Source organism: Solanum dulcamara, chromosome 2 (genome assembly GCF_947179165.1).
Source record: "Solanum dulcamara chromosome 2, daSolDulc1.2, whole genome shotgun sequence".
In the NCBI taxonomy this organism is placed as follows: domain Eukaryota; kingdom Viridiplantae; phylum Streptophyta; class Magnoliopsida; order Solanales; family Solanaceae; genus Solanum; species Solanum dulcamara.
In genome coordinates, this window is record NC_077238.1 from 43,920,218 (window position 1) to 43,992,306 (window position 72,089).

At 36.6% G+C, this 72,089-nt stretch overlaps 2 long non-coding RNA genes across 2 annotated transcripts in view; both read right to left on the reverse strand.

Annotated features, from left to right (window-relative positions):
- The window catches only part of LOC129876078 (uncharacterized), a 1,575-nt gene extending 1,511 nt beyond the window's left edge, over positions 1-64 (reverse strand). The window contains exon 1 of the long non-coding RNA XR_008763298.1: positions 1-64. This exon is cut by the window's left edge and continues 10 nt beyond it. This is a non-coding gene — a long non-coding RNA (uncharacterized LOC129876078).
- A 3,170-nt stretch (positions 65-3,234) lies between these two features.
- On the reverse strand, positions 3,235-31,818 carry LOC129880534 (uncharacterized). Its single transcript, XR_008765422.1, has 3 exons — positions 31,379-31,818; positions 4,038-4,111; positions 3,235-3,464 (listed from the first exon to the last, which is right to left on the reverse strand). It is a non-coding gene; the product is annotated as an uncharacterized LOC129880534 (long non-coding RNA).
- Positions 31,819-72,089: the final 40,271 nt, after the last annotated feature.

Below are 72,089 nucleotides of genomic sequence, written 5' to 3' on the forward strand. Positions count from 1 at the left end.
AGACGCGCACTCCAAATCACTTTGCTGGAGCTTTTCCGTTTCAAATGGCCTCAGAACGCTGCCATACTGTCAAAAATAAAATCACAACGTCATTACGGTCGTATAGACACTAATTTTTACAATTTTTAGAGACAGACCAATCTCGGCATCTAAAACAGGAAATATGGGGGCCGTATCTGTAATTCTAAAATTGACCCTAAAAACTAATCCAAAACAGCACCCCATGCTCAAGGATCAAATTGGAATTTAGCTCGGGGTTGGAAAATAACATAAATCGATCTTGCAACAAATTCCTACATTTTCAAGCTAAGAGAAAAAGTAAGGCGACATCTTTACACAGTAATTTCTCAAAAATAAAACCCCCACAACCTAAACCAAACATACTATGATGTTACTTACAGAAAAAAATCAAAAGTTAGCCTCAAGAATTACTTAAAATGGAGAGAAAATGGTCAAGTTATAATCCTCCAATGTTTCATAAATTCCCAACTCGAAATATTACAATAGCAACAGCAAAATTAGAAATTTACCACACACGAAACTCCTAAACAAGTATCCGATCTCACCAATTGATTCCCTATGAAATTCACTTGAGTTGGACCTTTGAATCACCAAATTTGGTTGAGCAATGGAGGACAAATCGAAGTTTGAAGTTACCATATAAAGTTGAGTTCGTCCTTGGTCTTTTAATAAAAGACCAAGGTCTTTCCTTCGCAAATGCGGCCTAAGTGGACCGTAAACATGGAGGTCAGTCTGTTTGGCCTTTGCAAATGCGGCCAGTGGCCCATGAACTCAGAGGTGAAAGAGTCATACCTCTATGAACGTGGCCCAGGCTCCGCGAATAAGGAGGTTAATTTCTTGAACCTCTGCGAACACGGCCAAGGGCCCACGATCGAGAAAAAGAAACTTGGCTGCAATAGAAATCTGGTGAAAAGATGACTTTCACCATGTTCAAATATTCCTACGGGGTACTCGAAATTCGTTCGGAGTCCGTGCGTGCAAATGAGATATGCTACCCCACCGAATTCGAAGTTATGGACTCAATGGTGCAGTCAAAACTTCCATATGAGGTCCTTACGACTAAAAGTGGGTCACACACCCAAGGTCCATTATGAGCCAAATTCAACAATGGTTCTCGGGAATAGGCTGAAAGTCTCAACAAGCAAACGAAGGATCATTCTTGACCAAACTCAATATTTCACAGCTAACCGCGCTGTTAGAATTTTTATCTTACTGCGTTTTCCAATAATGTTGACTAAAGTCAACCATGGACAAAATTTCTAAGGCACTGCCAAATGGCCTCAAACTCGTATTGGTTACCTCGATACTCATATCGACCATGCTACTAGCTTAATGTGGCCAGTCCAGAGCTAAAGCAACCATCAGAAATTCATTTTGAGGTCATTTTACTGAAGTTATGATAAAAGTCAACTTTTCAAGTTATAAAAGCTCAAAAACAAGGAAACGGGTCTAAAATCCAAACGAACGATCGGCCGACCGAGCTACAGGTGCTAGCAAGTCATAAATGACCCGAGATCGCTATAGAAATGCTCTAAACGATGAAACTGAAGCAGTATTAGGAAAATGACCTGGAGGGTCATTACATAACCTAATTAAAATAATTCCCATAAGAATACCCACGGGTAGTATCAAAAATAGAAAACAAATAAAATCACAAAAAGAAATTGATCCGAACAAAATTATCTGAGTTTAGAAAAAAATGTTAAAATAGGCTAAGCAACCCATGAATAATATTTAATAACTATTCAAATTAATAAAATAAATACTCAAAATGTTATAGAAAATGTCAAAAATGAGTAGTTCACTGAAACCAAAATCAAATGGCTTAGTAACTAAGAAAGTCCAAAAACAATATGTCATCAACTTAAATATGATATAAAGAAAAATATTGCTAAAGTACAATTCAAACAATACAAAAACTATAAAAGAAACAACCATAGTTGATTGATGTCCTCAAAAAAGTGATAATGTATATTAAAAAAACTGAAGTAATTTTGTACAGCAACAAAACTAAAGAAAATTTTCTCATAACCATGACAATTATTAATAATGAAAACAATAACGTTGAAGACCATAACGGTGAATAAAAAATAAAGATTTAATAGTAATATTTTACCATATATAGCAATGGTCACCAAAGTTCACTGGAGATGGAGTACTCTCTCCAGATCTGGCCGGAAAATGAGTAGGAGTGCAAACCCTGAAACTTTTAGCTCCTAGTTTTATCGGAGACGAAGGTGACGGGTTGTTTCAACGAGCTTGAGATGGTGGTTGTTTGGTGTTGTTTCAGTTTTGTTGTAGTGGTGTGGTAGTGGTGTTGGTGGTCTGGTTTCGTCAAATATGGTGGTGCATTAGTGATGGTGTTGTTCACTGGAAAGTTAAAACAAAAGATGGAAAAGAAAAATGGGGATGATGGATACGTTAGGTTGCTGCGCAGCTGATTATGCGAGGTTGGAGCTTGCTAGCTCGATGGAGATGGTGTTTGGTTGTTTTTTCAGCGAGCTTGAGCTCATTTTTTGGAGGAGAAAAGGGTTTGAGAAGATGAGGGAGCAAGACTTAGGGGTGGCGCCTTGGATCAAGAAAATAGAGAAGAAAAGGTTTAGGATTTTCCCCTTAGCCCATTTTTGTCCATTAATATATCTAAATATTTTATCCACCACCCATGGGCTAAAAATCATGGGTCGAAAATCATGGCCTAATTAAATATTTGGGTAATAAAATATTTTTTTGTGCTTCAACATTATTTTTAGACTATGCTCATAATACTAAAATACATATGAATATATATAACAATAGCATGAAAAAATGCAAATTAACGAACTGTTAAAAATAGCTATAATTAAAACTAAATAAAATAAACTCACAAAAATCCTAATCTAAGGATAATTATTAATATTTTTTAAAAACAAACTGAAAAGATGTGTAAAAAATTATATTTTGTGTTCTTTAACAATCCAAAAGTCTGAAAACGTTAATTTTGAGTACAGAGAGCCAACATTGGATGTCAACAGCTTGCCCCTTTTTAACTGAAGATGATGTAGAAGTCTTCAGGTGAAAATATTGACATGCAGCCAATTTTGCTCGACAAATGATTATTTTTTGTAAAAAAAATTAAATAATAAATTGATTAAACTCTAAAAGAGAATTTTTTGTAAAAAAAATTAAATAATAAATTTATTAAACTCTGATTGAGAGTTTCCTACATACCCCGAGCTAGATGAGGATCGGGCCATGTATAGTTTGAAAATTGAGGCAAATAGCCTATTGTCTTGTTGTTTAGAGTTGACGACTCTGGTCCTGTTGAAAGGTTTCATATGTTACCGATGTCTCTTCCAAAATTGCCCCAATATCGAGTTGTGATAGTTGGGAATGCAAGACTGTGCACTTGCTAGAGTGAAAGGATGATTACGTCCTTGTGATGACTGAACTCTGGATAGAGCTTCCTACATATCTCGAGTGTCATGAGAATCAAGTTAATGTAGTTCAAATTTCAAAGTTGCGGTAAATTTTAATTGACTCTCAAAATTTTCTCTAGTGTTGTCACTATTTTCTTTAGTTAGAATAGTAAAAAGAATTTAGTACAAATGGAGGGCCAAAATTGTAATGTAAATGCCCTTCGACTGATGGGGAAAGCATGTGATGTAAATAACCTCCGACTAGCGGGGAAAGCATGTAATGTAAAAGGCCTCTGATTGGTAGGATAACAAAATGTAAAAGCCTGTAAAATGTACTTAAAAGATAAAATACCCATATTAAAAGGTTAGTGCTTGTAAAATTTATTGAAAACACTCACTAGAGTATAGATACATGCATTAAAAGGTGGGTTCATGTAAAAAAATGTATTGAAATACTTGCATTAGAAGGTGAGCGCCTGTAAAATTTAATGAAATACCCGCATTAGAAGGTGGGCTCACGTAAAATGTACAGAAATACTCATATTAGATGGTGGATGCCTGTAAAATATAATAAAATACATGCATTAGAAGGTGGGTGCCTGTAAAAATGTAGTGAAATACCTGCATTAGACGGTGGGTGCCTGTAAAATATAAATGAAATACCCGCATTAGAAGGTGGGTGCCTGTAAAATGTACTGAAATACCCATATTAGAAGGTGGGCGCTTGTAAAATATATTAAAATACCCGCGTTAGAAGTTGGGCACCTATAAAATTTACTAAAATACCCCTCATTTGAAGCTGGACACCTTGGCTTAAAAGTTAATGCCCGTATTTGAAAACAGAAAACATGAATTATTTTTTTCATTTTCATTTTTTGTGTGTTTGTTTTTGTAAGAAATATTGAAAAGTGAAAAAGACAGAATCACATCTTAACTTTAGTTGGTACCAATAATTAGTATTGTTTATAAGAATTCCACCATCTTTTTTTAGCTAACCGAGATCAACATCAAAGTAATTTCTATAGTTTTAATTAGTATCTCAAACATACCTAATTGTCGACATGATTTGTTCATCTTGTTTCAAGTGCCCTCACCGTAAATAAAGTTCTAAATTTACAAATATTAGAATATTTTAATTTTAGGACATTTTGGAAAGTACGCTCACGCTCAGAATGATATTCATGCATGTAATTGTAATACCATAGGCTTGACCTTTATGTAAATCTCCACTAATGTGAGAACATTTGAAATGAAATCATGTAGGACTTGTTATCGGCTAGTAATGTAGGCTTAGGAAAGGGTAGGATACTCATTTTGGATAAAAGTGACTTAATTCCTTCTTGAGTTTTGCACTGAATTTGTGCTTTCAACATTTGTCATGCCTTTAGAGCTTAATCCTCATAGTTGTTCCTTTCTTGTGTACTTTTGGACTTCTTTTGAAGCTTAACTTGTCTGAGTTTTTTTTCCATCATCCTTTGAAGTTTCTCCCATTTGTTTGGAGTATTCTTCTTCATTTTTTGCAATTTTGTTTGCTTGAACTTGTTGAATTTCAACTTTCTTTTTTTAAAAAGGTCATTCTTACATAATAAACTTTGAAGGACTTTTCAATTTTTTGTCTTTGACAACTTTGAACTTTAAATCTTTTTTTGTAACTCATGTCTTTAGTGCGCTCAAAAAGGTCAGGCCAAGAGAGTGCGTATAAGTACTCAGAAAGGGTATAGGCTGAAAATGTGGTTATCAAAAAAAAGACTTTAGGCTCAAAGTGGGACATGCTAAGGATTAATGCCATTTGGAAGACTTTGAAAGGAACAAACGGGTCAAACAAGGCCTACAGTTATTTTTCAAATCAAACATTACTAAAATTCTGCCTCGATAACATTCAGACCAAGTTCTAGATCAACAATACACACAATTGAATTTAATTCAAAACTCACCTCAAAATGCACATGAAATGGTGAAGCTGGCTTTGTTCTTATTTTGAAAGCATGCAAGAGAATATTTTTATGTGTAACAAGGTATGAATGAGAGGTACCAAAAGAATCTATGGTTTGAGAAGAAGTCAATCTTCTCCATTGCATCGGTTGTTCTTTCATATGCATACTTTAATTAGGTTGGCTCTAACTAAGTCAAAAATGTGATTTTAATAAATATAAAATATTTATTTTGAAATTTTTTGAATAAGGAATACCGAAATCTAAAAGGGTTGCCTACATAACTTATTGAGATGAGAATCAGGTATGCATAGTTCGTACAGATATGTCACAAATATGTGTTTCGAAAATAAAATATACTTTTTCAAAGAAAAAAATAAGAGAATTGAGAAATTTATGAGTCACAATGAAGGGCGAACAACCCAAATTAAAAAAAGGTTAAATAAAAACTTTCTTAAAAAAATAATAATATGTAAGACCCCAAAAGTCAGAGAGTTGGAACAAAAGAGAAATATTCAAAATATAGACTGGACTCAGTATTACGACTCACCCTATGACTCGTAGAGGTTTCTACGACTTGTAGAAATGAGTCGTAGAGGGAGTCTTCGGTGTTGAATAGGACCAAAGCTCACAAAAGGTCCTACAAGTCAACATTATAACTCGTAGTTCATTCCACGAGTCATAACACTGACCCGTAACCCAACTTCAGAGGCCCATGTTTCAGAGACCCTTAAAGTTTGCAGGGTTTGGAACCTACAGGATGAGTCCAAACGACAATTCATTATCACTAAGATGAATCATAGAAATGACTCATTTGCATACTTTAAAGGCTTGATTTTTCAGAATTTTTCCTCAGACCTACTGGTCGAGTCATCTTGATGATTTAGTCAACTTTTCTATAGATCATAGAGTTATCCCGTAGGTCTGAATTTGAAGTTTTAATGAAAGTTAGTTTTGTCATTTCCAAGTCAAGTTCAATGAACCTAGACACAATTATGGATAAGTTCAATCCTATATCTACCCAATCCTTTGAAATTTCCCTCGTTCTAAATCACTCTCCCAAATTCTGTAAGGCAAGAACTAAAATTCTGAGGTTTCTTCTTCAATTTTGAGTAATCTCAATCAAGGTATGTGGGGGTTGATCAATAGGTTCCTTTTACCCATGGAGTCCTAAAGTTTTCTCAATTTTGCTTCAATCTTCAATTAATTTATGAACCCTAGTTTTGATGAATTGCATTGGGCTATTTCAATTTCATTTTGATTTTTTATCAATGATTATTCTAAGCATGTTTCTACATGAATTGCATGAGTTTTAGTTGAATTATGAATGCCCATGCATAGAACTATTTTCAAGCTATGGTTATGAACTTAAAGATGATTTTCATTAGTTGACTATCAGTTTGATGATTTTCAAGGAAAGTTCTATGATTTAAAGTTGAGATTTATGATTTAATGATGAAAGTTATGATGATGATAAATTATAATCTAAGAAAGTTATTATGGTGTGATAAGTATAATTCTCACACCATGTGTTCAAGATAGTGATAAGTACAATTCTCATCAAAGTTATGGATTCTTATGAATATCTAAAGTTAATGAGTTACTCCTAATATGTTTTATAAAGATGGATTGATAGGTAGTTACTATGTTTCCCTATTATATTATGATTATGTTTTTATGAGTTTTCATTGGGATATTGACTAAGCACCGAGAGGGCTTTTAGGTGGGGTTCGGCCCGATAACGCAGTTACCCAATGGAATCCTATAGAAACCTAAAGTCCCAAACTATGCTACCCTCATAGGCAAGCCAACATTTCTTAGAATAATGACTATAATGCTATCAATAATTATACTAATCAAACCGCATATGTCTTTCTCCTACCAAAAGGAAAGAAAAAAGAAATAAGGATTTCCCCTTTCCTTTGATAATGGGTTGCCTTCATGGCCTAGCTAGTAGATACACATATAGCACAGTTGAGTTGAGTTGAGTACCATGACAGAGTATACCCTAGCAAGTTAGTCTCCCCTTTCTCGATGAGGTTTCATCAGATTCCATGTTATAGCTTGCATGTTCTTAACATGTCAGTTAAAGATGTTATCCCACACAAGTTGAAAGTTAAACTATGATTTCTATGATGAAGTTTTATGATATGCATTGACCTTGAGTTTTCTTATGTTTTCAATTGCTTTTAAGCCTTAATCATGTTCATTATGATTGGTACTCATGACTATCCTCTTCGTGTCTAGAGTTGCTTTAGATATTTGAAGTTGGTGAGTCCTCATTCTATCGAGTACATGACTTTCATTCTCATTGCTTACTTTAATTTTATTTTCCTAATTCGATGAGGTAGGAGCTTTTCCTAAGCCCCCGTCAAAGACTAGACTAAAGGCATGTTAGGACGCTATGTGATGTAGTCCGATTGGACATCTGTTGAGTTTTATATCCCTTAGACCCATTCTATTGAGATTTTACTTCCGCGTCTACTATTATGTTTCATTACCTTATGTATGTGATGTATGCTAAGATGGCTTGGTTGGGGTTCCTCACATCTCAATCATCATGTCGTGGCTTGGCTCTAGTTCAGGTCATGACAAATTTGGTATTTGAGCACACGACTTAGAAGAGCCCTAGTGAGTCTAACATGCCATGTTAAGTAGATAATTGTTCATTGGTGTGAAGCATGCCACATTTATGAATTGGAGGCTACGATAGAAAAGTCTTACTTATTTCATGATCTATGTCATACGGTAGAGTAGTATCTAAATCTTTCCCTCTAATGCATGTTCTTTGCGATGTTTAGAAAATTCCTCCACGAAGATACCCCGCTAGAAGGAATGTGGTTGGAGAGGAGCACCAAGCTCCGAATGATCCTTTGAATAACCAAGTCTCTGATGCCGAGTTTCTAGAAGCCTTCCATGTACTTGCACAAGCCGTTACAGCCCAAGTTAACCATGAAGTTGTTGCACCCATGAACCCAAATGGGGTACAATGGCAATAAAAGTTCTTGATCTCATGAGGATGAATCATCAAGAGTTTTGGGGTTCCAAGGTGGGAGAGGATCCATAAGAGTTTGTTGATAGCATTTACAAGATTATGAATATTATGGGTTTAGCCTAGTTGAGAAGGCAGAGTTGGCTACATATCAATTGAAGGGTGTTTCCCAATTTTGGATTGATCAATAGAAGAGTGAGAGATCTAGAGAGGCAAATCTCATGACTTGGGATGAGTTCAAAGGAGTATTTCTTAATCGCTTCTTTCCATTGGCGTTGAGGGAGGACAAGGTTCAAGAATTCATAAACCTTAAGCAAGGTGGTATGAGTATCATGGAGTATGCCCTCAAGTTTACTCAATTGTCAAAGTATGCTCCATTTATGGTTGCCGACTCAAGAGATCGTATGAGAAAGTTTGTGTTGGGTGTATCGGATGTTGTCACAAAGGAGTGTAAGATGGCTATGTTGATTTGGGAGATGGATATCTCTAGAATTATGACCTATACGGAGCAAATAGAGAGTGAGAAGCTAAAGGAGAAAAGGGAGTCCAAGAGGCCAAAGACCGACGGTGGTGATTTCTCTCATGGTAAGTCCGAAAGTGGTAAACGTCCTTATTTTTGCCAAAGGTAATACAGCCAAGGATTTTCAAATACCACTACTCCAAGGTTTGACAAAGATAGGATGCCCAACCCTAAGACTCAAGAAGGTGCTGCTATTGGACAAGTTACTCCCACATGCAAGAAGTGTGGCAAGAACCAAAAGGGTGTGTATTTCGCGGGTTTAAATGTGTGCTATCGATGTGATAAGTCGGGTCATCACGCTAAGGAATGCAAGGTCAATGATGGTCATCATCAAGGTCAATTTGATCAAGGTGATCAAGTGCAACCAAAGGGTGGTCAACATAACAACCAATTTTATGCTCTTCATGGTAGACAAGAGGTAGAGGAGACTCCCGATGTTGTTATTGGGATGTTACAGGTATTTAACTATGATGTTTATGCCTTAATTGATACATGTGAAAATTTGTATTTAGTTTCCCCTTTTGTGTCCATGAGGTTTGATGTTAGCCCCAAAATTTTGGTGGAGCCTTTTTCTATTTATACTCCCATAGATGAGTCGGTTGTGTCTAAAAGAGTCTATGTAAGTTGTATGGTTTAGGTTTTCCACAAAGTTACTCTATGTGATGTAGTTGAGATTGAGATGACCGATTTTGATGTTATCCTTGGTATGGATTGTCTATATGCATGTTATGCTTCTAGTTATTTTAGAATCCAAGTGATTAAGTTTTAATTTTCTAATGAGCAAGTCCTAGAATGGAAGGGTAGTAATTTTGTATTCAAAGGTCAATTCATTTTGTGTCTTAAATCTCGAAAAATAATTTCCAAGGGTTGTATCTACCATCTTGTGAGGGTTAGGGATGAAAGTTCCAAAGACCTTACTCTATAGTTAGTCACTATAGTTAATGAATTTCTAGATGTGTTTCCCGATGATCTACCTGGTGTTCCTCTCTAAAGGAAAATTGACTTTGGCGTAGACCTTCTTCTAGGCACTCAATCGATTTATATCCCTCCTTACCGAATGTCTCTAGAGGAGTTAAAAGAGTTAAAGGATCAATTGAAAGACTTTCTAGACAAAGGTTTCATTAGACCATGCATATCGCCATGTGGTGCTCCCATTTTGTTTGTTTGAAAGAAGGATGGTTTGATATGTATGTTCATTGATTATCGACAATATAACAAAGTAACAATCAAGAATAAATATCCAATTCTTAGGATAGATAATTTGTTTGACCAATTGCAAGGGGCAAGCTATTTCTATAAGATTGATCTTCATTCCGATTATCACTAATTAAGGGTGAGGGAGAGTTATATTCCCAAAATGACATTTTGAACAAGGTATGGACATTATGAGTTCTTAGTTATGTCATTTGGTTTGAGAAATACCCCTGCGACATTCATTGGTTTGATGAATAGGGCATTCAAGCAATATTTGGACATGTTTGTAATTGTGTTCATTGATGACATTTTTGTTTACTCTCAAAGTGAGGAAGAGCATGCTAATCGCTTGAGGATTGGGTTGCAAACTCTAAAGGAAAAGAAATTCTTTTCCAAGTTTGATAAATATGAGTTTTGGCTAAAGGAGGTGGATTTTCTTGGTCACATTGTGTCTGGTGAAGGGATTATGGTTAATCCGAACAATACCGAGGTGGTGAAGAATTAGCCTAGACCATTGTCCCCTTAGGATATTAGAAGTTTCTTGCCTTACAGGATATTATAGAAGATTTGTGGAAGGGTTTTCCTTGATTTCATCACCTTTGACTAAGTTAATCCAAAAGAAGATGAAGTTTTAATTGTTAGAAGCTTATGAAAGGAGTTTCCAAGAGTTGAAAGATCATCTTTCTACCACTCCTATTTTGACCTTACCGGATGGGCCTGATGGTTTTGTTGTATTTTGTAATGCTTCGAGAGTTGGTCTTGGTTGTTTTGATGCAGCATGGTAGGGTGATAGCCTATGCTTCTAGGAAACTTAAAGTCTTGAAAGAAACTATCCAACTCATGATTTGGAGCTAGCGATGGTTGTGTTTGCTTTGAAGATTTGGAGACACTATCTTTATAGTGTCCATGTCAATATGTTCACCGATAATAAGAGTTTACAATACGTGTTTAAGAAAAAAGATTTAAACCATCGGCAAAAGAGATGGCTTGAATTATTGAAGGACTATGATATGAGTGTGTTATACCATTCGGGCAGAGCTAATATGGTTGTCGATGCACTAAGTCCCTTTTCTATGAGTAGCTTTGCATATGTTGAAGAAGGTAAGAAAGAATTGGTTAAGGATGTTCATAGATGGGCACATTTAGGTGTGAAGTTGGTCGATTCCGATGATGGAGGCATTCTTGTTCATAATGATTCAGAATTGTCTCTTGTGGCTGATTTAAGACTAAACAAGACCATGATTCGGCGTTGGTTGAGTTAAAGAAGTTGGTTGCCAAAAAATCCATTGAGGCTTTCTCCTAAGGGGGAGAGGGTGTGCTTCATTACCAAGGTAGTTTGGGTGTTCTGAATGTTGATGGGTTAAGAGAATTGATATTTAATGAAGCTCATAGTTCCTAATATTTGATTCATCTGGGTTCCACCAAGATGTATTTTGATTCAAGGGAAGTGCATTGGTGGAATGGCATGAAGAAAGACATAGCGGAGTTTGTATCTAAGTGTCCAAATTGCCAACAAGTTAAAATTGAGCATCAATGACCAGAAGTTCTAGCCCAAGACATCAAAATTCCTACTTGGAAGTGGGAAGATGTGAATATGGACTTTGTAACGGGTTTACCTCGTACTAACAAGGAATATGAGTCCATTTGGGTTGTAGTAGATTGGATGACTAAGTTAGTTCATTTTCTACCGGTTAAGACTTCTTATGGTGCCGAAGACTATGCCAAGTTGTATGTTTGTTGGTTAGTAACACTTCATGGTATTCCCTTTTCCATTATATCGAATTGAGGTACTCAATTCACTTTACACTTTTGGAAGTCATTTCAAAAGGGTCTCGGTACAAAGGTAAAGTTAAGTATCACTTTCCATCCTCAAACCGATGGTCAAGACGAAACAATGATCCAAATATTAGAGGACATATTGAGGGCGTGTGTGATTGATTTTAAAGGGAGTTGGGATGAAAATTTTTCATTGATTTAGTTTGCCTATAATAATATGTTATACCCCATACTTTCACACCTTGGTACACAGTCTTAAGTCTCTTAAAAAGTGCCATGTGATCTAGATTATCCACCACGAATGAAATAACTCCAAGGAAAGGAGAATGAGATATCTCATAATAAGGAAGATTGGAAATAGGGTTATAAGAATTCGGAAGGAGTTGGAGGCCAAGTAATGGGTCGTAGGACTCGATCTACTTGCGTAAGATACCAACTTGGATGTCCTACGTAATTAAGCTACTTGAGTACACGTCAAGCTTAAGTAGTAAGGAATACATAGGCTCTTAAAGTAAGATGAGATTACGAACCCACGGAAATGAAGCAAGTAGGTGACAAGTAGGTGACGCACCTACTTGTACCAAGTAGGTGATGCACCTACTTAGGGTGGACCCCACATTGCCACGTGGCAGCCATGGATTGGAATCATGGATGAGGTGGTGCCCTAGGGGGTTTCCATGTGACACCCTTAGGGGCTGCCATGTGTCACACCCTAAGCTTGCTTGCTTTTTACTAATGGCAGGGCGAGCTTTGTTGAAGCAAGTGCCTTACCAAAGACAGGTCCATCGCGAATAGCAAAAGGGTATTACCGATGCCTTACAAACTGATAAGAAAGACACGGGGAACCAAGCATGGGCATGCTAAAGCATGTTCGCGCTGTCAAAGCATTTGTGCCAATACTCACTTTTTGTAAGGGTTCTATGGTCGGTCCGTGACCCCTAGATGCCGAAGGCATCCTTGGGGTGATCTCGTAGTTCCTACGGGATAGAGATGATGGGGTCGGTCCATGGATTTTCCTTCCTTTTCTTTTGCCGCATTTTGCTCAAAGTCTATATACACTTAGTCTTATGACTAAGACTTCATTTTCCATCCTTTTTACACTTAGAAAAAAGATGAGAAACATTGAGAAGGAGAGAAGGAGCTACGGCAGCCATGGCTTTGAGGTAAGCCTCCGAATTTTTCTTCATGAATTAATTATCTAAGGTGTTCCTCGATCATGTGGAGGTGTATATATGTAACTTATGATGACTAAGGAGTCGTTTCTTCAGGTGTACACTTGGAAGAATTAGAGAGAAACTTGAGAGAAAGAAGAGAGGAGAGCTACGGCCTAGGGGCTGCCAAGGTAAGCCTCCGATCTTCGCTCCATAAATTAATTATCTAAGGTATCCTAAGATGAATTTAGGGTGTTAATAATGTAAATTTTCTGTTTGGAGCAGCATCAAAAGGGTAACAAACAGTCCGCTAAGTTTCTGCGCGATTAAGGAACTTGCTAGGTGAGTTTTGGCGAGTTCTAGCAAGGTAATGTTTCTCCTTTCAAATTGAAGTTAATGATGTTTTTATGGGGTATATTACATGTTTTAATGAGGTTTGAATTAGTAAAAATGCATAAGTATACTGGACGTTGTAAGCGAACGAAATTGAAGTCGTTCTAGTCGAGTTAAAGTTGTTAAGGTTGCATAGTGTTGTTGTGATTGTGGCATTGTCATTGGAGATGGTTTTATGTCATGTTTCAGGGATGTAACGTGGGTAAAAATAGGTGTGGTTTCTTTTGGTTTCATCCACTTAACCCTCCATTCCGCGTGGTTAAATATTTTATGAATTAACGATTGAAAACCTTATTTTTATATCATGATTTTGGGCGAGTTGTTTGGGACTTGTTTTGTGTAGTGTTGAAGTGGTATAATTGTGTATTGGCTGATGGTTGTGTTTTTTGTTTGTCTGTACTAATTGAAGTTGTAATTGGGAGTTCGGATAGGGCGAGTTATAGAGGAGATGCTGCCCAAATTCCGTTAACTTCTAACTAAGTAATAGACTAGTCGAGAAAGGCAAATAAGGAGTTGGTTCCTATGGGTAGTTGGTGGTAGAATTACAAATTGGAAAGTCGAATTTCACTAACCTTAGTATTACTTTCGTGCTAAATAGGTTAAAGGAGTAACGAAGCAAGCTTGGATGCGAGTAATCCATAACAGGTATGTAGAGCCTACCATTTCTTCTCTTTTGGCATGTCTTAGATGTAAGAGTTATGTATGTAAAGCCTATCTCTCCTTTCTTTTTTCATGTCTTCACGTTAAGTAATGAATAATATGAGCTTGAGGGTAAATTTATTCATAAATTCCAAGCATAAATCACAGTCCTTATTTACTCCTTGATGAAAGCACTCTTACAGTAATTGAACTTGGGCTTCTCAAGCCTTCCATACATTAGGAAGTGATGAGTGTGTAAATCTATCCTTCCTTTCTCTTGGCGTGTCTTAGTCTTAAGTATGATGTGCATATGAAATGTGGGGACAAATCTACTCATGAAGCTCTGAATATGATTCACGACTCCTACCTACTTCTTGAAGTCAGAGCTCCTACGCTAATTGAGTTAGTGTCTCTCACTGTCTCCTAGAAAAGCAGAGGGTATGGAAGGCTTAACTCTTCTTTTCTCTTTGCATGTATTAGCCATAAGTGGATGGGATATGTAATGTGGAGATAATTCTATTCATAGAACCCTGAGTATGGTTCATAAATCTTATTCACTTCTTGATATTAGAACACCTGCGATAGTTGAGTTATTGTCTTATAAGCCTTTTACGTGATGAAAAATATTACACGTGAAGCCTATCCCTCCCTTTTCTTGAAATGTCTTAATGTAAGTGAAATGATATGTGATATGAGTTAGAGATAGTTCTATTTATAGATTCTGGATGTAACTCATGACTTGTACTCACTTTTGAATGATAAGGGCCTTGAAGTAGTTGAACTACTACCCTTGAGCCTTCTATAGGCTGAATAGTGATGGGATGTGTAAGCTCCTATACCTAGGAGCTCTTGAACATACTTTATGGTGATACTTGAGGGATGTTTGATATGTTACAGATTTTTACGTGCACATATATGCATTATGTTATATATGGATCGGGCAAAATGTACCTCGGATTTTTTGCTATATAGGGATCAGGCCGTATATTCCATGGAATGATATATTATATACGGATCAGGCCATCGTACCTCGGCATTATTATATGAGACATGGATCAGGCCGTCGTTCCTCGGCATTATTATATGATATGTGGATCAATTCATCGTTCCTCGGCATGTACTTGCTATATACATGGATTGGGTTGTACGTTCCACAGCGCTAATGGTACATATATGCTTATGATGACAAAATGATGTAGTTGTTACACCGAGTCCCCGAATGGGCCGAATATAGTATGTGATGATAATATGTGTTCCTTTATTTTATAAGATGCAGGTACGGTATATGGCTAAATGTTATACTTTCCCCTTGCATCCCTATTTCAGTTGTTGTCTCAGTTATGATACTTTATGCTTTATATACTCAGTACATGTATCGTACTGACCCCCTTTCTTTAGGAGGCTGCATTTCATGTCCATAGGTATAGATGTTTATTTTGGAGATCCGCCATCTTAGGATTTCCGCTCAGCTATGTCGGAAGTGCTTCACAATTCCGGAGCCTAGTGTTTTTGGGTACTGGTCCTCCTATGTATATATTTTTTTGTTCAGGGGTACGGCATGGGCCCTGTCCTGCCACATGTTGCTGTTACTATTCGTAGAGGTCTATAGACATATATATGTGGGTTATGTGTGAGTTTTGTTCGATTATGGTTATACGATAAGTTGTAAACATTATTATGTTATGGTAGCCTTGTCGGCTTGCTTGCCCTTTCATGACATGATGCAAATGAAAGAGGCTACACGTGTATAAAAATTTTATCACCCACTGGGGTTCGTATGTATAGTTCCTATATCTGATAGTTATGTATATGGGGGTCCAGGTCATACCCTAGTCATTGCCTATGGGGTTGGGTTGTGATATAATAGTTATCACTCTAGCATCTAAGTTGCTCTTTTTAAAGCATTGTATGGGAGAAGATGTAGGTCCCTGGTGGGATGGTTTGAAATAGGTGAGATTGTTACACCCCGTGCTCTCAAGCTCAGAATGTCTTCTTAAGTTCCTTAGACACTATCATGTGAGCCGGATAAGCTACGAAACTATCAAACAACTCTAAGGAAAGAAGATTGTGATACCTCGTGAGAAGGAAGGTTAGAAATGGAGTCATAAGAATCCGAAAGGAATTGGAGGCCAAGTAATGAGTCGTAGTACTAGATTTACCTATGTAAGACACTAAGCTAAGAGTCTTATACACTTAAGTTGCTTAAGGATATATCAAGCTTACGTAGTGCGGATTACATCGGCTCTTAAGACAAGACGAGATTATGAACCCACGGAGGAGAGGAGAAGGTGACACGTGGCAGTAAAAGGAGGTGCCACATGGCAGCCTAGGGAAGTGCCACATGGAAGCAGTTGACCCACCTGCTTGAGGTCTAGTAGGTGACCCACCTACTTAGGGGTGGGCCCCACCAAGGACATATGGCAGCCTTGGAGGCTAAGGGTGGATCCGTGGACCAATAAGGGCTTGACATTTTCACCCTTAGGGTCTGACATGTGTCACTTCCTAAGGAACCATATATATATATATGTGTGTGTGTTAATGACTCTTAAGTCATTTGGAGTCCAAAAATATCAGCTAAACATAGAGACAAAATGTGAGAGGAAGAGAGTACTACGGCAGCCATGGTTCAAGAAGAATTAAGGTAAGTTCTTCACTTTTCTTCCGTGAATTAATTATCTATGGTGTTTACTAAGCACGTGGAGGTGTATATATGTATTTTACGATGTCTACGGAATTAATTCTTCAGCTTGGAACTTGAGAGGAAGTTGAAAGAACAAAGAGGGAAAATGTTAAAAACTAGTTAACAAACCCTTTTTTGCAGGGGACAGTTGTTAGTAATATTGGTATAACTTCTTGTGCATAGATTCTTTTTAGGTGATTAAATATCTTTTCGGAGGTATTTCATAGGTCTATAACTTTCATTTAGACTTTCAAATCCATTTTTGCTTTTAGATTCTCAAAAAAGGGTGATGAAGTGTAGAGGAGGTACTGCCCAGATTTTGGTTTTGGAAATCTTACACGGATTGCTGTTGTTGTTTTGGGCATATCGTTTTGTAAAATATTGATGTAGGGGTGATTCGAAATTGTATGCAACCCTAAGACTCATGTCTATAACTTTCATGAAGGACTTAAACCCTGTTTTCCTCCATTACCCCTTCGAAACGAAGTGATAAGGTAAAATAGTAAGCTGTCTAGAATTCACGTTTTGATAGTTTTGAGTGAGTTGTTGCTGCAGGGGTGTAATGTATTATTGCAGGGACTAAATGCATTCTAAAAGGGATGTGGATGCTTCTGGTTTTATCCACATGACCCCTTGTTTTGTATAGTTAAAGGCGTTACAAAATAAAGGCTAGACGCCCTATTGTGATATCGTATTTTTGAATAAGTCGTTTGGAGTTTATGTTGTATATTATTGGTGTAAATTACTGCAGGTTGTTGTTTTTGGTTGGTTGTAGGTCTTAGGTACCTAATTGGAAATTTGGATAAGGCACATTATAGGGGAGGTGCTGCCCAATTTTCGTTAACGCCTTAACAAACTAAAGAACTAGTCGAGGAAACGACTAAGAAAATAGATTTCATTGATGCTAAGGTGTAACCTAAGATGATGGAAAGTTAAGAAGGGTTGATATTCATATTACTTTTATGTTGGATAGGTTCAAAGGACGACGAAGCGAACAGGATAAGGAATAACTCAGACAAGGTATGTGAAGCTTTCTTTTGGCGTGTTTTTGGGAATAAGTATATAGAGCTATCTTTCTTTTCTTTTGGCATGTCTTAGATGTAAGTTATGAATGATATGTATGTGATATTTGGGATTCAATCCATTCATAAAGCCCTGAATATAAGTCGAAACTCTCATTTACTTTTTGATGTTAGAACTCCTGAAATAGTTGGGTTATTGCCTTTAAGTCTTCTATGTATGAAAACTAGTACATGTAAAGCCTATCTCTTCTTTCCTTTGGAATGGCTTAATTTTAAGTAAAATGATATATGATATGGGTTTAGAGGTAATTCCAGTTATGAGCTCTGAGTATAACTCATGACTTGTAGTCACTTCTGAACATTCAGAGTCTAAAAGTAATCAAATTACTATTCTCGAGCCTGCTATATAATGAATAGTAAGTGGAGGTACCAGCTCTTCTTTTTAAAGGCTCTGAAATGATAAATGCGTCTGATTGCATAAGTTGAGTCTTTGACTAGATAAATTATATTTCTGATTGCATAGACTATATTTTGGATTGTATAAATTGTGTGGCATTATCTTGATGCATGTCTGTGATCCCTGAAGCCCTAACTGATGTAAGCCCTAATGACATCTAAAGGGGTACCTCGGATAAATACTCCCTTAGTCTTCAGGTGATGGTTCACTTGACTGTTTCATCGAGTCTCAGATAATGACTTAGTTCCATATGGTTTCCCATTACTCTACTCATGCATATTGTAACCCATTCTTCACCGCGTCCCATGATGGGCTGGGAATAGTTATCGTGCACAGTTTTACTATTTGTTTCACCATGTCCTGGGTCGGATTTGTACAATTCCACGCATGAGGAAATGATTTCGTATGTGAGGTGTGATATATGTTGTATATTATGACAATACAATTATTCACCGGGTCCCGGGCCAGCTATAATATGATGGTATATGTGGCGAAATAAGGAAGGAACACCGAGTCCCTCCTTAGAGGGCCGGATACAGTATGTATATTATAATGGTACGCTATAGACGTACACTACTCCATTCACTGAGTCCCTCACTAAAGGGGTCGGATACTTTATGTAGGCATGCATATGAGATTAGAGTGATATATTTGCGACCTCGAGCCCCGTAGTGAACTGGATGTAATACAATGACCTACATGATAAGATTATACCATATACAATGATATCATACCGTGTGCGATGATATGATGAAATGAAATACATGACGATACGATGACATATGAATATGAGAAAGTGATTATGACACCGAGTTCACTAGAGGGTCTGGCACAGCATATGATGATGTGTATGATTTACGTGTCCTAAGGTGTAGGTACAGTAATTCGTTAAGTTGTTATACTTGTCCCCTGCATCCCTATTTTAGTTATGGTCTCAGTTACGATGTGTTATGCTTTATATACTTAGTACATATATCGTACTGACCCCCGTTCCCCGGAGGGCTGTGTTTCATGCCCGCAGGTACAGATGTTCATTCTGGAGATCTGTCAGCTTAGAAGTTCCTCTCAGCTATCGGAAGTGCTTTACTGTTCTGGAGCCTAATTTTTGATACTGGTCACTTAATGTATATATATTTGTACATTCAGGGGTACGGCGGGGGCCCTTTCCCGCTATATGTTACTGTTACTATTCCTAGAGGTCTATAGACATATGGATGTGGGTAGTTTATAAGTTTGTTTCGACGGTGCCTATACGGCATGTTGTAAATATTTTTATATTATGGCAGCCTCATCGGCGCGTTTCCTTTCATGATACGATACGAATGAAAAAGGCTACAGGTATATGAAAAAGTTTTAAACTATTGAAGTTTTTGTGTATAGTATCATATCACACACGGTTCAACTTAAGTGTAGCTAATAAATACGCATAAGAGGGTCCAGGTCGGACCCCAGTCGCGGCCTACGGGGTTGGGTCGTGACAGAAGTGGTATTAGAGCAGTTCGTCCTTGGAATATCTACAGACCGTGCCTAGTAGAGTCTTGTTTATCGGTGTGTTGTGCACCACATCTATGGACAGGAGGCTATAGGACATTTAGGATGTTACTTTCTTTCATATCTAAGATCGTGCGATAGAGTCGAGCCATAGAAAATGAAATTCCTCATACTAACCTGCGATTTTAGCAGGAGGACAACGCCGATAGAAGAAAGTAACTGACAATATTGGATGTTACGAAGCACGCAAGTAAGAAAAGGCACGAAGGACCTATGTTAGGTAAGGTGTTGCAATACAATTGATATATAAAGTTGGAAAATGAAAGGAAAATTTTACAGGAAAGTGCAACAGGTGCAGTTCAAGGGGACATACGAGGTAAGTCCATGTTCATACTTCTAATGTGGGCGCCCTGTATGGATGTGATATGAGATAATATGAATATATATGTGTGCCCTGGGTGGCTGCGATATGATACGATACGAATATATATCTGTGTGCCCTATGAGGCATTATTGGTATTTTCTGTGTGCAGCTGTTGAGATAGTAAGAAATACAGAGGAAACTCTGCCCAAATTTTCCTAGAAATAAGAGGAGAATGAGATATAGGGCTGTAGTATGTCTTGAAAGGTTGTTCTCACAACAATGATGAGATTTGACTAAACGAGTATGGCTTACCTCGAGAAATAAGTTAATTGCTGAGTTAATGGCAATAGAAACTAGGAGGTATGGAATAGTAGAACGAAGTTAGAAAGGACCTATAAGCCAAAGAAGATGACTCAGAGAGGACTGATAGATCGGGATAAAACGATATAGTAAGGCATCGCCTGAATTGATACATAGGGATAAACTATGACAAGTTATAGTTGAGGGAAGTAATAGTATGATTAAGACAAGAGTACGAGGGATAAAGAATTATGACGGATATGAAATGTTAATAAGACAGCTTGTGAAACATTAAGGATAATACCTATAAGAAGGGTAAGTAGCCTATAGTAAGAATCGTAAAGAAAGTCAAGCGGTGTTATACTATGGGACTGAATGTGAACAGGGTACCAGGTGAATATAATAAAAACCGTTATGAGAATAAGTAAAGGGTAATATGGAATTCCTTACGCCCAACCAAAAATGGAAATGAGCTAAAGGAATAATACAGAAGTTCTAATAGAGGCACTCAAGATAGATGTGATTAATTAAGTATGAGTATCGAACAAAAATAGAAATGGACAGTTACGAACTGGAGGTATAGTATGATGAAAAAGTATTAAGACAAGGCCACTACTACCCCAAAGTTGATATGGTTTTAAGCAGGATTAGAAATGAGCCTTAAGCACACGACAAAGGTGCAAGCTCAGGAGGCGTAAAAAAGTATGGTGTACACGTGACTCCACTCTAATGATTAGTGGTATCCACTAGAATAAGGTTAGTATAATGACGAAGCTTGAAACATGAGTCATTAAAGTATAAGTACACTCGAGTGGGGAATTTGCACTAATTATGAGCCCTCACTAATTACTGATTGGGATGAATGGAATGTGGCTTTGAATGCACTGCTACATTACGGATATTACTCGAGTATCAATCGTTAAATGAGATTTTATACGAGATATTGCGAATACTAAAGCACCCTACGATTATGCTAGGGTTTCCTAGAAAGGCAACCTAACGTGGGGATGATTTAACAGAAGATGTAGATATGGTGCAGCACATTAAATATGTTGGAGTAAGAATTATTCGCGTGTGAATAGCTAAAAATAAATGGAGGATAACATGGGTACACCCTAAAAGGGGGGAAGTGGACAAGAGAAGTACAAACGTAAGAGAAAATCAACTGACGCTATCGTATGTAAATGGGAACATTTAAACTTCAAATGAGACCCTATAAGGGATGGACGCGATCATACCCGCACTAATGCACTAGATTCCGTCAAAACTCCGATGTTAAGCGTGCTTAGGTAAGAGTAGCACTGGGATGGGTGACCTCCTTGGAAGTGAAAAAGGAAACAAAATAAATATGACAAAAAGAGATTATAAAGGCGTGTTAGTACAATGACACATATAGAACAAAGTAAGTCAAGAGCAGTAAAGATTATGATCGAAATACAATGCACCTCGTGAAAATGGCACAAGAATAGTTGTGCAGCTTACGAACATTGGCATACTAAGAGCGAGGTCAAATGATTGCTCAATAAAAGAAAGTCAATAATAGCAATGTGATTGCCATATTTAGAATCTATTAAAGAAAAGTGTAAGGTGGTTCGAGGCAGAACTATTAAGATATAATCGGTATTAAGGACAAAAGTCATAGCGGAGCCCTGACCTCCCCTGACCTCGACCGAAGGAGGTAAGCCGCTAGTATAGCGACACTAAAGCATTTTCTGAATGGCTCTACGTACCTACACATGTTTGTGTAAGCATTACAGTATAATGTGTGGTAATAAAACTAGAAAAAAGATATGAGTAAAAGAGCAAGATAGCATACCTAAGGTGTTACAAGTTGAATTAAGAGGAGTTGTATAATGGCTTAAACGAAGAGGAGCATCAGAGGCTTGATAGCCTGTTACAGGGGATGGGAATCCCGACTCGGAGATAGAAGGTGATTAATGTAGGTTATAGTGCAGGCTGACCTCGCACTCTACGGAAGTATAAGATCATATGGGTTATGGTAGATAAGCTGACAAAATTAACCCATTTTCTTCCAATTAGGAAGGTATAATCAGCTAAGGGTTATACGAGATGACATAGCAAGGAAACAATAAGATTTCATGGGGTTCCCATATCTTTTACCTCAGACAAGGAAGTTCAATATACGGCTAATCGCTGGAGATCATTCCGGTAAGGATTGGGAACACAGGTGAATCTTAGTACGACATTTTGCCCTTCGATTAATGGACAGGCCCAGAGGGGATCCACTAAATTAGTGATGAAGTAAAGCTTAATCCGGGACAATCTATCGATTAGAAGCCTAGAGTCGGCAAGAAGGAGATACATTGATCCTTCTCAGGTCATTTGTAAAATAGATAAAGCTGCTTATGAGTGGGACCTACCGTTCGATTTGAAATAATACATTCAGTTTTCACAGATCAATGCTCTGCAAGAATGTAAACGATGCTCCCAGAATATTTCCCGTGGAGGAGGTCCATATAACAGGGACTTATCTTACGAGGGGCAACCCATTTCCATCTGGGATCAGCAGATTAAACGGGTTACGAACTAAGGACATAGCTTCCGTCAAGGTACTGTGGTGGAATAAGAATTGTGAAGACATAACCTGGAAAGTTGAAGAGGACATAAAACACAGGTGTCCGCACCTATTCCCGATGTCTACAGATAACCCCCAGTCCTGGAATTCGTATATTAATTACTTGGATGAGTCATTCCAATAGAAAGGAATCTCCCTACAATTTGTATAAAGTCTTAAGGGAAGTTTTATTCAACATTCGGGGACGAATGTTCTAAAGGAGGGAACCATGTTACACCCGCCGCTCTCCAGCTTAGAATGTCTTCTTAAGTTCCATAGACACTATCATGTGAGCCGGATAAGCTACGACACTATCAAACAACTCTAAGGAAAGAAGATTGTGATACCTCGTGAGAAGGAAGGTTGGAAATGGAGTCATAAGAATCCGAAAGGAATTGGAGGCCAAGTAATGAGTCGTAGGACTCGATTTACCTACGTAAGACACTATGTTAAGAGTATTATACACTTAAGTTGCTTAAGGATATATCAAGCTTACATAGTACGGATTACACCGGCTCTTAAGACAAGATGAGATTACGAACCCACGGAGGAGAGGAGAAGGTGACACATGGCAGCAAAGGGAAGTGCCACATGGCAGCCTAGGGAAGTTCCACATGGCAGTAGGTAACCCACCTTCTTAGGGTCAAGTAGGTGACCCACCTACTTGGGGGTGGGCCCCAACAAGGATACGTGGTAGCCTTGGAGGCTAAGGGTGGATCCGTGGCCCAATAAGGGCTTGACACATGTCACCCTTAGGGGCGGACAGGTGTCACTTCCTAAGGAACCATATATATATATATATATATATATATATGTGTGTGTGTTAATGACTCTTAAGTCATTTAGAGTCCAAAAACATCAGCTAAACATAGAGACAAAATGTGAGAGGAACAGAGTACTACGACAGCCATGGTTCAAGAAGAATTAAGGTAAGTTCTTCACTTTTCTTCCGTGAATTAATTATCTAGGGTGTTCCCTAAGCACGTGGAGGTGTATATATGTATTTTAAGATATCTACGGAATTAATTCTTCAGCTTGGAACTTGAGAGGAAGTTGAAAGAACAAAGAGGAAAAACGTTAAAAACTAGTTAACAAACCCGTTTTTGGAGGGGACAGTTGTTAGCTTCTCGAAAAAGGGTGATGAAGTATAGAGGAGGTACTGCCCTGATTTTGGTTTTGGAAATCTTACACGGATTGCTTTTGGTGTTTTGGGCATATCGTTTTGTAAAAAATTGATGTAAGGGTGATTCTAAATTTTATACGACCCTAAGACACATGTCTATAACTTTCATGAAGGACATAAATCCTGTTTTCCTCTATTACCCCTTCGAAACGAAGCGACAAGGTAAAACAGTAAGCTGTCTAGAATTCACGTTTTGATAGTTTTGAGTGAGCTGTTGCTGTAGGGGTGTAATGTATTGTTGCAGGGCCTAAATGCATTCTAAAAGGGATGTGGATGCTGATGGTTACAGCCACACGACCCCTCATTTCGTATAGGTAAAGGCATTACAAAATAAAGGCTAGACGCCCTATTGTGATATCGTATTTTTGAATAAGTCGTTTGGAGTTTATGTTGTATATTGTTGGTGTGAATTGCTGCAGGTTGTTGTTTTTGGTTGGCTGTAGTTCTTAGGGACCTAATTAGAAATTTGGATAGGGCACATTATAGGGGAGGTGCTGCCCAATTTTCGTTAACGCCTTAACAAACTAAAGAACTAGTCGAGGAAACGACTAAGGAAATAGATTCCATTGATGCTAAGGTGTAACCTAAGATGATGGAAAGTTAAGAAGGGTTGATATTCATATTAGTTTTATGTTGGATAGGTTCAAAGGACGACGAAGCGAACAGGATAAGAAATAACTCAGATAAGGTATGTGAAGCTTTCTTTTGGCGTGTTTCTAGGAATAAGTATGTAGAGCTATCTTTCTTTTCTTTTGGCATGTCTTAGATGTAAGTTATGAATGATATGTATGTGATATTTGGGATTCAATCCATTCATAAATCCCTAAATATAAGTCGAAACTCTCATTTACTTTTTGATGTTAGAACTCCTGAAATAGCTAGGTTATTGCCTTTAAGTCTTCTATGTGATGAAAACTAGTATATGTAAAGCCTATCTCTTTTTTCTTTGGAATGGCTTAATTTTAAGTAAAATGATATATGATATGGTTTTAGAGGTAATTCCAGTTATGAGCTCTAAGTGTAACTCATGACTTGTAGTCACTTCTGAACATTTAGAGTCTAAAAGTAATCAAATTACTATTCTCGAGCCTGCTATATAATGAATAGTAAGTGGAGGTACCAGCTCTTCTTTTTAAAGGCTCTGAAATGATAAATGCGTCTGATTGCATAAGTTGAGTCTTTGACTAGATAAATTATATTTCTGATTGTATAGACTATATTTCGGATTGTATAAATTGTGTGGCATTATCTTAATGCATATTTGTGATCCCTGAAGCCCCAACTGATGTAAGCCCTAATGACATCTAAAGTGGTACCTCGGATAAATACTCCCCTAGTCTTCAGGTGATGGTTCACTTGACTATTTCATCGAGTCTCAAATAATGACTTAGTTGCATATGGTTTCCCACTACTCTACTCATACATACTGTAACCCATCCTTCACCGCGTCCCATGATGGGCCGGGAATAGTTATCGTGCACAGTTTTACTATTTGTTTCACCCATCCCGGGTCAGATTTATACAGTTTCATGCACGAGGAGACAATTCCGTATGTGAGGTGTGATATATGTTATATGTTATGACGATACGATTATTCACCGGGTCCCGGGCCGGCTGTAACATGATGGTATATGTGGAGAAATAAGGAAGGAACACCGAGTCCCTCCTTAGAGGGCTGGATACAGTATGTATATTATGATGGTACGCTATAGACGTACACCACTCCATTCACCGAATCCCTCACTAAAGGGGTCGGATACTTTATGTAGGCATGCATATAAGATTAGAGTGATACATTTGCGACCCCGAGCCCCGTAGTGAACCAGATATAATATGATGACCTACATGATAAGATTATATCGTATACGATGATATGATACTGTGTATGATGATATGATGAAATGAAATACATGATGATACGATGACATATGAATAGGATAAAGTGATTATGACACCGAGTTCACTAGAGGGTCGGGCACAGCATATGATGATGTGTATGATTTATGTGTCCTAAGGTGCAGGTACATTAATTCATTAAGTTGTTATACTTGTCCCTTGCATCCCTATTTTAGTTATGGTCTCAGTTACGATGTGTTATGCTTTATATACTCAGTACATATATCGTACTGACCCCCCATTCCCTGGGGGAATGCATTTCATGCCCGCAGGTACAGATGTTCATTCTGGAGATCTGTCAGCTTAGAAGTTCCTCTCAGCTATGTCGGAAGTGCTTCACTATTCTGGAGCCTAAGTTTTGATACTGGTCACTTAATGTATATATATTTGTACATTCAGGGGTACGGCGGGGGCCCTGTCCCGCCATATGTTGCTGTTACTATTTCTAGAGGTCTGTAGACATATGGATGTAGGTTGTTTATAAGTTTGTTTCAACGGTTTCTATACGGCATATTGTAAATGTTTTTATATTATGGCAGCCTCATCGGTGCGTGCCCTTTCATGATACGATACGAATGAAAGAGGCTACAGGTATATGAAAAAGTTTTAAACTATTGAAGTTTTTGTGTATAGTATCACATCACACATGGTTCAACTTAAGTGTAGCTAATAAATACGCATAAGAGGGTCCAGGTTGGACCCTAGTCGCGGCCTACGGGGTTGGGTCATGACAGAGATGGCCTTAATAGGTCCAGAATTGGTAATAGATGATATAGAAAAGGTAATGTTCATAAGGGAGAGATTGAAGATGTCTCAAAGTAGTCAAAATTCCTATTCTGATGTTAGGAAAAGAGACCTTGAATTTGAGGTGGATAATTGAGTCTATTTAAAGGTTTCACCCATTAAGGGTGTAATGTGTTTTGGTAAGTAAGGAAAATTAAGTCCTATATATGTTGGACCTTATAAGACATAGAGACGTGTTGGTAAAGTGGCCTATGAGTTAGATTTGCCATTTGAATTAGCTATGGTTCACCTGGCGTTTCATGTATCCATGTTGACGAAGTTTGTGGGTGATTCGAATTCCATTGTACCATTGGAAGATGTGAATGTTGAAGAGAACTTGACTTATGAATAGGTTCTCGTGGAGATCTTAGACTGACAAGTTTAAGAAATTAAGAAACAAAAAAGTTGAGTCCGTCATAATATTATGGAGGAATCAACAAGTAGAAAGTTTTACATGGGAAGCATAGGCGGATATGATGAAATGATACCCATACCTCTTTCCCTCTACTCAAGCCTAATGTAGTAAGTTGTTCTTACTCAAGGTAACTGAACTCTTATGTATTTAGTTCCTCCTAAGTCATTCATATGCATGCATGTTCATAAAAGTTGATTTTTAAAGTCATGATTTATATTAAGTTTGAAATTGCATGTTTCATGCATTTTATGGTGTCATTATATTCATGCTGGGTTGCTAGTCCACTTTCCGTGTCTTTTCTATTACATGTTAATCTCATTCGAGGATGAATGTTTCCAAAGGGGAGATATTATTAGACTCCAAAAGTCAGAAAGTTGGAAACAAAGAAAAATCTTCAAATATGGAATGGACTCAGTATTATGACTCACCCGACGAATCGTTAAGACAAGTCGTAGAGGGAGTCTTGGGTGTTGTTCAAGACCAAAGCTCACAAGAGGTCCTACGAGTCAACATTACAACTTGTAGTTCATTCTGCGAGTCATAATAGTGAATAGTAACCCAACCTCAAAGGCCCATGTTTCAGAGTTCCTCTCCATCGATTCCATGACCTAACTGGACAATTCGTAGGAACAATTACAAGTCGTAGGCACAACTCGTAACCAAAGTTTAGAGAGCCTTAAAGTTTGAAGGGTTTGGAACCTATAGGACGAGTCCAAATGATGATTCATAGAAATGAATCATTTGCAAACTTAAAAGTCTTGGTTTTTCAAAGTTTTTCCTCATACCTATAGGACGAGTCTTCTTGATGACTCATCGACTTTTCTACGATTCATATAGTCATCTCGTTAGTCTAAATTCAAATTTTTAATGAAGTATAGTTATGTCATTTCCCAAGTTCGGTTCAATTAACCCAGACACAATTATGGCTAAGTTCAATCCTATATCTACTTAATCCTTTGAAATTTCCCTAATTCTAAATCACTCTCCCAAATTCTTTAAGGAAAGATTAAAACAAATCTCAAGGATTCTTCTCCAAGTTTCAAAGCTAGAGTTTCATATTCCTCCAAGGTTTCTTCTTCAATTTTAAGTAATGTCAATCAAGATATGTGGGGGTTGATCCATGGGTTCCTTTCACCCATGGAGTCCCATAGTTTTCTCAACCTTCCTCCAATTTTCAATACATATATGAATCCTAGTTCTAATGAATTGTATTGGTCAGTTTTAATTTCATTTTGATTTGTTGTCGATGATTATTGTAAGCATGTTTATACATGAATTGCATGAGTTTCATTTGAATTATGAATGCTCATGGATAAAACTATTTTCAATTTATGGTTATGAAGTGAAAGATGATTTTCATGAGTTGACTATAAGTGTAATGATTTTCAAGGAAAGTTCTATTTTCAATTTAGATCATTTGAAAAAATCTCCCAGTTTCCGTTGTAAAAATATGAAAAACTTATGGGTAATACGATCGAGCAATTATGGCGCCTACGCATCCCCATGAAGTAGGAATTTGGTCAAACGTAGTTTCAATAATTGTCTAGGTGTCCATAATTTTTGACAAGACGGCTACAACTTTTGACAAGATAACCACAACTTTGGACTAAGAAACCATGAATTTTGATTAGACAACCACAACTTTTGACAAGGCAGCCACAACTTTTGACTAGACAACCATGACTTTTGACAAACAGCCACTACTTTTGACTAAACAGCGATAACTTTTGACTAGACAACCATAACTATTGACTAGCCACAACTTTGGACTACAACAATGATTTATGACAAATAACCACAACTTTTGACTAAATAACCATAAATTTTGACTACGGAACCACAATTTTTGAGTGAACAGCCACAACTTTTGACTAAATAGCCATGACTTTTGACAAACAACCACAACTTTTGACTAAATAGCCACGAATTTTGACAAAAATCCACAATTTTTGACTAACCAACCATAACTTTTGACTAAACAACCACAACTTTTGACTTGACAATCACAATTTATGACAAACATCCACAACTTTTGACTAAACAACCATAATTTTTGACTACACAACCACAACTTTTGACTAAATAGCCACTAAATTCTTGAAACTATCTTGCTTTTGACCTTTGAATATGCAAATATTTTCTACATCTCAAATAAACCTTTTTAGTGAAAAGGAAAAACTCCAAGAAAAAATTGTTAGTTCATTAAACAAAAATAATGTATAAACAGATAACACTTTTTTATTCAAACAGGGTTTTCAAAGAATTGAAGAATTGGACACTCCAAGAAGATGACAAAAGGGATACTTTAAACGGCGTTGGACGACCACAAACCAATTATCTATTTTTCTACTCTAAAAGTATGGTGCTTTTCTAAAAAGAAAGTTGAGGATAACCACGTAACCACTCTTATTCCTAATGCGAATTATTTGTCGCTTGGCAGAAATCATATCATGATGCAATGACATACATATAATTAAAAAAATAATGAATAAAGAATATACATACAATATAAAAATAATCAAGAAAAGATATCCAAGGCACAATATAGGATATAATAAAAGAAAATTCTCCTCAATTTAAAAAATGAACCCATAATGGTTATAACCTCTATTTCCCAAGCGGAGTGACAATTCTGTTATATTCCTATTTTTGCAAATAAGGAGCATCATCATGGGACTTATTAAAAAATAAATTTAATTGTTAATAAAGAATTTAGGGAAAAGTTTAATTTAGGGAGTCGCCACCTAATTTTAGGTTAATTAGGAAACCAATTAATCAATAAAAATAATCTTCGAAACCATTAGATTTTAGGTTAGGGGTTCAAATGATCCCGAAGGGAAGGTATTAGCACCCTTCAGAATTCACAACTGTGGGTCCTGGCTGAACTCATATTTTTTTTCAAATTGAAGAGGAGATAAGAAATCTAACAAGTATTTAAACATAAAATATACAGAAAAGTAAAATAAAAGCAATAATACGGGAAATGACAAATATTTTCCTAACATCAATAATATACACAATAATGAATTAAAAATGTTATTCGAATAGCTTCCTCGGGGAGCAACATTGAGTAATTGTAAAGACACTTAATAAAAGTGTTAGTAATAGATAAATATGAGTAATAAAATCAAAATAATAATAACTCAAAAATAAAACACATCTTATAAACATGGGAGGCCTTGGATATCGATGGTAATTTCTTCATCGGCCACTTCTAACTTGCAAAATATAATGTATAATGTAAGCTTAAACTAAAATTTTCATCTTTTACAATAGGAAGGTCTCAAAAACCGATGGAGAGATTTTTTCATTGGCCAATTTTAAACTAATCTTCTATAAATAGCTAATATTCAAGTTTGCTCAAAAATATAAATAAATCAACAAAAATTCATTCACGAAGTTCACAATCAAATAACAATAAACACAACAAGCTACTGGACAACTAAAATATTAACCAACAACCCACTAATAAAGTCAAGACAACAACAAACAACAAACAACAAACAAAAAAAACACCCTACAACCGTATTAAATCATAATGGAAAATAATAAAATAATAACATTAAAAGCAACAATAATATGAATGGTCAAAAAGGGATGATTACAAAAGTAGCTCACTGTAATGTTTTCAAACAAGAAATGTTAAAGACAAAACGTCAAATAAATAATAACCCAATTAAAATAATTCTCATAAGAATACCCACGGGTAGTATCAACAATATAGAAAAAATAAAATCACCAAAAAATATTCATCAGCACAAAATTACCTGAGTTTAGCAAAATATGTTAAAATAGGCTAAGCAACCCATGAACAATATTTAATAACTATTCAAATCAATAAAATTAATACTCAAAATGTTATAGAAAATGACAAAAATGAGTGGTTCACTAAAACTAAAATCAAATGACTCAATAATAAAGAAAGTCCAAAAGCAACATGTTATCAATTTAAATATGAAATAAAGAAAAATATTGCTAGAGTACAATTGAAACAATACAAAAACTATAAAAGAAACAACTATAGTGGATTGATGTCCTCGATAAAGTGATAAAGTATATTAACAAAATGAAGCAATTTTGTAGAGCAACAAAACTAAAGCAAATCTGCTCATAACAATGACAATTATTAATAATGAACACAATAACGTTGAAGACCATAACGATGAATAATAAAAATAAAGATTTATAGTAATATTTTACCAAATATAGCAATGGTCACCAAAGTTTGCTTGAGATGAAGTGTTCCCTCCAGATCTGGCTGAAAAATGAGACGGAGTGCAAAGCATGGACCTTCTAGCTCCTAGTTTCACTAGAGACTAAGGTAACAAGTTCATTTTTGTTGTAGTGGTATGGGTGGACTGGTTTATTCAACTATGGTTGTGCACCAGTGATGGTGGTGTTCACTAGAAAGTGAAAACAAAAAATGGAAAAGAAAAATAGGAAAGATGGACTCGTTAGATGGGTGTGTGGCCAATTGTGCGAGGTTGGAGCTCGCTAGCTCGCCGGAGATGGAGTTTGGTTGTTGTTTCAGCGAACTTGAGGTCGTTTGTTGGAGGTGAAAAGTGCCTGAGAAGATGAGGGAGTAAGAATTAGGGGTGGCAGCTTGGGTCAAGAAAATAGAGAAGAAAAAGTTTAGGCTTTTTCCCTTAGCCCATTTTTGTCCATTAATATATTTGAAAATTTTATCCACCACCCTTGGTGTCACACCATGGGTCCAAAATCATGGACTATATAAATATCTGGGTAATAAAATATTTATTTGCTCTTCAACATTATTGTTAGACTGTGCTAATAATACTAAAACAAATATTAACAAGTATAACAATGGCTTGTAAAAATCCAAATTAACTACTAGTTAAAAAAATAGCTATAATTGAAACTAAATAAAATAAACTGATAAAATTCCTAATCTAAAGATAATTATTAATAATTTAAAAAAAACTGAAAAGATGTGTAAAAAATTATATTTTATACTCTTTAACAATCAAGAAGTCTGAAGACGTTAATTTTGAGTACAGACAGCTTAAATTGGGTGTCAATATTAAGGACAATTCTCACATGAGCTAATCTACCTAATGATATGTGCGGCCCCCAAAATTTGAAAGTGAAACGAAGGAGAAATTTCAAGAAAAAAGGGGTTAATTCAGGTTGGACGAGTCAACTTATGACTCGTAAGGACTTCTGTGATTCATAGAAGTGAATCATAGGAGGAGTTCAAGAGGTGGAAAAATTGGACCAAGTGTGGGGCAGGTTTACGAGTCAAGGTTATGACTCATAGAAGTCTAGACGAATCATAGAAATGACTTGTCAAGAAACTTTAGAGGCCTTGACTTGCAGGGTTCTCACACCCAGCGGGACGACTTGAGTCTAAGACTTGTTGTCTAGGTTACAACTCGTAGAGACGAGTCGTAGAGAAACTTCTGAGGCGCACACCTCAGGGTCTTCCTCAGACCCTGCAGGACAAGCTTATCTTGGGTACATTTATTTGCCCAATAGCAAAAAAAACATAATTCATTAGTCAAGTTGAGGGCAAATTTCTAGAGTTTAGTTCATATTTTCGCATATTTGTGTATTGTTTTAACCAACCAACATGATTAGAAATCTTCAGGGCTAATTGATAAAGAATGAACATTCAAAACATGATCGGATTGAAAGTGGAGCTCAAAGGAGAAGTTGGGAACAAACTGCGAAGAAAATGCATCATAATGAAGTGTGTCTGCATCGTGCATTGAGCTTCAGTAATTTAATTCCAACACTTGTAATTTATTTGACTCAAAAGTGTGGTACACGATGCGGACCTGGTTCTGGATAAAACAAATTTTCACCGATACAAAAAATGAAAAATTATACTAAACTGAACTAAGTCTGTATTGCGGACTTTAGTGCATTTACTTTAACTCCGCATTTTTGGTGCTATAAATAACACCTTTACATATTTTACTGAAAAGTAGATCAGATTGTCGGATTTAGACTGAAGGAGAGGAAGGAAGAACTACTTTTGGGTGATTTTTTCTCCTTTTCTTTCAATTGAATTCAAGTTTTTATGTTATTAATGATTTATGTAATTTTGTTACAAATTATGAGTGGCTAAATCACCTTGTTCTTAGGTTGTATCCATAAGATAAAGGTTTTAATCTTATTTACTTTGGTTGAAAATGGGTTTTTGTATGTGATTACTCCTATATTCTTATTTTGATTGTTTTAATGCTTGATCACCGTTAGATCAAATTTGTTGTCCATCTGGAACTCGAAAGGCAGAAAGGGGATAGAACACTAGAATATAGGGAGCATGTTTATCCTAGAATTGCCTAGAATAATTCGTGTATAGAATGACCATGACACATATCCATACACTATGTTTGGTTACTAAACAGGGTGATATGATTAATGCATTTTTGTTGGTTCATTCTTACCCCCGCTCAATGATGTAGTTAATTTGTCAACAAAAGTAGGCAATTAGAAGTCGGAAGATCATAATTGTAGAATCAACCCTATAAATCAATAATCGAAAGACTCATTGAATACCAAAGTAAAGGATGTTAGACTGGAAATATATAAGTTCTACAACCTTGGGACTCTTCCTTAAATTGATAAAATTTCTCTAATATATTTGAATCTTTTACTTATATCATTTTTGGTATAATTATTTTAGTTATAAATGAACTCAACTCTTTGAAAACACGCATGAATAATTTGATTCATTGAAAATCTAACCAACATCTAATTAAACTTTCCTGTGGGTTTGATAGCCAGCTCTTAAAAGGGTCACTATATTATTTTTGAGACCACATACACTTGTATGTGCGTTTGGATGCAACAAGTTTTTGGCGCCATTGCTGGAGAAAATTTTAATTTGGTAATAGTTTTCTTTTAGAAGTTTCTTTATTATTTGTGTTTGTGTTAAGAACTTGATCTTAGGTGTTATTTCTGGAGGGAGAATTCACAAAGGCACACTGGACAGAAGTGGAAACTTTGTAGAGCCTCTAGCTGAGCCTGAATATTTCTGCATTAGCAAAGAAGGAGAGCAGCTTCCCTATATCCTATACCACAGGTAAATCTAGGTGATACTAACGAAATGCCTATAGAGGTTCCTGTAGTGATGGTAGCTAGGATAGTATGTGATGTGGCAATCCCACTCACAGAAAATGTCACCTCCAGCATTCAAAACCTACCAACTGGAGGAGGATTGAAATGAAATAGAATATGGTGCAGCTGTTGCACTCTAATGTGCAGTTTACCAGTTTTCCTCAAGAAGATCCCCAAGTCCACATCTAGAACTTCTTGGAGATTAGCGACACTTATACGCCTAATGGGGTATCTCCTGACTTTGTGAGGTTAACATTGTTTTCCTTTTCTTTGTTAGGGGAAGCTAAGAGATAGTTGAAGTTGGAATCACCAAATTCAATCACGTCATAGAATGATTTGGCTCGCCAATTTCTTACCAGATTTTTTCCTTCGGGGAAGACAGCTAAGTTAAGGGTTGAAATTTTAAGCTTTAAACAAAATCTGGAGAAAATTTGTACCAATCTTGGGATATGTTTAAATCTTTACTCATTAGATGTCCTTGCCATCATCAAACTAATGAGGTATTGGTCCATACCTTCATAGAAGAGTTGGAAGCCAACACCAAAATTCTTCTTGACTCTGCAGCAGATGGACAGGTACTAGATAAAACATATTATGAGCTCTATATATTGTTTAATCACATATCTCAGGGAAATCCTGAGTGGAATGGAGGAAAATCTAGACCTGTGGTTTAAAAATAAGCAGGCATATTGGAAGTTGATGCGGTGATAGCATTGACGGCATAGATTATTGCAATGCAAATATGATGACAATGCATTTCAACAATTTAGCAAAAGGACATCAGCAAGCTCTAGTGAATCAGATGCAACAACAACACATGTGGTGCGAGGTGTTTGGCAGTAGTGAACATATGGCAGAATACTGTAAAGTTAATCCTGAGTCGGTGAATTTTGTGGGTAAAGAACCTAAGGGTGGAGGAAATCAGAACTATGGAAATACTTACAACCCAAATTGGAGAAACCATCTAAACTTCTCATGGGGTGGAAATCAGCAAAATCAACATCAAGGGAAGACACAATTTAGATTATAAGGAAGTGGGCAGCAGTACAACAATCAAGGCCAAGGTCCATATAGACCACAAGGAGGAGGCCAACACTATAATCAACAAGACCAGAGTATCTAACAATCAAGCAGTGCAGGGAACATGAGTGTGGAAGATATGCTTAAAAAATTAGAGAAACAGGTGGGACAACTAGCAAGTTCTCAGAATTCTCGCCCGCAAGGTGGTTTACAAGGTAACACTGATCCAAAACCCAAGTAGGTAAATATTGTGAGCACATGAAATGGACGAGCACTAGTTGAGTTAGCGCTATAAAGAAAAGCTAGTGAAGGATAAGGTAAAGTTGTGGAGATTGAAGCTAGTGAATCTAGACGACCACAGATGGTGCAAGAGCCAAAAATAAAACCACCTCCCCCATTCCCACAAAAATTTAAAAAGAAGAAAATGGAGGAATGTTTTGAAAAATTCATAGACATGCTTAAACAGGTACAAATTAACTTACCTTTGATTGATATGTTACAGGGAATACCAAAATATGCCAAGTTTGTTAAAGATATTGTGGCCAACAAGAGCAAGTTAGCTGAATTTGAAACAGTGGCACTTACTAAAGAGTGTAGTTCAAGAATATGGAACCTAGAATAAATAAAGATGAAGCAATCTGCTGACAAATAAGGATAGTACATGTGATAACATCATCTGATGCCTCAGTCTCTACCCTCGTCAAAGCAGCATAGAAGTGGCCCTGTCGGCCTCCTCCACAAATATTCGCCCTACCACCTGACCTGCCTCCCTGGGAAACTCTACAAATACCCTACTGACCATCGTCGTGGCCGTGACCCTGATCTATACCGCCTGGTGGAGGTGGTGCTACTACCAACGGTCTAGATCGGTCGGGACACTCCCTAGCCTAGTGCTTCGGTGAGCTAAAATCGAAGCATCCTGAAGCTGACCGACCCGTGATAACTCTACCGTGGTAGGAAAAAAGCGGACCTGATCCCCTCAAGATCTACCTTGCAGTGGAACCCCCTAACGAGGCTGACTACCCTCAACTGCTGGCAGGACGGCCTGAACCGGCCGGCTGGACTGATCCTGCTGGTACCTATCCTGCTGGAACCGCTGGCGGGGCCTGTCATAGTTATCATGGACTTTAGGCTGAGACCCACTGTAGCTACCCTGATGATTGGGTCTTTTATCACTGCCCTCCTAGGCCTGACGATGAATAATCTTGATCGTGCGGTCATAATCCACCATTTCCAAAAAAGAACGGCCTGTAGAAACCAAGTGCTCAGTCCCCAACCTCAGGTAAGGTCTTAATCCATGCACAAAACATCGTACCCGCTCCTCCTTAGTAGGTAGAATCATAGTGGCAGTCAGGAAAGCTAATGAAATCTAGCCTCGTACTCCGTAATTATCATGTGGCCCTACTCCAACCAAGTAAATTAATCCCGGAGTCAGTCCCTAACACTCCTAGGGATGTATCGAGCCAGGTAAGCCTCTGAGAACTGGGACCATATCAATGGTGGTGACCCAGTTGGCCTGGACTGCAAATAAGAGAGCCACCACTGTCTGGCTTCCCCTCTAAACTGGTGAGCAGTGAAGTCGGTGCCTCTGGACTCTACAAGACCTAAGGAATGGAGTTGCTCTTGATAGATAGTTAAGAACTCCATGGTATCCTCACCAATGGCTCCAGAAAATATCAGGGGTGACAGCCTCTGAAATACCCCTAACATCTTCTGATCTTTTAATGACATCACAGCCTTCGGAATTGCTGGTGGGAGTGCAACAACTAGTGGAGGCAGCTGAACCTTAGGGGCTGGCTGGATGGGAGGATCCCACGGTGCTGGTATGTTTGCTACTAGGGTCGGGGCGTGTGGTACAACCCTAATAGCTGTGAGGAGCTGCACAATCGCTGCCTGTAGTGTTGGGGTCAAAACTGGTGGAGCTGGGGGCTGTACTGGTGGTGGTGGTCCCTCTGGATGAGTAGGAATAGGACCATCCTGATGTTTCTCTACCAGCTCCGGCTCTATCTCCGAGTCGGGTGTTAGTGCTGCTCCCCTACCTGTCCCATGAGGATGACCTCTAGGCATGCCAGGCCTTGGTGCGTTATCATGACCGGTGGTATCGCGCATATGAACTATCATGTGAAAGAGTGGAATAAATGAGATTTCAAGAATTCAATAAGACACAATACTGCACAAAATGATACAACATAGAGAATGTTCCTAATGATATCCTGTAGCCTCCCAAAGGTAAGTTAAGGACGTCTTTGCACCCATCCGCGAGACTCTACTAGATGTTAGCTCTGTATAACTAAGATCAATAAACCTGGGTCTCTGATACCAACTTTTCATGACCCAATTCCTTAGGTCATGATGGCACCTACTATAACCCACCAGTAGGTAAGCCAACCCGTCAAGCCAAAACATCAAGTAATGGGTTTGAGGGCAGAAACTAAACAAGAGTGGCGAATTATAAAGATAGGCAGAAAGAATAAGTAGAAGTAAACCAAAACATGATATAAACAACTAAAGAGCCCTCCCAAAACCTGGAAATCACAAGTACAGAGCTTCTATAATATAAAAGACGAGTACAAGTCCCGAAAGTGGACCGAAGATATATACAACAACTGGCTAGTCGCAAAAGGCAAAAGATCGTCCATCCATACTGAAGGAGACAAAAATGATCCAAAAATGTCAAGTGCTCACCCTAGTCTCTGAAGCTAACTGCAATAGGCTTGATCTATCCATGGTGGTAGCTGGTACTCGGTCCTACATCATGAAAGTAGATGCAGATTGTAGTATGAGTACCAAGACAATAGGTACCTAGTAGAAATCATAGACCGAATAAGCAAAAAAGGTAAAAACAATATGAAAAAGAGGAATAGCCTAAATAGGAGTCAACATAAATATCAAAAAGAGAAAAGAGTACTACCTATGAGAACTACAGTTAACTATACACAACTGGTCCCCCAAAAGCCCAGCCGGGACACTCGTGTGCACGTTAAATAAAAACTTGGATGAACCCTCATAAGCCCGTCGAGTACAGAGAATAGCTACAACTACCAAGGCTAGTAACTAAGAATCTGCAATGTCAGTAGCCGAAGTACTGTGTTATTTCCAAACCCAGAATCTCCAATAGTCAATCGATCTAGGGGTGATTAAGGGGTCGAGGCTCGGATTGGACCCAAATGCTCACCCGGATGTTCAAAGTGGCTAAGGCCGAGACTGGATACCTGGATGCTTGTCATAATACATAAGTGCAATTGAGGTCGGGATTAGGCACCCGGATACTTGCCGTAACACATCAGTATGATCGAGGCTGAGACTGGGTAACTGTATGCTCGTCATACTAGCAAGCCAGTAGAGGCTGGGGCTGAGTACCTGTTTGCTCCCCGATAATTTAGAACGGAGGCCGAGACTTGGTACCCGGATGCTCACAGATAATTTATCCCATAAAGCCAAACATTTTACTTCCCAACTAGAATACAACAGTACCAAAAATATTTTCCCAAATGAGTCAACCGATATGCCGCCAAAACTGGAACCGGAGCCAAAGTCAACAATCACAAAATCTAATGTTGCCGACGCATCAAGAAAGTCACGATTATATCAATTTATGGATGAGGATATTTTTAAGAGCAGGGGTAACGCCTAACTAAGGCCAAACTACCAGGCACTAGCCCACTACACTATTCTACAAGGATCTAAGTCCATCAGAGCGACGTCGGGGCATCTAAAGCAAGTTTACATCCTATACTAAGGCCAACATACTTCACAGTATCAACAACATGCTCATTCAACTCTTCTCATAATACTGACAAATAACAATAAGATACACATGCTTCTAAATATTCGAAAAACCCGATAACAAGCCTAAAATATGATTTCTAACACCTAAAATATACAATCAAACTACCCAACCCAAATTCTAACTATTTCAACATGCTTTCAGACATTCCATCTCAATCTAAAGAAAGGTAAAACTGTAGCCTAACTGTAGCTAAACACGCGAGCTTCAAATCACTATAACGGATCTTTTCCCTTTTGAACGGCCTCAGAATATTGCCACGCTGTCAAAAATAGAACCACAACTTTGATACAGTTGTTTAGACACTAATTTCATAATTTTTGGAGACAGGCCAATTTTGCGGTCTAAAATTGCAATTGTGGGACCCGCATACGGAAGTCTAGATTTGACCCTCCAAAACAGGTTCCAAATGTCATCCCGAGCTCACAAATCAGATTTATAACATAATTCGGGGTGGAAAACTACACAGGACGAGCATACAACCAAAACTCATAAATTTTGACTAAAGGACCAAAAATAGCAGCATAAACATTAGCTAATTCTAAAGAAACGAGACTCTTCCAACCCAAATATATTGCACTATGATGATCTTTGCAAAAAAAACCACAATCTAGCCTCAAGAATCACTCAAAATAGAGTTATATTGACCAAGATACACTCTTCCAAAATTCAACAAAATTTCATTCCAAAAAGACTAAATCAGTAACTAAAAATGCATTTTTACCTCAAACAAAGTTTCTCTTGCGTTTCTGATATTATCACAAGATTCCTCACAAAATTTTCTTGAATTTTGACCCTTGAATCACCAAAATTGGATTTATATAGGTCAAGAAATAACTTCTCAAAGTTCTTCAAAAAATCATTTTGAAAATGGACACTACTACAAATAAGATCACTATTTTTGCCTGAATCGAATGCTCCAAATCAGTTTTCAAGCTTCCAATGTGTTCTCACGAAAAATCTCACAAGTTTTCCTTTTGAATCACCCAATTTAGAGCTCTATAGCCCAAGATAAAGGGTTTTAAAGTTAAGATAAAACCCAAAAAAAAAAGTTGTTGTGTGCTACTACAGATTTTTGAAAAAAAATTAAAATCTCATAAAAATAAATCAAATATGCTAACCCACTAAATTTGATATTTCGGACTCAATAGAGCATTCAGAATTCTCATACGAGATCATTTTAATAAAAAGTGGGTCCCACACCCAAGAGACCTTTTAAGCCACATTCCACAACGGGCCTCGAGATTAGACCGGAAGCCTCGAAAAGTGAACGAAGGGTCGTTCTAGACAAAAATTGATATTCCAAAACTTACTGAACTATCAGAATTTTTATTCGAGCGCATTTTCCAAGAATGTTGACCAAAATCAACCATAGGCTAACTTTCAAAGTCAAAAGCATCAAATGGCCCCAAACTCGCATCGATTGCCTCAATAGTCATTCCAACAGTGCTACTAGTCTAATTTTTTCATTCCAGAGCTGATCGAACCATCAGAATTTGAATTCAAGATCTCGTTGACCCAAAACTTGAAAAGTCACAACTAAACCAACTTAGGCCTTCAAAATACCAAAATGGAATCGGGACCTCTAAAAATTCAACCAACACTTCTTCTAGATGAAAAACCATCTCCCGAATCCAACGAAATCGTCAGAATTCCATTCTGAGCATCGAAACTCCAATAGTTGATCAAATTCAAACTTTGGCTTAAAATTTCTCAATTTCTCAACTCAAGGCCTCAAAACTTCGTTACAACTCCAAAACTGATTTCGTAAAGTCTCCTAAGTCAATTTCAACATTTCAGAGCTGCTGGAATCAACGGAATTGTGTTCCGATACCTGTATCTCCAATTGACCCCAAATACCACTTTTTAATACTTAAAACTTATGAAAACTCAAAATTTCCAAAGACTTAACTTTTCATAGGATTTTCTAAAAATCAACAACCAATACCAATCAGAAATGGCTCGGGGCATCTAAAGGGAGGGTTAATAATGGTCATTTTACAAAAATTCCAAAAATGACTGTGAGGGTCATTAAAATGTCACACTTAGAACGTCATACATTTATGTCCAAACATACCTCTACTAAAAGACTTGGTGGGGGCTAAGAAATGTCCCTAGCTAACCCTCATATTAAATGGAAACAAGTAACATGAAAGGTATCCAAAAGTCTTTATAACATAAGCTAGAGGAGGAAAGGAATATTGTTCCTAAATCATGGGAACTCACCAAAGGTAGTAGCCTTCAACAAACCCGACTAGCCACGTGGAAGTGAATGTGGAGCAAGTCCCTACATGGTGATATCATATAGGCAAGAGAGTATGTGTTAGTACTTTGAATGTACTAAGTATGTAGGCATGCAATTTAATGAAATGTTAAAGCATTCTATGATAAAGTACATAAGTAGGTGCATTAGAAATGTTCATTTTGTGGGAAGATAACTACAACAACATCTAAGACCATGCAATCTATTACATGAAATCCAACATAACCCCCTACGTTGGAATGGGGAGACTACTTTTTGGATAGATCTCCATAAAACTTCATTTATTTCTTTAACATTTAGGGTTATTTATAGATCTACTAGCCTAAGCCTACAAGGGCTCCTATGCTGATACATAGTTAATGAGACAAGGGATTGCTACTAGGATATCCTTACCAAATTCCATCTCAATGCCCCATTCGATGCTAAGTCAATCCCACAGAATAGTTTAATATAACATAATAACATAATCATTTGCATAGCTTTAGATCATCAAAACATCATTCGATAGAATAGCTCATTCAAAACCTTTTTTTGATTTACACAAGTGAGAATTGGCCTTTCACAAGTAGAATCCATCATTTCATAATCATTCTTTCATTTCATAAGACTCATTTGATCATAGACATTTGCTTTCATAAATATTCATTTTGGATTCAAAGCTTTCAATTCAAATTTCATTAAGAACATAGTAAAACTAGGTGGGTTCTACTTAATTCAACTTTCAAATCATTATCATCAATACTGGCATGCATGAGAGTAATGGATGCATCGATTAAGACATCTTTAAAACAACCCACCAATACACTTTAAAACCCTTTTTGTGTTTTCATATAGGACCTTTGATAAATCAACCATTTCATTAATTAAGAGTCAATATAAGCTAAGGTAGATAAACAAACTGCAAATATTAAAGAATCTATACATTTGAAGTCATAATATGAAAACCCATGAAATCCACATTGTAAAACAAGCTATTAGGTTTAGAAAAATACTTGGGCTCCATGGATGGAAGAACCCATGAATGAGACCCACATACCTTGGGAAACAAAGCCTTAATGAAAGCTTGAAAATAGAGATTTGAAGATCGTGAAATGGAACCCTAGACTTTGCTTGAGATGAAGGAGACTTTGGGAGGAGCTTTGGGAGATAAGGGCTTTGTGAATTTGGGACTAAGTGTGAGAATGAAGGATTTGGTATAGCTTAGGGTCCTTATATAGGTTAGATTTAGTCCCCAAAATGACTTCACTTTAATGTTAAAATATGGGAAAGATCTAAAATGCCTATTTAAAATTTGGTCAGAACTGAGCCTACGATTGGTCCTTACGACTGGTAAGACTTTATACGAATCGTAGAGTGGACTCGTCCTACAGGGTTTGAGAAAGACCCTGAGGATTGACCCTCAGAATTTTCTCTATGACTCATCTTGAGGAGTCTTAGACTCGTCTAAGAATCGTAGAAGGGACTCATCTTATAAGGTTTGAGTAACCCCTGAGGACTAAGTCTCTAAATTTTCTTGATGAGTTATTTCTATGACTCATCATCTCTTCCACGTGTCATTACTTTGACTCGTAGAACCACTCCTCTCCTTAGACAAATTTTCAACCTTAACCAAACTCCTACGAGTAACTCTTACGACCCATAGGAGTTTTTATGACTCGTAGGCTGAGTCGTACAACCTAATTCTAGTCCACTTTCCAAAATTTGTTCCTACGTTTTAACTCCTCAACTTACGGGGTCTTACATCAACTAGTTGATTCCTCCAAATGGCTTTCAGTGAAGAAACTTCTTTATTTCTCAACTTTCAAACTTGACGATCCAGAATCTCAACTAGAACCTATTTGTAAGAGAGTCTTTCTTTAACTCCAACAATTTCTAATGGCACAATCGATGTAACACTTACACTTTTTAAACAAGGAAACGTGGAACACCATATGGACTAATTCCAACTTGGGCAAATCCAACTCATAGGCCATCTTGCAATAATGCATCCAAATTTGATAAGGACAACATAGAGGGGAGTGAGCTTCCTTTTATTACCAAATCATATCACACCCTTCATAGGTAAAATTTTCAAATAAACTCAATCATCAACTTTAAATTCAATCTTTCTTCTTCTCACATCGACAGAGGAATTTTGCCTACTTTGGGTAGTTATCAACCTCTCTCTAATAAGTCAAACCTTCTCCATAGCCTCATAAAGTAACTCAGGCCCTATCAAAGCAACCTTACAAATTTCAAACCAACAAATAGGAGACCTACACCTCCTACCATAGAGAGCCTCAAAATGAGCCATCTGAATACTCAAGTGATAACTATTATTATAGGCAAACTCAATAAATGGTAAATGATCATCCCAATAACCTTTAAAGTCAATCACAGAAGCTATCAACATATCCTCTAAATTCTAAATGGTTCGCGCGGTTGACCATCAGTCTGAGAGTGAAAAGTTGTACTAAGATTAATATAAGTACCAAGACCCTTCTGAAATGATCTCCAAAGTTGAGAAGTAAATTGAGTACCACTATCAGAAATGATAGATAATGGAACACCATGCAATCTCACCATCTCTTGAATGTAAAGCTTAATAGTCCTCAGGTGAATAAGAAGTATTAACTTGAAGAAAATATGCCAACTTAGTCATTTAGTCTATAATCACCTAAATAGAATCAAATTGTCGATGCGTACGAGGGAAACTTGTAAAAAATACATATTTAAATATTCTCACTTTCAAGTAGGAATTTTAATATTTAGAGACATACTGCTTATTTTCTACTGCTCAACCTTATCTTGTTGGCAATTTGGACAATTAGCAACAAATTCTGCAATATCCTTCTTTATCCCATCCACCAATAGACTTCCTATATATTACGATACATCTTAGTTGATCCTGGGTGAATAGAATATCTAGAACTATGGGCTTCTTTTGGAATATGTTACCTTAAACCATCAACATCTGGAATACACAATCGATCCTGTTATTAAAGCATACTATCTCCCTCTTGGGAGAAGGCCTCAATGGTCTTTTTAAGCCTTACTTTCTTCAATTCAACCATGATTAGATCCTCACTTTTCTTCTCCTTCATATCACTCACAAAAGATAATTTTGAACCATTATGAACAATAACTCCCCCATCTTCTAAATCGACAAAACAAACTCCCAAATGGGCAAGCCAATGAATATCACAAACTAATAACTTTTTCTCATGGACAATATACTAAGTGCATCCGCCACAATATTTGCTTTACCTGGTGGTACAACAAGCTCATATCATAATACTCAAACAGTTCAAGCCACCTCCTTTGGTGAAGATTCAAATCATTCAGATTAAACACGCATTGCAAACTCTTATGAATTGATGAAAACATCTATATGAACACCCTAAAGATAATGTCTCCAAATCTTCAAGGCAAAACTGATGCCACCAATTCAAGATTGTGAGTCGGGTAATTCTCCTCATGAACCTTAAGTTGCCTAGAAGCATAAGAAATGACCTTGCTAAGTTACATCAACACATAGCCAAGACCAACTCTAGAAGAATCATAATACACCACAAAACCATCTGAATTGTCTGGTAGAGACTATGACTATAGTGAATCGAGTCTTTAACAAATGGAAACTCTTGTCACAATCACTACACTAGTGAAATTGACTTTCTTTAGAGTTAATTTGGTCAAAGGAGAAGCAATAGAGGAAAACCCTTCTACAAATTATCTATAATAACCAGCTAAGCCTAAGAAACCCCTGATATCTGAGGGAGAAAGAGGTTTAGACCAGTTCTTGACTAACTCGATATTTTTGAGATCAACTTTAATACACTCACTGAAAATAATATGGCCAAAAAAAGAAACTGACCGTAACCAAAACTCAACAGTTGCTAAACTTACAAAACAATAGATGATCTATAAGAACATAAAACACAATGATCTAATGATCGACATGCTTATCCTCACTCCAAGACTAAATTAAAATGCCATCAATAGACACAATGACAAACATATTAAAATATTGCATGAATGTTCTTTTCATCAAATCCAGAAAAGTTGTAGGAGCATTTATTAGTCTAAAATATATAACCAAAAATTTATAGTGACCATACCAAGTCAAGAAGGTCATCTTAACAATGTCAATTCCCTCACTCTAAGATGATGATAACCCGATCGAAGATTAATCTTTAAAAAGAAACTAGAACCAAGTAGCTAATTGAATAAGTCATCAATCATTCGAATAGGATACTTCTTCTTGATTGTGACCTTATCTAACTTATAATAATCGATGCATATGAGAAGAGAATCATTTTTTTTCGAAAAAAGTAAATTGGAGCACCCCATAGAGAGATAATCAATCTGTTGAAACCCTTATCCAAAAGGTCCTTTAACTAATCTTTCAACTCCTTATGTTCTGTCAGAGCTATTTTATAAGATGGAATAGAGATACATTGGGTATCTGAAAGAAGGTCTATGCCAAAGTCAATTTCCCTTTTAAGAGAAACTCTAAGAAGATCTTTGGGAAACACTTCTAAGAATTCATTCACAACAGAAATGAACTAAAGAGTTGGGGTTTCAGAACTAGTATCCTTAACCCAAACTAGATGATAGATGTTGATGACTCAAATTCTTGAATTATTGTCATATTCTAATGCTAATTAAATGGGTTTAGTACCCAAATTCTCTTGTGTGCAAGCATTTCTTAAAAAAATCAAGTTCAAAAGATGTGGAGCTAAAAACTACTAAAGCACACTGGCGCCTCGCCAAAGTTGACAGGTGTCTTGCCGACTAATCACCAGCTGGACTGCAGCAAGTAGTATTAGTTCCTTCGCTACAATAGGGGTAATACAATGGATGATCGATGGTTCACCAGTCCCAGCACAGAAGATTCTGGAAGCACTGAAGGTTGAAGCGAGGTAGTGACTGGCTTCTCACAATGGTAGATCAATGATTCACTGGTTCAACTCAAGTCTTGATGCAGAAGTTGATGGACCAAAATACATTTATAGAAAATAGTGCTTTCTTTTAAAAGTTACAAGGACCATAATAGAGATTTGTGCAATTATGTACTATTATTCTTATTATTCAATTTATCAATTATAATTCTTAGAGAGAAGTTTCAAGAGAGATAGAACCATCATCTCCATAGTAAGGAACTCTTAGCTTAGGCACAAAGAAACCTTCAATAGTGTATTCTCCAAAGCTTATATTTAGATTGTGTTCATCATTTTAATTTGGAATAAACATTTCCTCTATGGGTATTGTCTTCATTCCCTATTTTCTGAGTAGCTAAATCCATATCTAGGGGTGTGTATGTTTGATGGGGGGTGAAAAACCCTAAATGGACTTTGATTAATCTTCTTTTAAATTGATTATATGACATGGATCTATTGTTGGCTAGGAAAAGAAAAATGGAGTTGGGTAAGACTCAATAGTGAGGACTTATTCAAATTACTCTAAGGGTTTGAGCCAGGGATGGGATAATTTGAGTAATTTCTCATTTAATTATGTGAGCTAGGAATAGTCCATCTACTTAGGCAATGTTTGATGTTTTTTTTGAAGGGGTCTTGGTGTTCAGAAGAAACCAATGAAAATACGCTTGATAGTTCAAGATAATATCAAAGCGTAGCCTAGACCAAACACTATCCATGTACCAATCTATTTTTTTTGAGGTTAGTCTTAGCCAATTCGAGTTGAAACCCCAATCGCTATGCAGATACCCCTAGTCCTTTCCAATCTTGGAATATAAAGCTTTTAGTATATCCCTATTTTCAATACTTGATAGGTATTGTTTTGTAAACGACTGTCTATGCAATGAAATATAAGACATAGTTGAGCATTTATCAAATATGGAACCTTTGCTGTCGATTGAATAACGATCATCTTTGGTTGATTTTTATATTCAAACTTGTGTACAATTTATGTTCTTGTTACGTGTTGTTTTGTTTTATTGCTTGCCAAAAATAGGGCAACATGGAGCAAGTGGTTGATGAAGAATGTATAGGAGATGCAGGCTTAGCAAATAAGTTTGCTGGAAATGAATCACCCACGGAGATGGATGTAGCTGCAGTAATTCTCTTACCATCAGATGTAGGAAATTCAAATTCTAAGTAACTAGTCCAATGACTATTTGGAGGAAGATAAGTGGACAATGCATATAGCCATGTTAAGGAATTCATAGACGTTTTTATCCATCTTAAGGCAATGAATTCTGCTAAGAGTATCTTCGACTAATATTATTTCCATTTTCACTCACCAGTGAAGCTAGCAATTGGCATAGGAGTTTTCCACAATGATCAATTACCACTTGGAAAGAATTGGAGTAAATTTTCCTTGAATGGTATTTCCCCATCCTGCTTATTTAATTACAAGGTAAGATTGCAAATTTTACACAAGACCCACTGCATTCTCTCTATAAAGTCTGTTGAGATACACAAGCAAGGTAACAATGTGCTCAAGACATGTATTATTTGACGAAGTGTTGTTACAACATTTTTTCAAGTATTTAGATTACCAAACTCAAGTGATAGACAATGTGCTAGTGGGATGGTGCTTAATGGATAAATCATGGAAGGAAGTAAATGCAATATTTAAAAGAGGTACCATGGTTGAAAGAGTTGGTACGAGTCGAGATCCAAAAGAACATTGAGTAACTCTCAAACTATTATGGAATGGGAGCTTGGAAAGCTCTAATTCAAGTCGGTAATGAATCCATCAAATTTGACGTGGGTGTAACACCCCCTAAAAATATTGTATATGATGTTCCAATTCTCGATGAAAATGATATCTTTTTTGTATTTTGGGCATAACTTTTAATAAAATAGTCCACAATAGGTGATTTAAATTTTTGAATAACCCGAACATCATTGACTACCTTTTTTGTGAGACCATATTTTAAGTTTTGGAGGTTAAGTAGGTCAAATAAATTAATTATTGCAAGACATGGTGCTGTGACGAAATGGAGTATTTGTAAAAAAACTCATATCTAACTATAGGATGCTCCAAACTGGTTTATTCTTAATCAAAATGAAAGTAGACTTCTAGAGAAACAATTCATATGAAGACACCAAATCCTAGTGAGGGAGTTATCTTTTTCAAATGCAGCTTCAAAAAAGGGTATTTCGTTAAAAAAAGGTTCATCTTACCGACCATGGAAAGATCTAGATTAATTTGACATCATCCATGAAATCAATAGTCCTCCATTTGACATCATCCATGACATCACAATCTTCTATTAAATTTTTAAATTTTTCTTTATAATTATTTTAATTATTGTTAGGTCCCTCCTTCACACCTATAAATACCTACCTTATTTTATCATTTTGTTCTTCAAGCTTTCTCAAGCAACTCTTCTCTCTATACACTCCTTTAGTCATTCTCAAAATATAGTTTTAGTTCTTAGTAGTATAAAAATACTATTTCGGTGATTCATATACTCCGAATAGTACACAAAGGCTCTGGCGAGGAGAAAATGCTAGGATTCAAGAGTATTTATTAAGTCCTTCGATTCTGAGTAACGCTTCAGATTCCATATATGTAAGGCTTCAATGAGAGTATTCATTCCACTCTCATGCCTAAAGTATTTTGATTATATGATAAATTATGTTTATTTTCTTTAAGCTTTACTCTAAGTTATGTGGGTGTTTATCCATGGATTCTTCCACCCATGTAGTTCAAAACTCTTTCAACTAAATCTCTTAATTTCAAATAAGATTTTCTAATTGGTAATTCGTATTTCTACTTAATAGCATGAATCATGGTTAAACTAATAATTATTCATCTATTTTGATGCAAAATGATTTCATATGTATGAATTGATGGTTTGCAAGTATTTTCTCTAATTAGCTCTTTAAAGGTTCTTGAAATTCATGGTGGATTATTTAAAATATGATTTTTAATTAATGGATTTCAAAATATTTATGTATAATTTTGATTTACATTCATGTTTGAAAGTTGAAGTGATTTGAACCCACCTAGTTTTACTATGTTTTCAATGAAGTTTGACTTGAAAGCTTTGACTCCAAATGACTGCTTATAAAAAAAAATATCTATGATCAAAAAGGAGTCTTATGAAATGAAAGAATGATGAAATAATATGAATGATGGATTCTTTATGCAATAAGGATGAATTTTGCATATTTGAATTACCAAAGGTTTTAATGAGCTATTCTACCGAATATGATGTTTTGAATTCTCAATATATGCTATGACTATTTTGAATATTAAACTATTCTGTGGGATTGACTTAGCACCGAATGGATCATTGAGGTGGGATTCATTAAGGAAATCCTAGTAGCAACCCTTTGTCTTATTAACTATGTACTAACATAGGAGCCCTTGTAGGCTTAGGCTAATGGATCCATGAAAGCCCTTAAAGTTAAAGTTAAAGAAATGAATAAAGTTGACGGAGTTCTACCTGGCAAGTAGTCTCCCCAGCCAATGTAGGGGGCTATGTTGGATTTTATGTAATAGCTCGCATTGTCTTAAATGTCGGTTATGGTCATTTTCCCACAAAATGAATATTTTAAAGGATATCTATATGATTAATTATGCATGCATTGCATTATGTTTCATGTTACATAAATATTTAAATGTTTTCTCAATGTTCATGCATGCTTACATACTTAGTACATTCAAAGTACTAACGCATACTATTTTGCCTACATGATATCACCATGTAGGGACCTATGATCCTCCTCGTTCTCCTCCACATGGCTAGTTGAGATTTCATCTGAAGACTATTTTTGGTGAGTTCTCATGTTCCGAGAATAATACTTTTTTATCTTTCTAGCTTATGATATGTTGATATCTTTAGACACTTACTATGGCATTTCTTTCTATTATAATTGAGGGTGAATTAGGAATTTGTCCTAGCCCCGTTAAATCTAAAAGTTAGAGGTATTATTAGACGTAATTTGAAGATTTATTATTATGATTTCCGCTTGTTTATTTATTGTCACTACCTATGAAAGGCTAAACGAATGCTAAGAGGATTGTTTGAGGTACTTTTGGGTTTCTCATTCATTATGTCACATCTAGGCCCTAGGCTTGGGTCGTGATAGTGGGTAAGCCCACAAGGCCACCCAATAAGTGCAAAATTGTATTATCAAAGGAAACTATAGATGAACAAGTGAGGGGTTTTACGTAAAAGGGAAATACCGCTCAACATCGAGTAGCCATGAGATGGTTGCGTCATGTTGTGACATTAAATAAAGAGCTTCTTGGGAGGTAACCTAAGTGCTTTCATTGTTTTTTCTATTTTACTTCATTTTTGTTGTTTTGGTGTGTTTCTTTTCTTTCAGGAGTATAAAAAATGCAAAAAAAAGGGTTATAGTTGAGCATAAATATAATTAATGACAGATTAGAGAATCACCCACTACTGATTGTTGCACGACTCCAGTTCAACCACAGGTTCCTAGTATAAGAACATGGAAGTTTGAATAGAATTTGTGTTTGAACAGTGAATCGCTAGTGAAATTTTTGCAATGCCTGTGGAAGCGTCGCTCTATTCCATTCCTACAGACATAACTCATATAGTCTGCATTTCAACCAGTGTAATACCACTTCAACTATCACGGCGCCTATTACGCGTTAGTCAGGTAAATAATGGTTTTAATTCTGACTTTGAGGCAAAGAATTTGAAAAGGCCAAATTTGACCGACCTTTCCAAAAATCATGATCCTAAAACCTTTCATCTTCTTCCTTATTCATTCTCCCTTAAACCTCCATACCATATTCATTTCCTTTCTCTAAAACCCTTTAACTTACAACTTACCCATTCAACTACCCACATTTCCCACTATATTAACTCTCTCTCTCTCTCTCTCTCTCTCTCTCTCTCTCTCTCTCTCCCTCCTTCAGCCTTCACAACACCAAATCCGAAAACCCCTATTCTCCTAATTGTTGTCCAAAAAGCTTAAGAAAACCTCTTTTAAAGCTCAAATTTTCATCTCTTTATCTCCTAAATCTTGTATGTACTCGACTTTTGCTTAATTTTAAGCTTTATGTTCTAACTTTGCTACAAACTTCATGCATTAGTTGTGTTTTATTCGAAAACCATTTGTTAGTACTAAGATTTTTATGCTTAAAATGAGGTTATATTTCTTGATGTTGTTAGATCTTAAGCATATTAGAGTGTATGTGAAGTTGGATAGGATAAATTTCTGATTAGTTGCTTGAAATCTCGAGTTTGTGGTGAATTCAGAGTAACTCATCAAGTTTCCATAGTGCATGAAATTATTCTATGACGGAATAGGTGATGTCATTCCTAAGGGCAAAATCTTCATTATGTGAATCTCAAAATTTTTAGCTAAAATTTTTGAATAAGTAGCATTGTCTAATGTTTTTAAATAGATTTGTAAGATTTTATTGATATTGTAAGGTTGTTATTTGTGAATAAGAGCTTGAATTTATGAGTGTGCCTAATTATATGTGAAAAATTCTTGATGACGGATAGACTTCGTTCCCTCTTGAGAGAAAATCAGCCAAAACTATTGATGTTTGCTTAGTATCTCTCATGGGAAAGTCTAACTACCCATTGGACTTGAAATTTTTGGATGAATGTTTGATTTGAGCAATTTTTGGTTGAGAAGGGCATCTTTGCAGCATCGGCACTTCCCAATGATTTGCTTGCATTTTTCAGGTGCAACATCGGTCAAGAGTAGGACTTCACTGTTCTTGAACTTTAGAATCGAGATACACCTACGAAGCGCAGGTCTCCATTGGAAAAATATCAGCGTAACGCCAATTCACCTAAATTGTTGCTAGTTATCTAATCTTAGGTGACATTTGTATTGGAGACCCACAATCTCGCATTTATGATATGCTGATCAAATGCTAGCCTAACCCTGCACTAATTGATTGATTTCTTTATATTCATATATTTTATACATTTATTCTTGTCTTACTTTATCTTCTCCTATATATGCACCTTTATTATGCAAGGATCACTTTTCCTTATTTTAAAAATGGTTTGGCAAAAATATGTGGTGTGAAAACCCGTATGCATAGCCTCATCTTTCCACGATCGGGAAGTCCCTAACAACCCACAGGAGGAGGCCATAATCCACTTCGATGTGGCGGGATCTAAAGAATATGATGATTTGTTTACAGAGTGATGAACCTTCACCCCGGAAAAATCTCTAAGCTTTTATAGCTTAGCAGAGGCTATTCCTAATATGGCATAGCAACTCATGGATCGTATATAGCTCAAATTGACTAAAGAACCTAGTGATTACTACCCAGAGATGGTTTTGGAATTTTACACTCCTTACCAAACCACACAAGACGCTTTTGGGAACAAAGGAAATATGGATAGTTTCCTATGCTTTTCCTTAGTCATGGTGTGTGGGGTGGAAGTTGATATCACCTAGAGGCTATTAATTTGTTATATTGGGATGAACCAATAGGAGTTTCTCAAGTGTATTCCCAAAAGATTATCACTAAAAGCGATGAGTTCCTATGGGTGGTGTGAATAATTGGTGCTAGGTCCCAGTTGTTGGATGCATGAGGATAGAATATATCACAGCAGAACTTTTCATTTAAAGCCAAAGTATGGCTCGACTTTATTTGTGCCCATATCATGCCATCCAAAAATAACTAGTGTGTTACCCAAGAGGTTAGTATTCTTATTTCTTGTTTAATGACAAGTATTCACAACAAATTTAGGGAGATTGTCACTGTACATATTTGCCGGAAAGCCCATCAACACAACCTCTCCATGCCATACCCTATATTGATTAGCCAGTTGTTTGACCAAGTCGGCATATAATATTTTCTAGCAGACGAGTCAGTACCTACTGGAGGAGTGATAGACGTAGACAAGAAGAGGGATGTTGATGCCTTACATGTGAAAAGGAGAAGAATAAAAACCATCCCAACCACTAGAGAGTCGTGACATACTTCAAGTGTATAGGAGAAGCAAAGCCCAAACTCAAGCACCTATCAAAATCTAGTGGATGCCACCTACCACAACAGGAATCAACTAATTTTTTTTGTTGAATCACTTCCTGAGATGATGCAGAGGGTAGCGAGGGACGCTATGCAAGGGTTAGTAGATTCAGTGGGTAGATTGAGCTTAAGAGTAGGGGTACTTGAAGGCACAATTTCACAAATAAGGGCAGTCGATAAAGAACCTATACAAAACAAGCCTGATGCAGTGGACAAACTCCTACCAAGGATAGGCGGCAATGTCGGGAAGGCGCATAGCAATGAGAAGAAATAAAATGAAGTGTCGTTGCAGTAAGGTGGATCATGTTCTCACACACCTAGAGAGGTGTGATGTCTTTGGTTACTCCCCCCTGAACGAAAGAAAAATTATTGGAGATAATGCTAGTTTTAAGTTTGGGTGTGCTTTTATTAAATTATTAATTTTGTTTTGAGCCCTTTTCAGGCACCTCGAATATTTGAAGGTCCTTGGTGGAACTTTTTGACAATGTGTTTTGAGCCTTTTAGGGCATATTACATTTTTCGAGTCTTTTTCGGGCCTTACGTTTTTAAGTCCTTGGTGGGCTTTATATTAATTGATTTTATTCGATCATATGCATACTTGTTTTGTGTTAGATTTCAAATATTTTGTTGTATTTATGATTCACGCTTAGTGCCTTCCTATAGGTTCGGTCTCTCAATTAATTTATGTTACATGATTCAAAATCATCTCAATTAATAGCAGCGAGTCAAATAAACTCCAAGGGCTTTCTTTATATCGCGGTTATTTCCCAAGGAGCAAAATATTTTTTTGATTTTTCTTTATCTTCTTGAATCTTTTTATATTGAACCGGGTTGGTTTTTCCAATGATAGATTGTGAGGTAATTTTCTTATGGAAAATACCAAGCTTTAGTGTTTAATTGATTCTTTTGTTGCACCTCTTGCAAAAGAGACCACCAATTTTTTTGTGATTGGCAAAGGTAATTTTTTTTAAATGAGTTTTAAATGGGAAAAACAAATTGAAAGGCAATCGCTATTCATGGTTCGTACATTCTTAATTTTTCTTTATGACTTACAAGCGGAGATATCCTCATTGTAGTTTGTCAAAAGTCATTAGATTCAATTAATTTTGAGAATAGCTTGTGAATTTTTTGGACTGAAATGCCTTGTACGGAAAGGATTTGATTCATTCTTGTATATACGTGTTGTCTAGAACTTGCCCAAAAATATACTTTAAGGAAAAATTTATATATTTGACATATTTTGAAAGATGAACTGAGGCCCTTTTCGAATAGCCACTCTATCCCAAATTTTTCATTCCAAGTGGCTTAACTCTAGTCAACCCCTTTGAGCCTAAGTTGAATTCTTTGGCCACCTTGTCACATACGTTGAACTAATGTAACTCTTTATCTTGATACCCTTATGCATGATCATATGCTAAAGATTGTTAAAAAGGCTAAAAGCCTAAGTTTGGGGAAGAAAAGGAGAAAAAATGAATGATGAAAAATGTAGGCAAATGCCTAAGTTTGGGGGTTGTGCAAAAAGGAAAAGAAAGAGTTTTGAGCTAAGAAGTATTGAGCACCAGATGCTTCATAAAGAAACAAATTGCTAAAAATAAATGAAAGAATGAAAGAGAAAAGCAAAAATGATTAGGTGCTAGATCAATGTATGCATAGCCCTCACGTGGAAAGAAAAATGGAAGTTGAAGTAGTGATCATAAAAAATGGAGAAATAAGGTGGATGGCAAAGCCAAAAATGTGAGCGGATGCTCAAAATGAGGAATGAAAGCAATAGGAAGGCATCTTAGTAACTTGACCAAATGATACCCCACCTTTTTCCCAAGCCTAAGTAAATCCCGCAAGTCCTTGGGGATTTTGAGCTTCATTAGTGATGATCTACATGCAGGGCAGGCCTATGGGTCAATGTATATATACTTGAATTCATTTGTGAGAGTGAACATTTTTCTTGCATAATTTATAATCCCTTGAAATCAAATTCAAAATCATGAGTGGGATTCTCGCTTTGTGAGTGGCATTTCATCATTCATATGAATGGTGAAGTCTTGATTTTAATTGAGTTGCATAGATGCGATATGTTTACATGAATCTCTAGCAAAACCAAGAAGGTTGATGCCATTGACTTGAGATGCTTTGAAATTATGCTTGAAGAAAAGATTGTCCCAAAATGGTTCTTTAAAGAGTTTTGTTTAACCTTTGCCTAACCAAAAGCAGTGGAACCAATAGTGAGTGATGCATATTTTAGAGTCATTTTTTTTGAGTATTTTATTTCTATTTTTTTTTAGTCAAGTATGTGATTATGCAAATCCTATCTTGAGTGCATCTTATCTTGAATCCAACGGTTAGTGAATGTTTAGCTTGAGGACAAAAAATAGTTCAAGTTTGGGGATTTGATGAGTTGGTATTTTACCAACTCATTAGACTTAAATTATTGAATTATTGTCATATTTTAATACTAATTGAAAGGGTTTTAGGCCATAGTTCTCTTGTATATAGGAATTTCATAGAAAAAGCAAGTTCAAAGGATTTGGAAATAAAAACTACTAGTAAGACATCGGAAGTTGAGAAGTCAAAATGTAGGAAAAACATAGAAAGTGCATTGGTTCAGGGTCTACGACTTAACCTACGAGTCGTAGGAGTGACTCGTAGGATTGATGCTGAGGTTGGAAATTTGGCATGGTTAGGAAGCCAGTCTACGAGTCAAGTTACAACTCGTAGAAGTGAAGAAGACTCGTTGAAGTGAGTCGTAGTTGCTGGGCTTGAGTTCTGCACCTAGCAAACATCAGTACCTTTTCTACAACTCAATAGGATGAATTGTAGAACTTTTGATGAGTCATAAAGTTGAGTCATGGGAAAACTTCCGAGATTCAATTTTTAGGGTTTTTTCAGACCTTGCAGAACGAGTACTTTCTACAAATCATAGAAAGGTATACGATTCATAAAACCCATTTGTAGGGTCTGTTCCGCCAGTTATAAGAAGGGATATTTTATTTCTTAACTATATTTTATTAGCAAATGGGGATATTTTTGGGACTAAATTTTTGCTATTTACTAACCCTAAGTATTCCCAAACCTTTCATTCTCAAATTCACAAAAAAAACCCTTCTCTTCCAAGGCTCCTCTAAATGGTCTTCTTCATCACCAATCAAATTCTAGGGTTTCTTCAAGATCAAGTCTCCCTTCTCAATCTCAAGGTCAACATTTATCAAGGTATATGGGTCTTCATCCATAAGTTCTTCCACCCATGGATTCATAAACCCTTTCAACTAAATCTCTTGATTTTAAGTATGATTTTCTTATGGGTCATTTCAATTTCTAATTAATAGCATGGGTAACGATTAAGCTAATGATTATTGGTCTATTTTGATGTAAAATAATTTCAAATTCATGGATTGATGGTTTACAAGTATTTTCTCTACTTATCTCCTTAAAGGTTATTGAAATTCATGGTGGATTTTTTAAAGCATGATTTTAAATTGATGAACTTCAGAGTATTATGCATGATTTCATTTATATACATATTAAAAGTTGAATTTGATATGAACCCACCTAGTTTTACTCTATTTTCATTAAAGTATGATTTGAATGTGATAGACTCCAATTAAATATTTTTGAAAGCTAATTACTACGATTATGGGGAGTATTTTCAATGAAAGAACGAATGTTGGTGAGAGGTTTTCTCACCCAAGTTATGGATTCTTTATACGATAAGGACAGTTCTTGCATACTTCAATCACAAAAGGTTTTAAGGAGTTATTCTACCAAATGATGATTTGATCTCTTAATTTATATGTATGTTTATGATATTATAATATATTATTCCGTAGAATTTAACTTAGCAACGAATGAGGCTTGAGGTGGGGTTCAGTAAGGGAATCCTAGTAACAACCTCTTGTTTCATTTATTATGTGCCACCGTAGGAGTCATTATAAGCTAGGCTAGTAGATCCACAAAAGGCCATCTAATATTAAAGAAATGAATGTTGACAAAGCTGTACCTTGGCAAGTAGTCTTCCCTTCCAATGTACGAGGTTACGTTGGATTCCATATTATAGCTCATATGGTCTTAATGTCGGTTATAGTCATCTTCCCATATATGTATGTTTCAAATGCTATCTTCTTGGTAACTCATGCATGCGCTCATTTATGTATTTTACTTTGTAAATGTCCTAATGTTTTCCATTGTATTACATGCCTAAACGCTTAGTACATTCAAAGTACAAATGCATACTCTTTTGCCTACATGATATCACCATGTAGGGACCGGTGCTCCTCCTCGTTCCCCTCCACCTGGCTAGTTGGGATTACTTAAAGGCTACTTTTGGATAATTCCCATGTTTTAGGAACAATACTCTTTTTTCTTTCTAGTTTATGCTATATTGAGACCTTTAGACATCTATTATGGTACTTCATTTCTATTTTTGTTTGAGGGTGAGCTTGGGAAATATCATCACTTTGTTGTCTTTTCACAAAGAGGAGATGGGGTACTTAATTATCAAGGTCGGTTATATGTTTCGGATGTGGATGACCTAAGGGATTTGATCTTGAAGGAGTCTCACAATTCTTCATATTCTATTCATCTCGGTTTGACCAAAATGTACCATGATTTAAATAAGATTTATGTGTGGGGTGGTATGAAAAAGGTCATAGCAAGGTTAATGGCTGAATGCTCAAATTGTCAACAAGTCAAAGCCGTACACCAAAGGTTGGGTAGCCTAGCACAAGACATTGAAATCCCCACTTAGAAGTGGAAGGATGTGAACATGGACTTTTTAGTAGGTTTTCCTCGTACTCTAAAACATCATGACTTGATTTGGGTATTGCTGATAAGATGAGAAGTCAGCTCACTTTCTACTGGTTAAGACTTCTTATAGTGCCGAGGATTATTCTAAGTTGTATATTTGGGAGTTAGTAAGGTTTCATGGTATGTCGTTGTCAATTATTTCAGATCATGATACCCAATTCACTTCTCATTTTTGGAAGTTATTTCAAAGGGGCCTTGGAACTAAAGTAAAGTTAAGTATTATATTCCATCCTCAAACCGATGGGCAACCTGAGCGGATAATTCAAATGCTAGAGGACATGTTATGGGCTTGTATGTTGGAATTCAAGGTAAGTTGGGATGACCATCTACCTCTTATTGAATTTACTTACAACAAAAGCTACCACTCAAGTATTAAGATGTAGCCATTTGAGGCTTTGTACAAGAGATGATGTAGGTCTCTGATGGGTTGGTTTGAAGTTGGTGATATGATCTTGTTGGGTCCTAACTTGTCACTTGATTCTTTGGAAAATGTGAGGATCATTAGACAAAGGTTGAAGATGTCTCAAAGTTGCCAAAAGTTCTATTCTGATACTAGGAGAAGGGACCTTGACTTTAGTGTGGATGATTGGGCATATTTGAAGGTCTCACCCATAAAGGGTGTGGTTCAGTTTGGTAAAAAGGGAAAGTTGATCCCTAGGTATGTGGGGCATTATAGGATCATGAGATGGGCAAGTTTGCCTATGAGTTGGAATTGCCATTGGAAATGACTATGGTTCATCCTGTATTCCATGTGTATATGTTGAGGAAGTGTGTAGGTGATCCAAGTTCCATTGTGCCTTAGAAATAGTGAATGTTGAAGAAAACTTGACTTATGAAGAGGTCCCGATTGAAATTTCGGATCGACAAGTCAAGAGATTGAGGAGCAAGGAAGTTGTATCTATCAAAGTCCTTTGGACGAATAAACAAGTCAAAAGTTCTACATAGGAGGCGGAAGAGGAAATCATAAAGTGATACCCTCTTCTCTTTCACTCTACTCAAGCCTAAGATATTAAGTTGTCTTTTCTCAATTACTCAAAATACTTGCATTTCAACTTTTCTTGTCATATACAAGCATAATTATGAAATATGTTGTGAATGATGTTTAAATTGCACTATTGCATGCATATTGGGTTGCTAGTCCTCTTTTCGTGTCCTTCCTATGCTAGTTGAATCTCATTTGAGGACGAATGTTCCCAAGGGAAAATATTGTAAGACCTCGGAAGGTGAAAAGTCAAAACAAAGGAAAAACTTGGGAAAATAGGTTGGTTCAAGGTCTACGACTCAACCTATGAGTCATAGGAATTCCTATGAGCTATAAGAATGACTCGTAGAACTAATGTTGGGTTGGAAATTTTACACAGTCAGAAAGTGAGTCTATGAGTAAAGTTACGACTTGTAAAAGTGAAGACGACTCATTAAAGTGAGTTGTAGTTGCAAGGCCTGAGTTCTTCACCTAGCAAACCTCAGTACCTTTTCTATGACTCAACAGGACAAGTCGTAGAACTTTTGATGAGTCATAAAGTTGAATCATAGGAAAACTTTAGAGACTCAATTTTTAGGGTTTTCTCAGACCCTGCAGAATGAGTCCTTTCTACAAATCGTAGAAAGGTCAGTGATTCGTAAGGACTAATTCATAGAGTTTGTTCGTCCAGTTATAAAAAGAGGTATTTTTGTGCTTCCCTGTGTTTTATTAGCGAATGGGGACGTTGTTTGGACTAAATTCTCACTATTTACTGACCCCAAGTATTCCCAAACCTTTTATTCTCTCATTAACTCACAAATTCACAAAAGAAAAACTTTTATCCCAAGGATCCTCTCAAAGGTCTTCATCACCAAGCAAATTCTAGGACTTATTCAATATCAAGTCTCCCTTCTCAATCTCAAGGTCAAAATTTATCAAGGTATGTGGGTCTTCATCCATGGATTCTTCCACCTATGGAGTCCAAAACCCTTTCAACTAAATCTCTTGATTTCAAGTAAGATTTTCTTATGGGTCATTCTAATTTCTAATTAATATAATGGATGATGATTAAGCTAATGACTATTGGTCTATTTTGATGCAAAATGATTTCAAATGCATGGATTGATGGTTTGCAAGTATTTTCTCTACTTAGCTCCTTAAAGGTTATTAAAATTCATGATGGATTTTTTAAAGCATGATTTTAAATTGACGAACTTCATAGTATTATGCATAATTTCATTTATATACATGTTAAAGTTGAATTTGACTTGAACCCACCTAGTTTTACTCTATTTTCATTAAAGCATGATTTGAATGTGATAGACTCCAATTAAATGTTTAAAGCTAATGACTAAGATTACGGTAGTCTTTTCATTAAAAGAACGAATGTTGGTGAGAGGTTTTCTCACCCAAGTTATGGATTCTTTATGCGATAAGGACAAATCTTGCATACTTCAATCACCAAATATTTTAAGGAGCTATTCTACTGAATGATGATTTTTGTCTCAATTTATATCTATGTTTATGATACTATAATATACTACTCCGTAGGATTTGACTTACCACTAAATAAGGCATGAGGTGGGGATCGGTAAGGGAATCCCAGTACCAACCTCTTATTTCACTAACTATGTGCCACCATAGCCCTTGTAGGCTAGGCTAGTGGATCCATAAATGGTCATCTAATGTTAAAGAAATGAATGTTGATGGAGTTGTACCTTGGCAAGTAGTCTTTTCTTCCAATGTACGAGGTTACGTTGGATTCCATGTTATAGTTCATATGGTTTTAATGTCGGTTATAGTCATCTTCCCACATATGTATGTTTCAAATGCTATCTTCTTGGTTACTCATACATTCGCTCATTTATGTATTTTACTTTGTAAATGTCCTAATGTTTTTCATTGTATTACATGCCTAAATTCTTAGTACATTCAAAGTACAAATGCATACTCTTTTGCCTACATGATATTATCATGTAGGGACTGGTGCTCCTCCTCGTTATCCTCTACGTGGCTAGTTGGGATTGCTTGAAGGCTACTTTTGGTGAGTTTCCATGTTTTGGGAAAAACACTCCTCTTACTTTCTAGCTACTCTCTATTTTATGAGTAGCTAAATCCATATCTAGGGGTTTATGTGCTTGATATGGGTGTAAAATTCCAAATGGGTTTTTAATTAATCTACTCTAAAATTGATTGTATGACATGAATCTATTGTTGTCTTGAAGTTTTAATCCAAAAAATCAGTGGTTGCAAAATTTGATTGAAATCTCTAACCCTTTTTGACTTGGAAAAGAAAAATGGAGTTGGTTGAGACTCAATAGTGAGGACTGGTTGAAATTACTCTACGAGTTTGAGCCAGGCATAGAATAATCCGAATAATTTCTCATTTAACGATGTGAGCTATGGATAGTCCATCTACTCAAGTAATGTTTGGTGTTTTGTTTGAAAGGGTCTTGGTTTTCTGAAGAAACAAGGGGCATACGCTTGATAGTTCAAGAGAATATCAAAGCTTAGCCTAGACCAAATTCTATCTATGTACCAATCTTTTATTGAGGTTAATTTTATCCTATTCGAGTTGAAACCCCAATCACTATACACACACCCCTAGTCCTTTCCAATCTTGGTATACAAAGTTGTTCGTAAATCCTTATTTTCAATACTTGATATAAAGTTGGGTATTGTTTTGCAAACGACCCCTTATGCTCTGTCCTCAATCTCTTGACTTTCCAGTCCAAAATCTCAACCAAAACCTCTTCATAGGAATGTTTTCTTCAACATTCACTACTTCCAATGAACAATAGAACTAGGATCACCCACACATTTCCTTAACATAGACACATGGAACACCGAATGAACCATGGCCATGTCCAATGGAAACTCCAACTCTTAAGAAACCTTGCCAACATGTCTCAAGATTCTATAAGGCCCTACATACCTAGGGCTCAATTTTCCTTTCTTACCAAACCAAACTACACCCTTCATGGGTGAAACCATCTAGTACACCCAATCATCCACACTAAACTCAAGATCCCTTTTCCTAGTATCGAAATAGGACTTTTGATGAATTTGAGTCATCTTCAATATTTCTCTAATGACTCTCATCTTCTCCAAAGCAACAAGCACCAAATCGGGATCCAACAAGGTCATCTCACTCACTTTAAACCAACCAACCAGAGACCTACTTTATCTCCCATTCAAAGCCTCAAACGGTGTCATCTCAGCACTTGAGTGGTAGCTATTATTATAGGCGAACTCAATAAGCGGTAGATGGTCATCCCAACTTCCCTTGAACTACAACACGCAAGCCCTTAGCATATACTCTAGTGTTTGAATTGTTCATTCATCTTGGACATCAGTTTGAGGATGAAATGCGGTGCTTAGCTTCACCTTAGTGCCAAGACCCCTTTGGATACCAAGATCTGAAATAATTGACAAAAGTACACCATGCAAGCTTACCAATTCCTCAATATACAACTTAGCATAATCCTCAGTACCATAAGAAGTCTTGACCGGTAGGAAGTGAGTTGACTTAGTCATTCTATAAACAATCACCCAAATCGAATCGTAATGCTTCTGAGTAAGAGGAAAACCCACTACAAAGTCTATGTTCACATATTCCCACTTCCAAGTGGGGACATCAATGTCTTGTGGTAGGCCACCTAGCCTTTGGTGTTCAGTTTTTAACTTGTTGGCAATTTAGACATTCGCCCACGAACCTTGCGATGATCTTTTTCATGCCACTCCACCATTAAAGTTCCTTTAAGTCTCGATACATTTTAGTCAAACCGAGATGAATAGAGTATGAAGAATTATAAACCTCCTTCAAGATCAAAGTCCTTAGGCCATCCACATCTGGAACACATATCCGATATTGGTAGTGTAGTACCCCATCTTTCCCTTGTGGAAAGACCTCTACTTTCTTTTCTTTCACCAACTTCTTTAACTCTACTAATTTAGGGTCAAGGTCTTGCTTTGACTTAACATCCACCACCAAATATGATTCAGACACGTTATTAACAACTATACCACCATGATCGGAACCACTCAACTTCACTCCTAATCTATCCATCGATGAACATCCTTCACCAAATCCCTCTTTCCGTCATCTACATGAGCCACACTACTTATAAATACTCTACTAAGTGAATCAGCAACAATATTGGCCTTACACAGATGGTAATGTACACTCATGTCATAGTCCTTGAGAAGTTCAAGCTACCTCATTTGCCTTAGATTAAGGTCCTTTTGAGTGAACACATCCATATGTACACCATAGAGGTAACGCCACCAAATCTTTAAAGCGAATACAATGTCCACGAACTCAAATCATAGGTAGGGTAGGTACGTTCATGCACTTTCAATTGCCTAGAAGCATAGGCTATAACCTTGCCATTTTGCAATAAGACACAACCCAAACCAATCTTTAAAGCATCACAATAGAACACAAACCCTTCCAATCTTTCCGGTAAGGTCAAGATAGGAATGTCACACTCCCATACCCTCAATTGATGATAGCCGGACCACAGATTGATCTTTGAGAAGTGACTTGCCCCTTGAAATTGGTCAAATAAATCATCTATTATAGGGATTGGGTACTTTTTTTTAATGGTCACCTTGTTTATCTATTACAAACAGCATAGGAGAGAACCCCATGGTGAAATACTTGGCCTAATAAATCCTTTCTCCAACAAGTCCATTAATTATTTCTTCAACTCCTTCAATTTTGTCAGTGCCATTCTGTAGGGAGGAATAGAGATAGGTTGGGTATCGAGAAGGATTTTGATACCAAAATCCATTTCCCTTTTGGAAGGGATACTGAGAAGATCATCGGGAAACACATCGAGAAACTCATTAAAGACGTAAATTAACTCAATGGAAGGAATTTTGGAGTCGACATCCCTAACACTCACAATGTGTTATATGCAACCCTTAGCAATCAACTTTCGGGCCTTAAGACAAGAAATGAACCTACCCTTCACTACCGAATGTTGACCCTTCCATTCAAAAATAGACTCATTTGGGAATTAAAACTTGACTCTACGAGTTCTACAATCTATGGAAGCATAAGATGCATATAACCAATCAATCCCAAGAATAACATCAAAATCTACCATGTCAAGATCTATGAGATCACAAGGAATGACTTTATACAAGATAGACACGGGAAAACCCTTATAGACCTTTCTAGAAATAATTGATTCACTAACAGGATAGACACCAAATATGGCTCTATTAATATTTTGGATAATACATCAAACCTACTAGCAAGAAATGGAGTAACAAACGACAAATTGGCACCCAGTTCTAATAATGATACACATCAAAAGTAAAGACTTTTAACATACCAGTAACAACATTTGGTGCTTCCTCAACCTCTCGTCTCCCATGCAAGGCATAAAAGCAGTTGGTGCGTTGGCCACCTTCTAAAGCTTGTTGACCATGAGAAATTTGGCCTTGAGGCCTACCACTAGCACCACCTCTACAATCTCTAGCATGGTGTCACCGTTTACCATATTTGAAGCATGCATTGGAGCTGGCTAAGCATTCTCTTTTGTGAGTCCTTCTTCACTTCTTGCAAGCAGGGAAAGCTTGATCACCAACATTCTCTCTTGGAACCATCGGGTTAGTACGATTGTCCTTGTTGAACCTTGCAGGAGGAGTATTGGTGGAACCTTGCCACATGAATTGTTGCCCACCTTGGCCCTTTCCACTACCACTATAACCGGACCTTTGAGGATTAAACCCTCCACCATCAACTCTAGCCTTCTTGAACCCTCTTTATCTCTTCCTCAACTTCTATTCTTTAATTTGCTCTACATATGTTATGAGTCGGGAGATGTCTATCTCTTTGACCAATATGGCCGCCTTGTATTCCTTGGACACCAAACTAGAAATGCTGAAAATAAATTTTCTCATCCTTGCCCTTGGGTTGGAGACCATGAAAGAAGCATATTTAGATAATTTGGTGAACTTGAGGGCATATTCCCTCACACTCATGACCCCTTGGCGAAGATTGATAAACTCTTAGACCATTTCCTCCCTTATCTCCAAAGGAAATAAGCGACCTAGGAAGGCACCCTTGAACTCTTCTTATTCTATAGGCTCTGTATCTTCACCCCCTCTCAATAACCCATTGTTCATATCAAACCCTTGCCACTCCTTTGAGTTGATAGGCCACTAGCTCAGCCTTCTGATTTGGAGGCACACCCATGATAGTCACAATCTGGTACACCTCATCAATGAACTCTATAGGGTACTCATCTACCTTAGAACCATCAAACTCAAGCAGATTCAATCTCTTGAAATCTTGAATCCTAGAGCCCAGAGTAGGCACTTGAGGTGAAGAGGTAACGCCTTGATTTCTTTGGTTGGATACGGCTTGAGTCAACAATGTGATGATATTGTAAAATTCCGCGTGTGTCACCCCTTTCTCAAGATGTGAAGCTTTGGGAATTGGAGGAGCTTGGTCGCCATCATTAACCCTTGCTCTAGGTGGAGGTTCTAGAAGGCATAAAATGATTCGTTAGTTAGAGAGAGTCTTAGGATACTCTAGGGAATGACATCAATTTGAAAAGTGTGAAAACTTTTCTAAATGTCCCATAGTCTCCTGTTCATAGTTGTGGCATGCTTCACAACCATGAATAAAATCCTATTTAACGCGGTATGTTGGACTCCGAGAACCATTCAAAACCTTGAGCTCTGATACCAAATTTATCATGACCCAAGCCTAGGTCCTAGATGCGACATGGCGAATGAGACACCCGTAGATACCTCACCCAAGCCTCTTAGCATTCACATAGCTTCTCATAGGTAATGATATTCAAGATTTAAGTGGAAGTAAAAAGGGACAATAGGACTAAGGGAAACCACATAGCATAAGAGTAATTTACAACATCAACATCATCTATTTGTCCAACAATACCTCTACTACTTTAGACTTGGCGGGGATAAGACATGTACCAAGCTCACCCTCATAATAAATAGAAATAAGTACCCAAATAGGAAATCCAAATATCTATACAAATCATAAGCTAGATAGGAAAGGATGTTGTTCTCAAAATATGGGAACTCGCCAACAAAGTAGCCTTCAACATAATCAACTAGCCATGTGGAGGTGAATGTGAAGTAACACTAGTCTCTACGTGGTAATATCATGTTGGCAATAGAGTATGCATTAGTATTTTGAATGAACTAAGTATGTGAGTATGCATTATAATGAAAAGCATTAAGACATATGTAAGTAAAATATGTAAGTGAGTGCATGCATGAATAAGCAAGTAATGATCATTTGAAACCTTCATTTGTGGGAAGATGACTGTAACCGATATTCAGACCATAAAATCTATTACATAAAATCCAATATAACCCCCTGTGTTGGCACAGAGAGACTACTTACCGGGTAGAAATACTTATCGGGTAGAACTCCATCAGCAAAGTGTATATCAGCTCTCTGGTAAATGAATATGAATTATTCAAAATGGTAGACAATGAAAATGTCAAAAGCATGTTCTCCAGATTTAGCAAAATTATTTGTAAACTTAAGTCACTTGGTATGATATACCCAAACATCTTGCAAGTCAGAAAACTAATCAGAAGTCTTCCTAAAGCTTGGGAAATCAAAGCTTCCATTCTTGAAGATGATGATATTTAGAAAATAACCTACGATGAACTCAAAGAAAAACCTAATGGCCTATGAACAAAATCATATCAACAGATACAACAAGGATGAAAAGAAGAAAGCAGTCGCTTTTAATGCTGAAGTCTATGAGGCTAAAGAAGAAGTTGATGAAATAAGTAGCGAAGGGATGGCTTTCATAAATCGAGGAGTCAGACAAATGCTGAGACAGAGAAGACAAAGACCCCAGCATGACTTCAGAAATAAAAACTATCAAAGAAATAATGACAGATGTTATCATTATGGAAAACCAAGACACACCAGGCCAAACGGTCATGAACTAAAGAAGAACTATCATAGAAATAATAACTCAAACTCTCTTGGAGGCTGGAGTGAGGAAGATATCTCAGAAGAAGATTCGGCAGAAACAACAATTTTTTGCTTTATGGATATTGGTGAAACAAGCAAGGTAAGAAACTCAATCTGCCAAAATTACATTGATTTGCAATACTCTTTAGACATGTTGCTGATAAACTTCAAAAATTTATTGATGAATATAACAAACTTGCTAAAAAAAGGACTGGCAAATTCTTCTAGAAGAAAGTCAAGTGGAAGTCGACTTACTACATTAAGAAATTGGTGAACTCAAAATGCTTTTAAACAATCAGAAGTCACCAAGTCGAAGCCCAGATCGCTCTAACAGATCTTCTCAAGTTTTCTCTCAAAATTCATCTTTTCACAGTGCTAAATCCATCTTCAAACCGCGTTGTTATACTTGTGAAAAAATAGGTCACAAATCTTTTTAACTGTAAAAATCAATTCTCTAGTAAATGGGTTTGGAGATCAAAAGATTTTGAAGCTAACCTTCAAGGACCCAAGAAAACTTGGGTAACAAAAAGAAACTGAATCATTGTTTTGCAGGGGCATCCAAAGAATACCTACCAAAATGGAATGTGAGTTATTGACAGTGGATATTTTAGACATATGATGGGCAAGAAAGAGAATTTTAATAAAGTTGAGAAAATCGATGGAGGCAATATTAGATTCGGTGACAATGCAAAAGAGAAGTTATTGGGATTGGCTCAATTACTATAATTACCTTATGTGAATTAGTAAAAGTGTACCTAGTTGATGGACTAAAACACAATCTTCTAAGTATCAGTCAGCTTTGTGATGAAGGATTTGATGTTCAATTCAACGTTGTAAAATGCATCATCAGCAATATAGAGAAGAACATCACAATCATTAGAGATCGAGTAGAGAATATCTATGTTCTAAACAATGTAGATCTATCTATTCTTACCTGTTTAACTGTCATGTCAAATAATCCTTGGATCTAGCACAAGAAGCTAGGACATGCTAGAATGAATGCCATGGAAAAATTATCAAGGCTAGAACTTGTCTTGGGATTACCAAAGCTCAAGTTTGAAAAAGATCACATATGTAATGCATGTCAGCTTAGTAAAAAGACTCATACATCATTCAAGGTTAAAGATATCATATCTACTTCTAAACCTCTTCAACTATTACACATGGAGTTATTTGGTCCTACTAGAACTGCTAGTTTCAGTGCTAAATGATATGTTTTTGTAATTTTTGATGATTATTCTCATTTTATATGGGTTATTTTCTTATCTCATAAACATGAAGCCTTTGTTAATTTTGAAGTGTTTTGTAGAAAAATCCAAAAAGAAGCAGGTTATTTCATTTTCACATTTCATAGTGATCATGGAGGAGAATTTGAAAATAATTCTTTTGAAGAATTCTATAATAAACATGGCATCACCCAAAATTTCTCCTCTCCATGTTCACCATAACAAAATGGAATTGTAAAAAGAAAAATTCGATCTCTAAAGATACCACAAGGACTCTCCTACTCGATCAAAGTCTACCAGATCTGGGCTGAAGCTGTAAGTACTGCATGTCATATATTGAACAGGTTCTTGATCAGAACAATTCTGAAAAACACTCCTTATGAATTGTGGAGAGGAAAAAGGCCTAACATCAGCTATTTCCATCCTTTTAGATGTAAGTGCTACATCCACAACAACGGTAAGAACAATCTTGGAAAGTTCGATCCCAAAAGAAATGAAGGTATATTTCTTAGATATTCTCCTTCTTATCGTGCCTTCAAGGTGTTTAACAAAAGAAACTTGAGTGTTGAGGAATCTATCCATATAGTTTTCAATGATACTTATCCTAGTATGCGGGTTTCTGATATATTAGCCTCTGAAGAAGAAACTTCCCTGAAAATTCCTTCATCTCAACTTGTTCTTGAAGTTACAAATCAAAACACTCAGACAGAGTCGAGTAGAACTCAAGAGAAGTCGACTATCAATACCGAGAAAACCCATGTTCCTAGAGAATGGAGCATAGCGCTAGTTTTCCAAATGATTTTATCATTGGTGATCCAAATGAGAGGATGTAGATAAGAGCCTCTCTTAAGAAGCAAGCATCGGCAGCTTTAATATCTCAAATTGAACCCAAGCATGTTGACGAAGCTTTAACAGACAAATCATGGGTTCAAGCTATGATGGAACAACTTGATCAGTTTGAAAGAAATCAGGTATAGGTCTTTACTAAAAGGCCTAAGAACGGCTCTGTGATCAGAATCAAATGGGTTTTTTAAAACAAATGAAATGAAGAATGAACAGTAATCAGAAATAAAGCCAGATTAGTGGCCTAAGGGTATTCTCAATAAGAAGGTATCGATTATGATGAAATATTTTCCCCTATTGCAAGGTTAGAATCTATTCACATTCTTCTTGCATATGCATCTTTTAAGAAATTTAATTTTTTAAAATGGAAGCCAAAAGTGCTTTCTTAAATGGTTTCATAAATGAAGAAGTCTTTGTTAAACAGCCCCCCGGTTTTGAAAATCCCTCTTGTCCTGATTATGTGTTTAAACTCTCTAAAGCTCTTTATGGTCTTAAACAAGCTCTTAAAGCTTGGTATGAACAACTAAGCTCCTTTTTACTTCTAAATAATTTTCAACGTGGTAAAACGATACTACTTTATGTACAAAAAGGCTTGATTCAAGTTTACTTATCATTCTAACCCTTTTTTGTGTGAGAATTTTGTAAATCTTATGAAAGAAGAATTCGAAATGAATCTTATGGGAGACCTCACATTTTTTCTTGGGCTTCAAATCAAGCAAACTTCTAAAGGTACCTTCATCATTCAAGGTAAGTATGCAAAATAGTTAATAAAAAGGTTCGGAATAGAGAAAGAAAAAGCTTCTAGAACTCCTATGAGTTCAACTACATGCCTCAAGACAGATGATGCGGGAAAAAGTGTGGATGAAACATTAACAGCTAGTCAACCGAATATCATGTTCAGCGTATGCAAATGTGCTCGATTTCAATCAGCTCCAAAAGAGTCACATCTAACAGCTGTTAAAAGAATCATAAGATATCTCATCGGAAACTCTGAAATGGGACTATGGTATCCTCAATTATCAAATGTTGATTTAACTGGTTACTCAGATGTTGATTTTGCAAGTGATAAAAATGACAAAAAAAAGCAGAATTTGTCAATTACTAGGACAATATCTAATTTTTTGGCACAGTAAAAAGCAAACCTCAATTGCTTTATCAACCACTGAAGCTGAATATCTTGTTGTTGGAAATTGTAAAACACAAATATTATGGATGATGCATCAATTTCTTGATTATCATTTATCTTATGAAGTTTTTCCTATTTTTTGTGATAATACCAGTGCTATTAGTTTATCTAAATATACTGTGCATCACTCTAGAGCTAAGCATATAGATATTAAACATCATTTTATTAGATATCATGTTGAAAATGGAGATTTTTTGCTTGAATTTGTTGATTCTGAAAATTAACTTGCTGATATTTTTACCAAGCCCTTACTTGAAGAAAGATTTTATTTCCTTAGAAAAAGCCTTGGCATTATTAATTTGTTAAATTAAAAGTTTTCTTCTTTTAAGTTGTTTACTTTTCAAAAAAATTTATAAAAAAAATTATATATTTTCTTGCATGCCATTATTACCTCGATACTTTCTTTTCCTGTTCAGAAACTCTTCCGATTCTCGACCTTTAAATCAACCGTCGCCTTAGTTCTGCTTCTAACCCTTTTTTCTCTTTTTCTTCTTAAATATACTCACTCTCTTCTTCTTTCTTCATCACTGCTCTCTTTTCTTTTAACTATGACTAGAACCAGATCCATAGCCTCTTTGAAACCTTCCGTCGATAAATCTGATTCCTTTGAAATTGATTTTATGGCTCTCTTATCCGACTTCTCTGATTCTGAGTCCTCTCCTAAAGACTCCACCTCCAAGAAGCGGCCCCCTTCTGTAAAGAAGAAAGAATCATAAAAGGCAAAACTAGATCCCGAAGTATCCTTCACTCCTGAGGACATGCAAAAGTTCTAGGGTATTGAACAGAAGCGTAAGTTCGAAGCCTTCAAGAAAATACCCGTGATTCCCGAATGAGTAGTCAACTTGGAACAATTGGAGGAATCTTATTGTCCGGTAAATTCTTACTTTAGAACTCAAAAGCTCTCCCTTCTTTTAAGGTTGTGTGGTCTTGAATACTATGAGGAACCTGTTCGCTTGTTCTATGCAAATCTTCATGTCTATGAAGAAAGTGGGAACCTTAAAACCCTAGTCTTGGGAAATCATATTGTTGTAAATGAGTTCTTGTTTAAAGAAGGGTATCTCAGCAGTTTATATACCAGGGATGTGTTTGTGTTGTACTGTCTCCTGAAAAAGTACAAAATTAACTAGGCTACTTGTATTTTTGAGTATATGTGGGAAAGTACGAATGATCCTAATTCCTCTGCTAGCTTGCCGTATGAATTGCTTGTCTCTCGCATCATAGTCGACTCCTTGGTTGATCTCTCTACCTTCAAGTCTGTTGAAGTTGTTGCTACTTACGACACCAGAACCTTATCGAGTATGGGATATGTTCTGATTGAATAAAAATGGCATAAGAAGGAGTCTATGAAGGAAAAGATGGATACGCCAAAAGTCTCTCAGGCCTCTAATGATTTAGTTGGACTCCTTCTTCAAGAAGCAGAGGAACTGAAACTTCGGATAGCCACTCTAGAATCCGGTATGCTCTCTATGCAGGAATCTGTTAGTAAGATTTTGCATGTATGTAGGGAGACAAGCACTGATGTTGGTAAGCTGCGGCTGTCTCTTGACAATCTAACGAAGGACAGGGTCAGGTTTATCAATAGGCTGATTAAATAAGTTGACTCAGTTAGATTGGGAGGCGGCTCTTCCGATAATGATCTCGCCGTCTTTATTCAGACATCTTACATAAATTTTTCAGAAAATGTTGAACAATCCTACAATTCTTTCTATAAGAATGTTCTAAACACTCTTAAGTACTTCCTTGGTTGATACTAAGACTTCTCTAGTTCTTTTAGACTCTTTTTGCCAAGGATATGTCCCTCCGTACTCTAGTCTGTTATATTGA